This window comes from Opisthorchis viverrini (genome assembly GCF_000715545.1).
Source record: "Opisthorchis viverrini unplaced genomic scaffold opera_v5_33, whole genome shotgun sequence".
Classification (NCBI taxonomy): Eukaryota; Metazoa; Platyhelminthes; class Trematoda; order Opisthorchiida; family Opisthorchiidae; genus Opisthorchis; species Opisthorchis viverrini.
Window position 1 is genome coordinate 1,388,852 of NW_008751689.1, and position 52,876 is coordinate 1,441,727.

General features: G+C 45.3%; 3 protein-coding genes across 3 annotated transcripts in view; 1 reads left to right on the forward strand and 2 right to left on the reverse strand.

Annotated features, from left to right (window-relative positions):
• T265_02626 (hypothetical protein) overlaps positions 1 to 532 on the reverse strand; it is a gene marked incomplete at both ends in the record, with an annotated part of 22,853 nt that extends 22,321 nt beyond the window's left edge. The window contains one exon of the mRNA XM_009166924.1: positions 377 to 532. Coding sequence (XP_009165188.1) covers positions 377 to 532 — 156 coding nt within the window. The remainder of the gene's footprint in view (positions 1 to 376) is intronic.
• Positions 533 to 17,126: 16,594 nt separating this feature from the next.
• On the forward strand, positions 17,127 to 37,826 carry T265_02628 (hypothetical protein; the record flags this gene model as incomplete). The annotated part of the gene is made up of 5 exons (XM_009166926.1): positions 17,127 to 18,388; positions 24,491 to 24,912; positions 29,588 to 30,138; positions 34,373 to 34,466; positions 37,346 to 37,826. The coding sequence occupies 5 exons, from the start codon at positions 17,232 to 17,234 to the stop codon at positions 37,405 to 37,407; spliced, it is 2,286 nt and encodes a 761-aa protein (XP_009165190.1).
• Positions 18,214 to 49,459, reverse strand: T265_02627 (hypothetical protein; the record flags this gene model as incomplete). Its single annotated transcript, XM_009166925.1, has 3 exons — positions 18,214 to 18,266; positions 38,694 to 38,811; positions 49,415 to 49,459. Coding segments are annotated over 3 exons (216 nt in total), but the record flags the coding sequence as incomplete, so codon positions are not given.
• Positions 49,460 to 52,876: the final 3,417 nt, after the last annotated feature.

The window sequence follows — 52,876 nt, forward strand, 5'->3', positions numbered from 1 at the left end:
GTGATCAAGTGCCATTCCATGAATACTAGTTTCCAATGCTAGCACCTATTGGCCGTTTCATGCCCATGCACCATTAGATGCCTGGCGCTGAAAACCAGTGACGTAGTAAATAGTGAACCGTATCTTTACCCTACTGTTTAGCCCATGTAACAGCCTGCGAATGAATTGCAGCCCTTATCTATTAACCTGGAATTTCTTCCCCGAACATTCCTTATTTCGTGCTGTCACATAAACGGTCTATTCGCAACAGAACCTTCTTGGTAGCACACTGTGATGGGGCTAAATCTACCATAGCATGCTGTCTGACTCACTCTATAATTCCTCGCGAAAACTTGTCTAACGGCTGGGTTCCTTGCTCGTGGCCACATTTACTTACTCCATACTCAATCAAAATTTTCACACCTTCACTCTGTGGCCCTAAGTGTACTGATCCAGTGACGCTCAGTGCAATGCATGAGGTGCTACTTTGCCACCAGCGATGGTCTGTCTCGTTGCTATCTGAGCGAGCCTGATACTCGCCAATTGGAAGCATGCTTTATAGTGGTTTGTTCTATCCCTCGTAAAATATCGACAAGCCCGGCGACTAGCGCTCTTTAGACTCATAATGGCTGGCGGTCGTCTCCATTAATGAACGTCATGTTATCTGATACCACCCTCAACTCACCGGTGTTTACCGGTTTCCACCCATTTACTCCTATTTTCAAGCTCTGATCACTAGTAGAAGCAATTCGGAATGTCCTGTGCGGTTGTTATATATTGTGGTTCGTCCCCTTTCATATGGATCTCCAAATGCATCTCAACAGCTTGACCGCTCCTTGCTGGAAATTTAAGCATACCCAAATCCCGCCGCCACAAGGGCGCACTCCACTTGTTTATTATAGCAATACTTACGTCCACTAAGAGACTATCCAGAGACCGGAGTATTTCAGTGCGCTAATGGCATAGTACTATCACACCCAGTCTGATGGAACACACGTGATTATTCCTTCTCTAATTTTTCCCTTTTCCTCGCGTTCGCTCGTATCTTTACTTGCCACCACGAATTATAGCAATACTTACGTCCACTAAGAGACTATCCAGAGACCGGAGTATTACTGTGCGCTAATGGCATAGTACTATCACACCCAGTCTGACGGGACACACGTGATTATTCCTTCTCCAATTTTTGCCTTTTCCTCGCGTTCGCTCGTCTCTTTACTTGCCACCACGAACAAACTCTTTACACGAGCCCAACTACTTCTGGGACGAGTTTGTCCTAATTCCTTGAACCCTTAACTTGAACTTAGCTGCTTCGTTCTTCCTCAGCAATTTCAGCATGCCCCGTCCAAAACTTCAAGGATTTCATCTACGGTGCTCCTTCCGCCGTATATAATAATAATATTTATTCCCAAATAGTGGGTAGGATACCGCCAAGCGTGATCAGAGTATTACAGTCAGAATAAGAGCGTGACAGGTGGGGGTTGTGATTAATGGGAATTTCCCGGAAAACGGACGGTGACGTAAACAGTGGGCATTAAATAATCAGACTTCATCAGACCTGAGGTGGCATGGGTATGGATCCAAAATTACAAGGGCTCTTTACCTACTGTGGATAATGATAATGTTTATTCCCAACTTGTGAGTGGCATGCCATCTGGCATGATCATGCGTTTACAGTCAGAATGGAGCATTACTAAGGGATTTGCGGGTAGTGTTGACCGCGCGAAAGGGGACAATGTCACAAACAGTGGGAGGTACTCGATTAAATAATAATAATGATATTTTTCTCTTGAAACTTGTAGGGAACAATAGGCACGAGGTCCGAGTAATTCAGTGACTCAGTTGGCTGACATGAAATAAAACTGGAAAACCATTGCTGGCCATGAGTGACCTTGGGCGGTTGGGTAAATGGTCGGAGTCATAACAAGCAAAAGTGGAGGTGGAGATGGGATAATTCGAATTGGAAGAACACGGCAGGTTTAGTCTCAAAAATATGGTGCAATCTGAGGACAAGCAGACTAACTGGTTGCTCTGTTGCCTGGAAGTCAGGTGTAGGGGTTAGGTTTGACGGGGACACAGAGGTGGTTGAATTTGAACGAGTAGTCCAATAGGTTGGAATGAATGTCTTGGTGGTCGTTGGGGTCAATGAAACGAGTAGGCAAGAGCGCACGGTCGAGGGGAGGAATATAAGGCCTTACAGTGGGATATGGCGCCGAAGACGTTATTGATGTATAGTAAGAAAAGGATGGAGCCTAGCACGCTTCCTTCGATGGTTCCGCTAGTGATCGGTAGTGGAGAAGATTTTATGTCCTCGATTTGCGGTATTTGCCTCTTGTCTGATAAATAGGAGGAAAACCACTGAAATAAGGTTCCCGTGATGCCAACGGTGCTAAGTTTGTGTAGCAGGGAGGCGTGGGGGACCTGGTCGAAGGCGTTTTGGATGTCCAGATAGACTGTTACTATGGCGTATCCAGCGTCGTAAGCTGCTGTGATGGTCTCAAAAAAGTGAAGCTGGCAGCCGTTTACGGATCTCTGAGATAGGAATCCATACTGTCGATCATCTATGGCGTTTGTAGCTAGGAGAAACCTGATTAAAGGGCCTTTTACCAGACGTTCGAGGGTTCGCATTAAAAGAGGAGTATGGTGGATCCCTCTGTAATTTGAAGCAGTTTGCCTGGATCCGGATTTAAAATGGGGGCGAACGACAGATTGTTTCCATTGAGAGGGGACGATTCCAGAGTTTACTGAGTGAGTAAAAAGATTTAGGACAAGTGTTTTGACATCTTGACCGCCATATCTCAGGACACGCGATGGTATGCCGTCACCTCCCGGCACGGCGGAGTCTCTGAGGGTTTGAAGAAGGGCTGATACATCAGCTAGGGAGATAGTCAAGCTGCTCAGAGTCGGGCGGTTACTCTGTTGTAGACAGGTGGAATATGAGGCGGGGATTGTAGGATTGAACTTAGGAGAAGGAGGCAAGTAGCAGCTGGCAAAGTAAGCATTCAAGTGGTCGGCTATATTGACAGGATGAGTGATGAAGCTACCATTGGTGGAGCTCAGACATGTGACTTGGTGACAGTTTGGGGTACAGCGTCCACGAAATAGGCGGCCGAGTAATTTACAGCTAGAAGGGCCCCTGAGAGCGGTGTTCTCTTCTCGGCATTCGAGGGATACCCGTAAGGATTCTTGGTCAGTTGAAAGCTTGTTGATGAGAAGTATTAATGAGAAATCGCGAGATTTCCGATATTCTCTGCCGGCTCGGCGTATTTTATTTTCCAAGGCTTTCAATAGTTTATCATGTCGAGAGGAACCAGGGTAAAAACTCTTGATGGGAGAGGCAAGGTAGAGAGAGGTCAATAGGTTTTGGTAGAAGATATCACAAATCCGTTGTGTCTGACGAGAGAAAGAAGTCTTTCCAGTGCCGGGAGGCCAGCAGGGACGAAAAAGCCAGCAAAATGTCCGGTGTCAGGAGGTGAAGGAAAGATGGACTCGGGGGAACAGTTCTACTAAACCTGGCTGCGTTACACGAAACAACGCAGTGATCGCTACCTGCAAATCATGGACCAACTGCATTGGTAGCCAGATGATCCTCATTTGAAAATATTAGATCTAAGGTGTGTTGGCCACGTGTGGGGCTGCGTACAGTCTGAGACCAACCTTCTACACTAAGTTGGGCAAGCAGTGAGGCGTAACGACTAGGGCCCAGAGTGGGTGACCAGGAAATATCCGGTAGGTTGAAGTCTCCCAGCACGAATTTAGATGAATGAGGAAGGGCGTGAGCAGTGGAGATAATACGGGACAAGTCAGTTATAGAAGCGGGGGTGGGGGGCGGTGGTAGATAGATACAGCCTACTAGTACAGGTCGCTTGGTCTGTTCTATGGAGATCCAGGTAGTTTCAGGAATCCCTTCTAGGCTGGGATCATCAAGGGGGGTTGCACGAAGTTCCGTGTTGGAGTAGATGGCACAGCCTCCACCTCTCGAGTTCCTCCTGTCAGAGCGGTGAAGATTATAACCAGGAATTGAGACCACCGTGTCTGGAGTATCAACCGAGAGCCATGTTTCGGTCACACAAATCAGACTCGGTTGCGCAACAGCAATAATCGCACGTAGAGTATGGATTTTTGGCAGCAGTGAGCGGGCGTTAAAGTGCATAATTGATAGGTCTGTTTGTGAGCTCACCATACTAAGTAGGAATTTGGTAACTTCGTTTACGGTGGAGTTCGGTACTAGGGAGAATTCGTTAGGGGAGGTTAGGGTACATGAAGTAGCGTTGACTGGGCATGTGTTCGGATTAGGTTGAGATGTATTCACAACTGGGGGTAGAGGGGCGAGTAGTGGTTGAGGCAGGTTTGAATCCACGGCAGAAGGTAGAGCATAAATTTCATTATGGGGTAGGGTAAATGTCTTGAAGTTTGGTATGTAGTCGGAAGCGTTTGGGGGTTGGGAGGGGTCTTGGGAAATGAAGTCATTCTCATCGGCGGGAGGTGTGGAGAATGGCATGGTGCAGAAAGTGACGGTGGTTGTGCAGGGATGGGTCGCGTCCGAAAATGGTCAACAACTGGGAAGGAAGTGGGTATGTAGGATGGTGGAGGCGCATAATGGCCTGAGCTGGCCGCCGGTATATGCAGGTGTGAGGTTTCATCAAACTCGCGGTACGCGTGGTTTGGTGTATTTGTCATGTAGTTATGGGAAGGCCGAAGCAAGGTGCGGTTATCTTGAAAACAACGGGGGATAAGTTTTCGAGGGCGCATTTGGGGGTGTTTTACGTTACGCGGCCTTGACAGTAGATATTTGAGTCTGAGGGCGTATTTTTAAGGAGGTGTAACATATCAGATGACACAAGATCTGATGGTTAGGAATTAAAAGTGCCAAGAAAACAATACGAGTGAGGGCATAACGAAAAGCTTTCTGTCAATGGGCTGAACACTTCTGGAGGCTTAGGATGGTCATTATCGATCTAACCCGTGAAGGAACTAAATAAGTTCGAGTGCCATGCAAGTACCAGTCCACCTCCAAAAGACAGTGTCCAGCATGCTTCAGCTCGAAAAGCACCTGGTTTAGATGGTTTGCCTCATAAACACTTTCGGGGAGGCGGTGAGTATTTTGCGCCTATCCCGATTACTTTACTTCAAACCGCCTGGAAAGTGGAAAAGACATCAACAGAATGGAGCGTCTTGACAGTAGTTTCTGTAGTCACAAATGGTACCACAAACTTTGCGAAAATCACCTGGATGTCAGCCTAGTGACCATAGTATCCAAGGTGTCCTTTAATATTGTTCTACGAATAAAAATGTGCATCTTCCCGGCTGGAACTCCGTTGATCCTATCTTCGCTTTACGACAGTTGCTAGAAATTTGCTGCCCTTTCTGATGACGGAAAACCATAGCCGTCCTCGAATTAAGATCTTTTTCCCACTCCGTTGAGCTTGAGAAAGTGTGGGAGCTTAGTGATGAAGTCCTTCTCTAAGTTTTTCCTCTTACGTAGGTCTTTTGATGCGTGTCGACGGCAAATTATCTCCTACATCGATCACATCTAGTTGCATCAATTGGTGTGTTCCTTGTTGCCCATTCTCCCTAACCTAGCAACTTATGTGCTGTTTTGTTCTTTATCTGCCAAAAACACCTCTGGAACTATGCTAATTTTGGGGCGTTTTCTAGCGGGCGTTACATAAGCTTTTTTCGTCATACGATTGAATGGGTGGTAACGTTAGACCAGAACGCTTGTTATATGACCTTATTCTGGAAGGTTTGCAGTGAGTTGGCCACCTGAATGTGAAAAAACTCTACCTGTAGTTCCGTTTGACTACCTAATAGATGTACGGCATTTTACAGTTACTTCTAGTTCAAAGGCTGTAACTAGCAGATTCAATGACTGTAGAGAATTATTTCCCCATCATTATTCGTGGTGTGCTCTCACAAGTCCATGTCATCAGCTTCCGACCCAGTACTGAAAAAAGCCCGGTTATTGTGGTTATCTCTTTTAATAACTCCAATTACCACTTTTGGCTTGTGCTTGGAAAAATTCTATGGTATCTTTTACTGTCATGGTGCCGTCACCATAAGGCCGTTTGTTGGTTTGTCTGTTTGTTTCGATAAAGCTTTACCTATTAGTGTTTGACGGGTCGGGTAAGGTTTTTAGGATGATCGTAAATTGCCAAAGAATTGTGACCACACGAGACCAGTAGGGAACGGGGAAATTTTTTATTTGTCGTTGTTGTCCTGACAGAATAATGGAACTCAACCGCTAGCTTAGTGTCTCAAATGGAAAAAGGTTATAGAAGTTTTACTGGAAAGTGTTGAGGCTAACATGGAGACTGTATCCCCATATGGCGAGCAGATGCAGGCAATAAAAACTATAAACAATCCATCGAAGCGTTGTCGGCAAATCCTACAGAACGATAACCAGAATTCAAGAAAGCATAATGGTTAGTGGCGACAAAAGGTCGAGGAAAACAGGTATGGTTATATCTGAGTTTGGAAAACATAGATCAAGCATATAGTGAATCGCTCAGAATAAAGTTGTAAAGCCGTTTATGAAACATTAAGTGATATGAACTTTTCATGTTTACCAGCGCACCAGGGCACAAAACAGTTTTAAGAATGAATTACAGTTGGCTAGTAAAACGGTCTATTAGGGATCATTTATGAATCGAATGACAGAGATAGAGAGAAGGACAATCTACCGATCTTAGTCTAATTGTGTTGGTAGTTCAAAGTACATGTAAGCAAGTGTTCGGAGAAAAATTTGAGGTGAATGGTCTGTTATCTGTTTGCAAGTTAGGGTGATCTCGGGGTGGCACAGCCACAGCCTGTGTTCAACGGAGCATAGGCTCTGCGGATAAAAGCCGCATCCGAAAGGCTACAGCACGCATATTTTGGTTAGTCTCTGCTAACTTTCGCATGCGACAATTTTTTCTTTGCTGCAATCGACGGCCTGGATTCGCATGGGGATTTGTCGGGAAATAGACCATAGCCGGGAGGGGTCAGGCCAGTTGCTCAGGCATTCGACAGGGGCTACTATCTAGGTTTTGTGTACATGATGGCCAGTCTCGGAACCCGAGAATGTGCTGGACTGCCCATCTTATCAGAGGGGCCGAGCATACGCAATCACGGTTAGGCTGTCCATCAGTGAGTGCAGGTTTGTCATGCAAGAAGGTTTCGGAGGTTATTGCGCCAGTCTCGGAACCCGAGAATGTGCTGGATTGCCCATCTTATCAGAGGGGCCGGGCATACGTAATCACGGTTAGACTGTCCATCAATGAGTGCAGGTTTGTCATGCAAAAAGGTTTCGGAGGTTATTGTGTTCTGGAGTGTCAAGTAGTTGGTAAAATGATCTGCCAGTGTGAGTACCGTTTCCTTCAGGATATTTGGATTGATATCATGCGACCACGAAGCTTTAAAAGGGGTTTGCCTTTTGCGAGAGTTGACGGATGTTCTCCTTAACGTATTATACGTGGGTTAGGGGAAAGTCGTAGTTACGTCTTGACAATATTGGATGTGACGAGGTAACTGGTGCAGAACACAGGCCTGAATAGCGTTCCCTGTGAACTTCAGATACCACCTTTGGGTCACTCGGCAGTTCTCCGGTCTTGTACCTGAAAAGTTCGGTTGGTTTCTCTCTGAAGCGATGCTTTACGCACTTAAACAGCGTATTTTGTTTTTTCCGGGTGAGGTCTAGTACGGTGGCTTATTTTCGTATGTTTAATTGTCAAACTTCTGATTTACAGCGGTTTCGCGTTCTGTAAAACGCAAGCTAATCTTCTGTGTAAACTTCCATAGTAAACTTCATGAAAAATTGTTCAGACTTCTTTTTCTGAAGGTACCGACTAGTTTTATTTAGCTTGCGGTTCACCCGACTGCGTGCTGTTTTTTCGGGATGCACATCACATTGTCCTCGTGAACGTTCTGGACAATGGTCCTGTATAACTCATCCACTGAAGCTGCTCCAAATTTAAATTGATCAAGAAGGATGTGCGTTCTCAAAAAGTCAGCACGGCAGAATATCCGAATCCACGTTTGTAGTTAGGTATTTCTGGCAGAGTATCAGAGAAATCAGAGGTGAGCAGACGGTGGTCACTATGTCTTAGTGGTGCGTTAACACTTGATTGACAAAGTGCCTTTCTTCGGTGACGACCGAATTTAGGAGGGATGGTAGTTTGCCTGCATGGTATCGGGTGGATGCTAAGGCTTTTTGGCTCCAAGCGCTCTTCAGCACCGCTGCAAAATGTTCGCCTGACCCGACGCGTTTCGGCTCCATCCAGAAGGTCTCAGGTGTGGTAAAATCACCTATCAGCGGGAGATGTTTGAAGTGTTGGCAGGGAGAAATTTGCTCAAGAGTTTTTGCAAGGAATTAGTCATCTTCCGGAGGGCTCGAAGAGAACGGTAGACCACGCTGTGAAGAAGAGTGTCAACCCGCGCGGCGGAATTTGGATGCACAGTGAATCATAAAAGGGTACAGGAGTGGCATTGGAGGGGGCAACCTGGATGAGCAGGGCCGCACGTAAATATGAAACAACCTCACCAACTATCTCGAATTCGCGTCATCTCGAAGAATAGGGTAGCCGTCTATAAAGATCCCTGCGTCAAATGCGCTCGGTGTGAGCCAAGTTTTTTAAGTGATATTCTAGATGGCTGTTCAAAGCTGTTTAAGACAGTGACGTTTGTTGAAACGATAGGCGGCTTGTGGGCAAGCATTCCGATACTGCGTCTACTTGCTTTGAAAATGGAGAGCCAAGGGATGTGCTACCAGATAGGTTTGCAGCTTTATTAACTGTACGCCGGGTTGGTGTCCACAACAATAGTGTCTTCTGCAGCATACACGTATGCCGCATGAACCGGCAGTTTCGAGGAGTTCTTTGCATTTGCAGTGTTATTTAGCCTTGTGAGAGTCCGGTTTTGCAAACCTGTTACCTCTGTATACAGTTTTCTACTCATGAGCAAACATTTCGATCGCTGTTACTCATAGCTTGTTCAATATCGCTTTTTGAACACATGCGACATTCACCGATCGGCCATTCCTGCAGGACGTTTCCATGCGCGTGCTTTCAGAACTGTGGTGTGAAAAACCGGCATACTGCCTTATCCTCGAGATACGTGATAATAAAATCCAGCTACCACTTATTTAGTCTAATCAGGATAAAGTTCAGACCAGCAACACGGCACAATAAAACCAGATGCGTGTACAGTGAATGTTGTGCCTTTGGCGTAAGAAACTTGGTGATCCTAACCTTTTAGAGGCGGAATTTCAAGCTGTCAATAAAACGTGCTACGCGATAGATGGGAATGAGGACGCTTACAGCGGCAACCTGGCTGGCTTGTGAGGGGCTCGCAACGCACCTCAGATAAGCCACGTTGATTGCTAGCACACAGCGGTAGCCAAAACATCTTTCGACACCGTGACATGGTTTCAGGTAGAGGTTAGCTTGGCTTCCACAGTCAGACCGGCCAGTGCACCGTGTGATGTGTAACAACCATGCCGAGGATGGTTGTCTACGGAAGGATGGAAGTTTTTGGTTGAAAGTTTACCAGTGTCCCGGAGGCCATAGAGGAATTATCCAAAGCACCCAAACTTCAACAATCAAAAACCATATCTACGTGCTTCGGAATTTCTATCGTCTAAATTTTTGTGCCGAAGGAGCCCAACAGTGATAAATTAAATTCGTTGGCAATGGAAGCACAAAGGAACGGAGCAGTTTCGGCAACGCAGAGAACTGACATTGCCTTCCACTAGAATTCGGTGTTCCAAGGCGTTCGCCGTTCTTTGGTGACCTGTTTGTCCTCCTGGTGATTTGACGGGTTTTTAGAGTAATGCCCACAACGTGTCCCAGAAGTGCATTTGGACCAGCTCCCCTCTAACCCTTGTGTAAACCAGTCTGTTTACTCAGGACTTAAATCCAAAGAGCTGTCAGTTAGAAAAAGAAGTATTCCGCTCCTCGCCGAACTCAGTAAAACCCTGCGAATATTAGCATGCCATCAGGAATATTGCGCACACAGTCAAAAACTCTAATTTTAGAACACGTTTTGGTTGACTAACGGAATACCGCACTTGCGAACAAATTTAATCTCAGCTGGGTTCTAGATAAGTGCCTTGCAAGACCACATTTAATTGCAAATGAACGTAGTTAGCTCATTCCGTACAATTTGGTTTCAATTAAAGCAAGAAGTTGACGGGAACTCAATGACTTCGGCTATCTGATGAGCCGCAACGAGGAAACCGGTCGCGGGGTGTCGAAGAAGCTTCAGCAATGCATAGCATAGTGCACTACGAAGATATTTTTTACTTGACTTGAAAAAATGTTCCAAAGCAAGTTTGCATTTTGCTCTATGCCTCTGGCGTGCAAAGGTCGCGGGGTGTCGAAGAGGCTTCAGCAATCTTATGCATAGTGCACTACGAAGATATTTTTTACTTGACTTGAAAAAATGTTCCAAAGCAAGTTTGCATTTTGCTCTATGCCTCTGCGCTGGCGTGAAAACACTGCCTCATACATCACTTCCTTAAGCTTTTAGCTGATTAATCGTGGAGCACTGTGATGTGATGGAGGTTTTCTAGAATGCACACAACGCCCGAAACCTGCCTACATGACAATTTACAAAGGCCTCTACGATTTAAAAATTGCCAAACAAGCCAGTTTTTGGACTTATAGTGACTTTGGAAATCGTTTCCTTTCAAGTGCCTTAGCTCTTGTGCGAGGGGCGTAGGTTTACTACAAATGAAATACACTGTATTTATCATACAATGCATAGGCCCATAGATATCAAGCAAGGTGCTACCGAGTCTGTTCTGCGGACTTAAGCAGCGCCTTCTCTTATCTTGATCGGGACTCTCTGCTGCATTATATCACAGCAACGACCTTAATAGATGTCTTCTTACCTCTTTTGCATGACGTATTCACGGGCGAAAAGAAGGTTGGCAAAAAGGTGTTATAGGGGACGGCCAGCTTGGCGTTTTCCAACGTTGTTTTATGGCCCTTTGTGGACATTTGTAGGCTGAATCCTGGAAGCTTGTCGAGCAGTGCGCTATGGTGACATGCGGGACCGATACCGCAGTTGCCAGAGCATGTTTTCGGCAACCACGTGCATACAGGCTTTAGAAGCGCAATAAGAACGTACGTCGTTAGCGGAAGAACATGGGGGCACAGTTGAGCTATTCCAAAGGAATTGAATTTGTGCTCAAATTAAGTCGAGCAGACATCGGCCTTGTTTACCCCTTGTACCCAAGCCTCCACCAGGATGTGCACACTACCGTATGCGACATGGAAAATGTCTCGATAGCATGAATTTTTATCTAGCGCATGTGAGCACGTTAGAGGTCGACCCAGGTCTAGGGTATAGTCATATCAGATAGTCGCTTACACCTCACAATGTTTCTGGTTTCTTTGGCCAAATGTTTACACTTGCTAGAGCTCTGTCGATCGCTTTTCACTCTTCAGGCTCCGTGGTCCGTGGATTATTGAGGGATGCCGAAGCATAATCAGACAAATGCCGGGGCTTTTATCAGTGTCCAGTAAAATGAACCTCACAGTCCTACAGGATGCATGAATTACGAGACATAAGAATGCCCACAAGAATTGAACTACGGCAACTAATGAGAGTGAACACCGAAGAAAATGTGATCATCGACCCGCAAATTACTCACTGCATAAAACTGGAGCGCATCCATTATGAAAAACAGGTCTAATTTAATTCAGGCTCATTCTTTTCAGCAAATTTCGGGTCCGATGCTCTCCGTTCGCTCGATCGAGTTCATTTTTTACATTCATGCGGCTGGACGCTCCACCATTTAAATGAGTTCTGTTAATGTCCCGAAATAATGATTGCCTGGCTATTTTCAACCAGCGGTGAATAAAGGCTCCTCCGTAGTTTGCCCCAACTCCGGACTATTGACGTCTAATACTTTGACTTCAAAACACGCCTGGGTCTTGAAAACATGCTCCTCATAGTTCATCGTTTCACCCAGATGGATTTCACGCTTGTGTCAATGTCGTTTGACAAAAGTGTTTTCGCGCGGTACGCTTGGAGAGTGTTTAGTTCTTGATCATGTATATTCACAACAAACGGCGTCACTGGACACACGTGTGTTTTTTAACCCAAGCATTTTATTCACAGTTATACGGCACAAACCCGCATTAATACGTTTCCGCATGATAACCCAGTAGTCCGAATCAATATAAGCAGGTCGGTAGCCCACCCAATAACAAATAAGGTAGGCTACGCTATTCATAGCTAGCACGGCAGTACACAAAGTTTACAGGTTTGAAAAGCGACCGACCAGAACACCAGCATAAATCCCCAATTTGAGGTAAATTCTCGAGGGTTTTCTTCCTCATTAACAACAGCAACAACAGGGACAGCAACACGAAACTGATATTTTGTTCGAGGTGTGGAATACAAATCTCTTCGTACAAGATGGTTTGGGAGAAAAGACGAATATAACGTCAAGCTTTATGCAAACAAGTATCCTGCAACCGCCCCCAGAACGTCAGAGCGCTGTCGGCTTGTTAACACAGCTCTTCCAGAAGTCAGGCGTACATCTAAGGGGCATATACAACGACTAGTCACGCCGTCGCCAGGATAAAGCCTGAGCCAAGCGAAAGCTTGATGATTGGAAATCGATCGAAATCTTTGGGCACCCGAAAAGCAGTTTTTGACTTCTGCTTCTAAGTGCGCAATAATTTAGCAGGCTACAGCGCCATAATGCACATCTTGCTCAACCACGGTGGGTAGGACAACGCTAAGGATACGGACACTTCTATTAAAACAAACTGACGAACAGAAAACACCCCATATTTGGGAAATAACGTTGCCCTTGTCCTCCATGTGAGCAGGATCTACTAGGCGGTATTATTTAGGACCTCAACAGGGCTTCCAGTGTGGACTGAGTGGTACATAAAGAAACATGTTGAGAAATTCACCAAACAATAAGGCGCACCTCGTCTTCCGCAACGAAGAGCACAAGGCATGAGTCGGACATTGGCCAACCAACCAAGAGGGAACTACTCACACACTCGGAGAGTCAGTCGTGGGAACGAGCGATGCCAGAGGATCCGAAGGAAATGCGGGGATATCGATCTCCAGCTATAGCGTATCAGATCTGGATAGTCTATTCATGGAATCACTTGTGCCTTGAAGGGCCACAACCGCGAAGCACATAACGCTACTCCTGGAAATCTTTGAGCGCCATTGGTTATTGGATTGCTGAAAAACAGAGAGTCGGGGCAAACTCTTGGCAGGAACGAACTGCAAAACTGGAGCGCATCCATTATGAAAAACAGGCCTAATTTAATTCAGGTTCATTCTTTTCAGCAAATTTCGGGTCCTATGCTCTCCGCTCGCTCGATGGAGTTCATTTTTAACATTCATGCGGCTGGATGCTCTACCATTTAAATGGGTTTTGTTGATGTCCCGAAATAATGGTTGCCTGGCTGTTTTCAACCAGCAGTGAATAAAGGCTCCTCCGTATTTTGCCCCAACTCCGGACTATTGACGTCCAATACTTTGACTTCAAAACACGCCTGGGTCTTGAAAACATGCCAAGCATTTTATTCACAGTTATACGGCACAAACCCGCATTAATACGTTTCCGCATGATAACCCAGTAGTCCGAATCAATATAAGCAGGTCGGTAGCCCACCCAATAACAAATAAGGTAGGCTACGCTATTCATAGCTAGCACGGCAGTACACAAAGTTTACAGGTTTGAAAAGCGACCGACCAGAACACCAGCATAAATCCCCAATTTGAGGTAAATTCTCGAGGGTTTTCTTCCTCATTAACAACAGCAACAACAGGGACAGCAACACGAAACTGATATTTTGTTCGAGGTGTGGAATACAAATCTCTTCGTACAAGATGGTTTGGGAGAAAAGACGAATATAACGTCAAGCTTTATGCAAACAAGTATCCTGCAACCGCCCCCAGAACGTCAGAGCGCTGTCGGCTTGTTAACACAGCTCTTCCAGAAGTCAGGCGTACATCTAAGGGGCATATACAACGACTAGTCACGCCGTCGCCAGGATAAAGCCTGAGCCAAGCGAAAGCTTGATGATTGGAAATCGATCGAAATCTTTGGGCACCCGAAAAGCAGTTTTTGACTTCTGCTTCTAAGTGCGCAATAATTTAGCAGGCTACAGCGCCATAATGCACATCTTGCTCAACCACGGTGGGTAGGACAACGCTAAGGATACGGACACTTCTATTAAAACAAACTGACGAACAGAAAACACCCCATATTTGGGAAATAACGTTGCCCTTGTCCTCCATGTGAGCAGGATCTACTAGGCGGTATTATTTAGGACCTCAACAGGGCTTCCAGGGTGGACTGAGTGGTACATAAAGAAACATGTTGAGAAATTCACCAAACAATAAGGCGCACCTCGTCTTCCGCAACGAAGAGCACAAGGCATGAGTCGGACATTGGCCAACCAACCAAGAGGGAACTACTCACACACTCGGAGAGTCAGTCGTGGGAACGAGCGATGCCAGAGGATCCGAAGGAAATGCGGGGATATCGATCTCCAGCTATAGCGTATCAGATCTGGATAGTCTATTCATGGAATCACTTGTGCCTTGAAGGGCCACAACCGCGAAGCACATAACGCTACTCCTGGAAATCTTTGAGCGCCATTGGTTATTGGATTGCTGAAAAACAGAGAGTCGGGGCAAACTCTTGGCAGGAACGAACTGCAAGGGTAAACCCGTGAAACCAGGGGCTGATGACTGGATTCTGTCGCCACTAGCAAAGCTAGTCGGTTTGATAAGCACCTAAGACATATAACACGACGATCTAGTGAGTCTTACTTCGCGTGCCGGATAGCGCCGTTTTTGACCGAATATGGACCTAGCCATCTAGCGATGCCGTTTGGATGTGAAGAAATCTGGTGAAGCAGCTTCCTCCTTGATGTTGTTCATCGTTACCCCTCAACTTTGCTAGATGGCAGCGTGTTCTTCGAATGCATTCCGGTTTGATTTCCAATCTACCTGTCAGATTCACATCCCTCACTGTTAACTGACTCTAAAATTCTAAGGACGCCTCTGGATGAAATTGCAGCAAGTCAAGGCTAGTAGCCATTCGGCACCAAAGCTGAATCGAATTGAGTGTTTCGCCTGCTGGATTCAGGAGGTCGGCGCACCCGTCAAACATTGCAGAGAATACATACGAACTGAAAGAATACGATGACATTTTTAATCCTCCATTACTAGCCTTCATAGCTAGCGCCATTAGGTTTATTCTCGATGCAACACTGATTCGCTGGAACTGATAGCGGTGATCGGAGGACTGGCGTCTCATTTCTTTACTTTCATTGTCCCTCGTCAATCATGGTACTGTGGTGCTCACGTAGAAACCTTCGGTTACGCTAGTACTTGTGCATCATCTAGAAGGTTCTAGCTGTAGCTTTCCTTACGTGGCTGCTGTTCCTTATCACACAAACACTGCGAAACGCAATCTTCCAAACTGGTCTCTAACAAAGCTCAACGCTACTACCGCTCCGTCCAGCAACTGCTACCATCAACTAGGCCAGTGACCATCTATTTTGCTAGTTACCTTATCGGTTAACCACGTGCCTTGCCGAAGTGCACGCAAGCGCTCTCTCGCCAGGGACCTTACGCCTCTTGGTCGACTGATGTTACACAAAAGCGCGAGGCAAGACTTTACAATGACGGCCAGCGCTCTCTCGCCAGGGACCTTACGCCTCTTGGTCGACTGATGTTACACAAAAGCGCGAGGCAAGACTTTACCAATGACGGCCTCTTGCATAGCAGTGTGAATAAGCTACATAGCTGCGAGCCATAAGCAAACTTATTCTGGTTTATTCCATGCCTCTTGCAACATATTAACCCAAAATTGACAGCCTTCGCCAGCCCAAGGATTCTAGGTTACTAAGCGTAGTATCTACCCCAATATTGGTTAATTTAGCATTTGGCGATCTACGCCAGCTGGAAGGAACTTTCGGTTATTTTCTATGTACGAACTTTATGCTACTTGATATATCCTCACAGCTACAGGTCTTATCACATTCCCTTCTATTCCCAAGTTTTGACCTTCGGCGGTAGCTGCTTAGAAAGCACATTATGGTCGTTATTCACTTCACCTTTTCTCTGCTTTAAAGCTGCGTGGATCTCCAAATGAACCAAAAATACCTGCGACCCTGCATCTGTGTTCTTCTACCCGTATGGATATTTTTGACTGACAATCATACTGCCCAGAGAATTGCACGTCCCATATCGGATCACCTCAATCATTAAGTCCTTACGGGGCTGCATGGAAACGGAAGTTCGTCAGCGCGATGTTGACGTGGCACTTACCTACCCATTTTCATTACATTTGCAAATATTTTATCGCTGGAGTGCTAACTCCCGTCCCCTCGGAACCTTAGCTGCAAATAAGAAGAAACCGCCTAATCGACCCAAACCGATTCTAGTACTGTGTTGAACTAATCCGTCAGATTCTTTTGCCGGACTTAAATATCTCAATGCACCTCCGGTTCTTCTCCCCACAAGTTCAATGAGTTTGATTCCAGTTTACGCTTTTCCCTATGCGTCAGCACTGCCTCACCATCATGTGGAACTTTTCAAACCTAACAATACCCAGAAGCGACACCAGTGGACCCATCCAATTTTACCGTGCACTGTGTTTCCGCCATGCTAGCTACCATAGGTCCCTATCGTAAATGTCTTCACCTCAGCGAGCCGCCTCGAGAATGGCTGCTGGCCTCAAATCCGTGAACTAGGAAACGCGTCTCGCGATGCTTGATCTCTTTCCCCTGGAGTACCTTCGCCTCCGAGAGGACCTAATTCTTAATTATGCCCTGTTTCAACAACGCCTGGTAAACAGGTTTTTTACCGGTGAACCAGCAAACACCCGGCGNTATCAATCCGTGAAGCCGTGAATCCGTGAACTGCCCGAGGTCCGATCTTCAGTGATGGTTTTGAGTTTCATACCACTGGTTGATGGAGTGGTTTTAATATGCTCACAGTTTTACAATAAAACGTAGTACACAGTGAAGGAAGGTTTTGGATTTTGCAAATCATATGGGCGCCTAGTCACACAATTCGCACAAGTGCCCTCCTATTTTGTCCAAGTCCCTCAAAAGCTATTCATCTGAACTGGCCTTGGGCAAATTTTCGGCCTTCATCGCATGGGCGCGGGTGTTTGCGCTACTGCTTGCACGGGTAATTTGCTCGGATTTATCCGGATATGAGGGATAGATTGTGTGCTTTAGCCCCTTATTTGGGCTTAATTCAGGACCTCAATAATGAAGTCACTGGTATCAAATGTATTAAGATCCTCAACTCCCACCGTGTCATCTGACAATACACTTGACAACTCTCACATTAATGCAATACTTCGGCAATCCATCCCCCGTGCAATACTGGGCTCTACCCATCTCACCCCATCTTGCGAGATGGTTTCTGACTCCATAACAGGTGGATTTCACTACTTCGACGAGCACTCGCTTGGAGCTGGTGGTTTGATTTTGGATGCCAAAGTGTCGTCAGATGTCTTTCTCGGCCATAGAATGCCATTGTTGCCCAGCTTTACCGATAACAAAGCGGTGAACCGTCTGTCGGTCGCAACAGACTTTCCCCGTAATGATACCAACCAGTTCCGATCCTACAGCAACTCACCGCCCCCACCTGCATTATCTCCTGCAAATTCCTCTCCGCGTCCCAGCGCTGGTCAGTTTAATCAAACAGCATCCCCTTCTCCTCCTATAATCGTTGCAGAAATAGGGGGGCAGTCTTCTGCTTCTTCCCGAGCTACTTCGGAGAAAGGTTCGAACACCGGAAGAGCAGCTGACTACTTCCTCGCGACCAGCATCCCTCCCAGGTTCAAGGAAATTCGAAATCATGCTGGAAAGTCCCTCACCGTCCCAGAAATTACCCCAACGTCCTCTTCCAGCCCCAGTAGTTCATCCTCTACTTCCTCGTCCGCCCTAAGTGATCGTGTGGAATACGTAGCAAATGGCCTACCTATTTTGGAAAAAATTTCCATTGCCTTAGGGTCTCCCCTCCGAAATTTAGCAGAGTCCAGCCACTCCACTCAACACAAAGACGACAAAGCTATGGGGAAGGGCTCATGTATTGGGAGCCCAATTATTCCTGAAGTATCGACATCTGTGTATGAGCACTTTAAGGATCTGTCTGCATCACTGAGACCAACTGTCTTGGCGGATCGCTTGGAAAATGTTGAAAATCTTGCGAACGTCCTAAAACCACAAGAACAACCCCTTGTTTCTAGGCGGAAGAGTAACGCACGTCGTAGAGGAGGTGGACAGAGGCGGAGTAGACTGAAGAACAGGAAAGTAGATTCTGATTCAGACTTTGAAGTCGGTGGAACGCGTTTCGGAAGAATGACTCGTGGCAGACGCCTGGGACCCCGTGTTGTTGACAAACACGGGCCCTCCAGGAAGTGAGCATGGTTATTCTTTTTTCACTGTTTCCTACCATGCATTTATTCTGAGGCTTATTTATTTTGTTGTTACAAAGTTCTGCCGTCCAGTCCATCGAACCACTGGAGGCCATACTCCCTATTGGGTTTCAGTTCATCAAACTTACTTGATAAGCTTGGAGGATCATGTATACAGGCCGCTACCATTTTGACAAATTACTCTTAAACTTAGATCCTTGAATAAAAACAGTGTTGGCATTGCGTAGTCATGCACCGCAACGAAGAACATCTCAGATGTTTCGATAAACCGTATTCTAAATCCGCGATGCGAGGCACAATCTCGTATCTTTTATTTGTTGCTTCACTTTCCGTTTCGTCAGATGTGTATACGAGCAACAGCTACTCCAAATAATCAGAGCGGAAGAAAACTGGTCAGCTGTAGCATCTTCGGTAAAAAAACCTTCATCTGTAGCACCCTTTCGGGTCTAACTGCCATGCCACCCGGAGGTTGGATGAGAGCTGGGATACTGCCAGGTTGCCTAAGCGTAGACAGGTAAGGTCGAGAAGCAGAGGTCGAGTTCGAACCATGAACCTTCCGGTCAGTAAATTCGTGCTCTAACCACTGAGCCATCTCGCCCCGCAAATATACCTCGCACCTACCCGATGGGAAACAGCAGTATTCTTCCTCTGTATGCCCTGCATAGGATGCGATTCACTGACCTAGAGTTCTTTCGTTTGGGCCCACCCCCGGCTTTCTATTATATTGTGGTATCTCTGATCTTCAGTGTACACGGTAACAATGCACAAAAGGTACTACGCCCTTCTCATTTCACTCTGAATTCACCAACCGGTTTACATCAGGGAAGCATCAGTGTTGAGCACTGATGTTACGCTGTTGATGGTACTGAACGGCTTGTCTAGCGAGAACAACCACACTACCGTAGCAACGACAGGCTCTTCTGGAGGTAGTTATCACAGCCTGGCGAGTCGCAATAGTTGTGGGGCGGGGCTTTTGGACTGTTCAGTGTAGGCTCTCAGTAGTCCAGAAATGTCAGTGTATAATACGATGTTTACTTACAAAATTCAAGGACGTTCCTATTCGTCTGTGTAATTGTACCTGCAGTGTAAAACACGTCCATGTAATCAGTGGAAATGCCGAATGTTCGTAATTGGTGTGGGTAGTGCTCGCACTATAGGGATATGTTCGATGCTTCATCTCTTCGAGGTCACACTTGATGTACTCGGATTCGCACCTCACGTACCAGAGCTCGACGTTACGGTGTTGCGGAGGATATCAACCATATGCGTCTAGTCCATCTTCCAGAATCACTGGGTTTCACTGTTCTGTTTCCCTAGATGGCTTAGCAATGGTTTGGTGGGATTTTACTGGGGGACTAGCAGGTTGAGTGATCGACTGAAGGTGCCTATTGAACCGTGTTCTGAGGGTTTCTAGGTTGGTTGTAACTGAGTGTGTGGCGCTAGGAAGTTCTAGAGCCCACAGACCTGTGGAACTAGAAATACCGACCGAAACCAAATTAACTGTGTTTTGAAAAGGTTTGCTGTCATGCCCACAGACTTTGGTCCTACTAGCTTGAGTGAGTTGTGAGCCTCAAGGGTGGCCAGAGTTTTGCGAGACTTGGAAAGTTAAGTTGGGTTTAGTATTAAGAGGACGTCTATGTCAGCTATCACAGTTTCGGCCATCGGAGAGTGGTAGTGCGCGAAAGACGTAGCCAAGCAGTGGAGGTAACAGCACAATAAGTTTGTTCTTGTCTGGATGATTGAAGACGTCGAAGCCGATGATTTTGATGCAGGTGAGCCACCTCCAGATTGAAAAGGTGCCTATTGAACCGTGTTCTGAGGGTTTCTAGGTTGGTTGTAACTGAGTGTGTGGCGCTAGGAAGTTCTAGAGCCCACAGACCTGTGGAACTAGAAATACCGACCGAAACCAAATTAACTGTGTTTTGAAAAGGTTTGCTGTCATGCCCACAGACTTTGGTCCTACTAGCTTGAGTGAGTTGTGAGCCTCAAGGGTGGCCAGAGTTTTGCGAGACTTGGAAAGTTAAGTTGGGTTTAGTATTAAGAGGACGTCTATGTCAGCTATCACAGTTTCGGCCATCGGAGAGTGGTAGTGCGCGAAAGACGTAGCCAAGCAGTGGAGGTAACAGCACAATAAGTTTGTTCTTGTCTGGATGATTGAAGACGTCGAAGCCGATGATTTTTATGCAGGTGAGCCACCGCCTGCCAGATTGAACCATGCCCACCATCGTCGTTAACCACTGATGAGTTGAATCTCGGCCCCACCATCTAGCAAGGTCAAGCGGATTATGTTCACTAGTGTGGAAGGTAAGGTCGCCACACAAAGTACAGTCAACCGAGTGGAGGTTAAGACCTGTGTTGTCAGAACCCGACCGCGTAGGGATATAGTTCGAATCTGATTCTAAATCTAATGGCATGGACTGTCAAATTGAACTAGAAAACAGACCCTTGATATGGATCATCAGGGTCCTCAAAACAGCACGACAAAACGGTGCACACGAGTTGCGACCAACAGTAAAACTGGCACAACAGCGTCTGTGCACACCAACAACAAAGGTCAACGACAGATTGTTTGTAACAAACAGGACTTGAGGTGGCCCAAGGACACGTCGCTTAACAAGTCTCACAGTTGTTCGATCCGACTAACGCAGGTTGTGGGGTGAAGCCAAGCAGTTGAAGCTGGTCCAGTAACAAAAGGTTGTTAAGACTACATGCGTGAACAGGATATAGAAAATGAAAAATAGAAGCGATTTCGTGAACAGTTGGAGAGGATTTTTCACCTGCACATGGCACAGTAACTGCAGAGCTCGAGATAACCCAGTTGTTAGGGCGCATATTTACTGATAGGAAGAGCCTTACTTCGAACCTAATTTCTGCATCTCGACTGCTCCTGTGCAGGCTTGGGCATCCTGGCAGTACCTCAGCCCTCGTTCTTCCTTCGGATGTCTTAATCATTATCAGCTGTAAGAACCGCGTACTTGTACAGTGGTCGTAGCTGCCACAGTTTCGTTCACCGATGATTCGGGGAGGTGGGGTAGGTAGCTGCGCATTGGAGGCGGAAGCTGATAAATTAGTGCGTAAAAACAGTACTGTCAGTGGACTGGTGAGTGTGGGCTAATAGGGGAGGGAGCCATACATTGAAGGCAATAGCTTGAATGCGCGAGCGCCATTGAGGACGCGACTGGGCCATGTCTGAAAATGTCTCTAATCATTGATATGGCTCGTCTCGGGGTCCCCATCCAGGAAGACGGCAGTGACCAGGAATGCATAGCAGCTAAGCACCGGGGGCTAAATGATTTTTATACTACAACTCCTGGCTAACTGCTCTTCATAGAGAAGACGATGGAAAGCGCTCATCAAAGTCATGGCTCACTCTTAGGTGTACTTGAACAATCTCTTTGTTTACATCTGGGCGCCCTGGCACCATCACCGCCCACGTACATCCGTGAACTGCCATATCGGCCGTCGCGTGGTGTCATCAGCTAGGTCACCTTACCTGCTGCATACAGCAGGACTTGCAAACGGAAACTGACTATTGCTGGCGTCTCCCTTTCTTCTCTTTCATATACATTCCCACTCCCCCCACTCTATTAATAACTTTCTCTGTAACCCCACCAGTCATTACTGATGACTCCGTTCGTCCTATGTCGGTTTAGGCAGCAACGTCTGTGCGTCATGCAGTGTTGACATCCTCAGGTAGCTGGAAATCAATCTTCAAGCATCGCCGTCCAATATGTCTGGCTGCTTTTAATATTCACACTATAAAGCAAGCAGGACATCATCATCATTGTCAGCTGTAATAACCGCGTACTGGTCGTACAGTGGTTGTGGCTGCCGCAGTTTCGTTCACCAATGATTCGGGGAGGGGGGGTAGGTAGCTGCGTGTTGGAAGCGTTCAGCTGTAGCACCCTTCCGGTGCCTAGCTGCCATGCCACCCGAAGGAAGCACGAGGGCTGGGGTACTGCCAGGTTGCCCAAGCCTAGGCAGGGAAGTCGAGTGGCGGAGGTCGGATTCGAACCACGAACCTTCCAGTCAGTAAATTCGCACTCTAACCACTTGGGCCATCTCGCCCCCGCGTGTTGGAGGCGGTAACTGATTAATTAGTGCGCAAATACAGCACTGGATGGAGTGTTAAGGGAAGGGAGCTATGCATTGAAGTCCATAGCTTGCATGCATGAGCGCCATTGAGGGCGCGACTGGGCCATGTCTGACAGTGTCTCTAACCATTGATATGGTTCGTCTCGAAGTCCCCATCCAGCAGGACGTCAATGACCAGCGCACCTGAAAGCAAGCAGGACAGAAACCTGCTATTACTTTCATGCTGGACTCGCTTGACATTGTTGCGTGCTGTGTATCCAAAGCAACAATTCAGGATGTAAGCACAGTGATTAAGCTAACTGCCTCACTACTATCCACTGACTTCAGGCTGTGTACTTCTGGCGATCTGAAGGCCGTTGCGGTAGGATAGGTTTAGAAGCCTAGGCAGTGCTTGCCTCATAGAACATAAGCTGCCTAGATATGGGCAGAATGTCCAATTTCTAATAAATATCGCATGGAGATTTTGTGATCGTTTTCGTCGTGATTGTAATCTCTGTTTTTTAGGTAGTCCATCGCAACCTCCATTATTCGAATCCTTGAGTAAGCTGATCGAGAAATTGCTCTTGCGTGCACACTTGATACTTTGTCGACAGACTTTGGCTACATTCTTGATACCCGAACATAATTGAGTCCACTGAACCCTTGCTGTCTAGGTGCAAAGTTCGGGCGATTTTCCACCTGCCGAAGCTGGTTTTGGTATTTATACCAGCTCCTGAGCTGAGACATTGCTTTCTTGGATACCTGTAAATAGTCGCCTCCATCCATCCACTTCCTAAAGACTCGCACCGGTCAAAGTAATAATTGCCATTTGTCAATGGTTTTTGCTTATACACCAGTCGTCTACAGCACCGACTCCGTGAGAGGCATTTTCGCCGTTCTGACATAGTCCTCGTCGCAGATTTTACTGCACAAGTCGGACGCCTTAGTTCAAGCGAGACGTTATTCGGTGGCAAGTTTAGTTTTGACACAAGATTTAATGCCGAATGCCTCACAACTCTGTGCTGACCGCCAATTAGGCACAGTGGACGCCGTAATGTTACCGGGCCTCCCCTACTGTTGAAAAAAACTGAGGAGCAGAATGGATCACTTGGCCGTTAGCTTCCGGTAACCAAGCTTAGTACTCGAGGGTCGATCAATCTAGATCACTAAATTTCCAAGAGAAACTCAAGAATCAAATTTCCCTCCCAGCAGCCGAAAAGTTTTCTTATCACGAAATTAAGCAAACGCACCATACCATGTAATGCTTTGAAAGAACGAAGACATCAGTCGTGATACTAGAACATTGGCATGTGATGTCTGGGAGCGCGCATTACTTATCACTGGAATTCAGATCGGTCGCTGTTACTTACTGATGCAAGACATCGTATCCCTCTGAATCGTAGTACAATTCGGCTAGACAGTCGATTGAACGAAATTTGCGTGTAGATAGGAAAGCGCAGTGGAATCAGCCTATCTAGATGAGCTTCCGTCAGCACTGCTCAATGTCTCTTTGTGTTGTACCTTGACTAGATACTTCAACTTTCTTGGGAATAAGGTGTTTCATACAACTGGGACCAATTGATCATCTGTTCATCGATCATCTCCGTTCAAAGAGTTACGCAACAAAAAATCAAATGACAACAAGCCGTTCAGCTCTAAAATCCTTTCGGTGCTTAACTGCCACGCCACTGGAAGAAAGCACGGGGGCTGGGTTACTGTCAGGTCCAGACCAAACAGGAACAGTTCAGATTCTGAAGTTGGGTTCGAACCATTGACCTTGCGGTCCGTTATCTGGTACCTTATCCCCTGAGCTATCTCGAGCTCGAACCAAAAAGTATCGGCCTAACGCTTATCATAACGTGGCCGCCGGCATCAGCAATACTGCGAGTTGTAACACAGGCACGTGAAACACAAATTCGTTTACTCCGTGTAGGAAGTACATTGATCGCATCTTTACGTTACGGGCACTTATCTCCTTCTTATGATGCTCTCTAAATTGTGTTTATTCAGATCCAGACTGATTAAGTCAAACAAGTCTTCTGATTTGCCACGACGAGCTTCGGCAGAAACAACCTTCAACAGGCGCTACCTCGAGTCCCCTTTCCTCTGTCTTTGTCAGTCTGGTGGAACGGTATCAAGCATTTCCCAAGCAGTTCAGCGACTCCATCATCATCGGTACGCCTCTTCGGCCCAGCAAGATCACACCATTGCTTCCTGCTCAACAGACGCATCAGCCGTCGCAACCTCTCATCCAGCTCATATCATCTGTCCTGCTCTCCAAGACTTGTCCTGCTCCCAGAATGGAGTGAATTCGCTATACGCTCAGTCGTCCATTCCTTCTAACTGTCCTCTCAACACCTCGGCTCGCGGCGCGGACCCGTTGCTTGTAAATCCTGTAATGGAAAATTCCGAATCTCGAACTCTGTTTTCAAGTATGTCCTGATCTATTTTCCTTATGGTACAGCCGTATCCGCACTAGGTCTGTAGGAACCAACGGGAACGACGTCTTAGTCTCGGCACACCGGGCTGTGGCCATGCTTATGGATGTATAGGCTGTTGTTCACCAGGACATCGCACATTTTTGCTAGGATGTGGACGTGAACGCTAACTCAGTTTAACAACGTCCCAATAAAGTGAACTTCAGATTACGGTAACTTCAATTAGCAAGTGCATAAGTCCCCTCCCGGCAAGGACGTTCTGTGGTAAAAAACAAAGTGGTCACTTCTGGAAGGTCGCCCTAGTCACCGGTTTCACTTGATGACCACCTGCCATTGATTTTACCCCAATTGGTTGAGAAGGTCTCCACGCAAACAGGGACATAAGTGAGACGCGCACCCTGATCGGTTGGGATTTTCTGGTCACCAACACTGCTTGGCGCTTGACCTAAAAAGTGTGTCTTTCCGCCTTTGAGGCCATTGGGGGGTCTCAAGTTTACTCTTCTGGGTTCTTTTATGGGTCGAAATTCACACCGGATGCGATCATATGGTCGGTTGAAGTATTTTTTGAGGTTTTTGACAGACACCTTCCCTTTTTCAATTGTTCCGTTCACCTGCTAATAGTCGATGGTAATTCGAACATTCTTAGACCTATGTGTGAGGATTACGAATAGTTTGTCTAAAGGTCAACTGAACGGTTTCGTCAATCAGATTTAATTTTACAAAAGTAAGCTACCAGTAATCCACATTAGTAGGTTTTTCCTGGTCGAATTAGTCGGCTCATCATGGTCTATAAGGGGTTCGCGAATCGGAGCATTGTGACAATGCAACGTTATAAAATACTTATACCTATAAATACTTTTAAAGTTGCTGAAAACACTTCGGCAGCGCACTTCCGGTTTCGCCCTTGGGGTTATCAGGTTCGCGTAAGTCTCGAATTTCCATCAGTCTTATGTTCTGCCGTACGTAGTTACCAAAGTATATTCACTTACGAATAAAGTTTGTGTTGCGGGAGACCAAAATGAATTCCAGCTGAATCCCCCGTTCATGGTATTCAGCTGAGTCTCCATTTAAGCCAACTTTATTCACAAATGATTGTACGCATTTGTTCCTGTCGCACACCTCGCCTGCTTTCTAAAAGCGTCTTTGCAACCCTGCAATAAGTAGTTCGTTCAGGATAGAAACATGGCCCCCCATGATGTTTCCTATTTTAGTACAGTATGACACCGGATAGATACGGTTAATTTTTTTCTACAGCCCTTGGTGAAAACCCTATTTCCGATGCATTGAGGTAAGGGATCTTTGATTCATGTGAGAACGAACAGACTTAAAATTGCGGTCAGGAATACCTGATGGGATGGGAAAACAGGATAAAGTATACGAAAGTTCCTTCCATGGAACCCAGTTTGGTGACACCTGAGGTTCCTGTTTGGAGGATGAATTGAATAGCTAACCCTTTTTTCTGTTACATCTGTTCATGTTTTGCATTACACTTTGTTTGATTTCATTTGAAATGTAATTCTCGTACAATGGACAATAAGGCTGGGAATGCTTCTAGAAATAAACCGCTATTTCTTCCCGGGATTACTAACTAGCGCTGGTGTTTTTTGGACTTTCTCCGTTATCCTGACGTCAGTCTGCTGTCAACTGTCGCAATATTGCTTGCCGTTGAAATATACAGTCTTCAGAAACCGTGTGGAAGATTTTGGTGTTTTCCACGTTTGGATTATCAGGATCATCTGTCCGCATCTATCCTTCAGGCACCATCCTTGATAACAAATCTGAAATTGCAATTGCTGGTTTCTATCGTGGTTATGCTTGGAAGGAAGTTTACTGCAATAGTAACAGGAAAATAAAACTTGTATGGCATCATGAAGCTTAGTGAGTTGAACGGGAACAGAGTAGTTCTATCTACCTCTGCCACTTCTTCAATGGGAAGGTTCCTATTGGGGTGGCATATTGAGAGGAACCACTGAGCCAGGCTGACATCTACAGTGTTCTACCGGATACTTATCGGATTTTCCCTCGCCCTTGCTGATGAAGCTCCCACCCACTAAGTTCAGCTTGAGCAAACAATAGTCTTGAAGGTGGTAACAATGACTGTTGTGTTTACTTCCCATTCGCTTGATAAATTTTCGAACTTTCGTATCGTGCTTTCCTATAGAACATGTTTATGGGACAAATGGATTTTATTGGCCTTGACCAACTCTCCTAAATCTAGTATTCTTGACCGCTCTCCGACATTCCGGACCAGTGGCAGTGATTCCTTTAGCCAACAGTATCAACTTCCCTTGACTCGAAACCTGCTTGACTCTTTTGACCGTTGGTCGCAATGGCGGTATCTGTGGAACAATTGTTTTGTTCATGAATTATTCTCCCATGGAAACGCTGTATGTTCACTCGCTTGAACTCTTGAAAGCCAACCGTGAGATCCCACCTGAGCTCACTACATCAACTGGCGTCGGGCAGAGATGTCCTCTATAGAGGGAAATGTCGGTAGCTCAGGTAGCGTAGATGGTCATTGGCTTGTTAGCTGAGCTGGGTAATTTGATTGCAAACGTTTCATCACCAATCGGGGTGACATCATCAGTGCATTATTGGTGAGCGTAGTGGTGCGTAGCGGTGGGTTAGTGGTTGTGCACGACCACCATGAACAGTTCGTCCTCCTGATCTCCGCACTGGAAACTTCGCCGCCACCCAAGGATTAACGCGTCACCGATAGCTGCTGCATTTGGTCCTGGTTGATCCATTTTTCATATCATCTACAAAACCGACAGGACCGTCGTACTTGTACAGAATTTATGGCAAAGAATAATGATGATGGTGATGGATACGTTGTCTTGGGCTACGCAAAAAGACTATCATTATTCCCATTAGACGTTTTCTGAGTAGTAGTTCTTTCAGCTGTAGCATCCTTTCGGTGCCTAACTGCCATGCCACACGAAGGTTGCACGAGGGCTGGGATACTGCCAGGTTGCCCAAGCCTAGATAGGGGAAGTCGAGTGGCAGAGATCGGGTTCGAACCACGGACCTTCTGGTCAGTAAATTCGCGCTCTAACCACTTGGGCCATCTCGCCCCCGTTTTCTGAGTGCATCATGGAGACTCTCACGTCCCGATCAGTGTCAACTGTCGAGGAACTTTGGGTGCGGCACAACCAGTGGATAGTGTTTGCAGATTACTGGGTAACTATAGTACTAGTGTACAGAGTTTGACGTGTGCATCCATACAAATTGATGATACCTGCGCAAAGCAGGAGTAATAAACTCCGGGAGGATAATTGAGGGGCGCTGATATAACTTAAACACCCTTGCATATTATTCTCGTAATCTAATTCACGTCAAATCTAAGAAACCTACATACGCCCGAAGGTGAAGTTTCAGCAGACCACAAGAAACCCAAGAAACCTTGGATGTTGGCTATGGCATGTCCTTAAAAGAGCATGGTGAGGTGTATCAATTCTGTCAAAATAGTGTATAGTCTGTTGTAAGTGCATGTGATAAAGTTCCAGGATTCGTATTTGAAGAGGGTATTGGTAGCTCATATTGTGCTGATAGCCATTCGTTCGTCCACTGAAATGAGAATTTTAGTTGCAAACGTCTGATCACCACCCGAGGTGATATCATTAGTTCGTTGTGAATGGAACTGCGTTTCCACTTCCAGCTTTGTCAGCAAATTTTATCGATTTTTACCCCCTTGGGTTACTTTTGGTAATTCTTCGCCTCGCTGGCAAAAATTTGTGATTGGCTGGGTTGTTTGTACTGAATGTACTCCAGTGAGTCCGTAAAGCTGTAATGCTCCCAGCAGCCCCTTCGAATATAGTACGTCATTTGGCCATGAAATGAATTCGCGTTCTCCCAACACAAGGTTGAGATTCTGACGCTCGACGGTGGGCTCTCATTTCAGTTAGACCTCCATCATCACTTTCCCTAACAACGTCCATTTCACTCAAATGACGCGTGAACGTAGCACATGCTTTGCCCACCACGCGTCACGTCAACATCTAGGTGAGTACCGTCATGGTCACGTGTCTCAGCGTGAAATCCTAACCAGTGCGCCTGAATTCACGTCAACATGATGAAACGGTCGAGGCCAGCAAACTCAAATGTCAACAAAGCCTTAGTTCGCGTTTGCGTTTCTAAAGAGGTAGTGTAGACTGCTCTGGTGAGTTGTAAAATACAATGAGGGTAGGTGAACTGCCTTGGACGGACAACATACACCTTAGACTGCACGTAAGGCTTCCTGAGGAACGTTGCCTGTTCTAACCTGTTTTTCCGCCTCAACTTGGCAGCCTTGCGTCGTCAGAGAATCCTCCGATTTGGATGAGCTTGAGATAGTTCGGTGGTTAAGGTGCGAACTTACTGACTTAAAGGTCCGTGGTTCGAATTCAACCCCAGCATCTCGATTGCTCCTGTCTGGGTTTGAGCACCCTGGCAATATATCAGGCCTCGTGCTTCTTTCTGGTGACCATGCAACTAAGCAGCGAAAGGGTCTACAGCTGAGCTTCTTTCTGGTGAGCATGCAGCTAAGCAGCGAAAGGGTGCTACAGCTGAACTATTATTATTATTTTTATTATTATTATTCATTTCATCTATTTCCACTTTAGGTTGACTTTCATTCCTGTACCTTATTGCCAGTTATCATATTGAACTCGTTTTCTTCCCGTCCTTACAGGTCTAACTTACAAACCAGCAACTCAAATGAAGAACCGTGATAACGGCTCATTTGATGCATCTTCTGCGGGAGTATGGTTATGTGCCTTCTGTGGAAAGGATAACAGCTTTCTCGAACTTGGAAGCCTTTACGGTCCGTATTGGGTTGCTGAAGCAGAGTGTGCCCAACTACCCACTGAAATGGTAGCCCCAAAGGAACTCCCATTTGCTAATGGTCCATCCAAGCCGTCCGATACTAATTCAAACGTCGAACGACTATCCAGAAGGGCGCGTTCTGGTGTGGTTACGTCGGCTGTTACACGATCTGGCGCCACAGCTTCTCAGGGACAGCCTACCGTTTCCAAGACAGGTGCGCTTCGTCTTGTCATCAAAGCACGCACGAATCGGACTGCGCAGTCTGCCACCAAGCCCGCTGCTGATCTCTTTAGGATTGGTCCTACCGGAGAAGTTTGGTTCCACCTAGAATGTGTTCTTTGGGCTCCTGGCACATGCATCCAAGGTAATGGGACAGTGACCGGACTGGGTGAGGCACTGCAACTATCGCTAGGCACAGTGAGTCTTTCTCCACACACTAATATTTCCTTCACGCCCAAACTAATTCGTTGTTCCTGCCCTCTTTCGGGAACGTATTTGCCCTAATGATCGGCTTAGCACACCAGCGTGCTAAGCACACTCATCACTGCACTAATAGGCTAGATGGAAGCAATGCGTCTTACATCGTTCATTTTTCTTAGTTTCTTTTTCTGATTTTGGCCAGACGATACGCAAACGACAATAATTAGGGTTTTCATTTTCGAAGGGTAAATATTTTCCGAAGCATTTTGTTGTTGCAGAGCACACGCGTAACGTTTTCCTGAGCAGTGTTAGGGTTTATATGTATACATGTAGTATTACTATAAAAAGCCTTCCTAAGAAGGACCATCCGACTAATGCCATCCACTTAACTCACAACAACCACCACGCCGGATGTTCCCGAGGAGCAATTTTCCCTCCCAACAAAAGCCAGGATGCAAATTTAGTGTTTTGGATTTTATCCTATAGTGGTGTTTCAAGTTCCCACCCGACTGATCGCAGTATACAAATATGATCCTAACATGGCCGATGATTCCAAACGTAGTTTTCAGCCACATACACCTCAATTACTCCCGTAATACCTAAAAGTAGGCCATTGCGCTGAAGACGGCACAGTAACACGTTCTCCATGATTAAACGGATAGACCAAAGCCCACTTTTGGCAATACACTAAGATGTGGAAACTTGACCAGGTACACACAAACACACTGTAAACCAGTTTCTCTAGAGTGTGCTCTTTGCCCATTACTGGGCGGTAGTGACTATCTGAGAGCTCTGGTTCTTGCGAAACTCGGACAACCGACAGGTTGAAAATGTTTGGAAGGTGTATGAAGTTGATGGAGTCGAGGAATTGCTAGATTTTCTAAAACAGTGATCAGTCGTCTTAGAAAGCTTAAGTAAGCAGTTGCTGGATATGTTGACGGGTACCTATCGCTTTTAACACGTGCTCCGTCAGGCCGACCGAATGTTGGGCGATTTCAAAACAGGCGGATAACTAGTGTGGTCGTTTTCAACTAGCAGACTAGCATTGAATGTTAATCAGTGGTTGTTGTTGGTTAGGGGGGAAATTATCATCAGGTTGAGTCGGTTGAAAGTAAGTCTAGAGCACCGCTCACAATTTTTAATCTATATCGGGCGATCGGGTTAGAGGTTGGGCTTAGGCTGCATGGTTTAGACTCTGGTAAATGGTTAAATCAGATCGGATTTGACAGTCAACAGTGATCTAACCACTGGACACATGCGCATTGTGGGGAGGCACGGACGCTTCGTGCTGAGTCTAATATGGTGCTGCGCGCAAGGCATTATCAACTATATGAACCCAGGGAAATATGGTCGGTGGGCGAACGTAGTAAAGCCTGTCACTATCCATCAGCCAGCTCAAACATGAGGCCATTACCGCACCGGTTGTCTGGTTATCATCCAAGCCCCAGCAGTATACGATTCCCTCGGGTTTCAGCTGAGCACCACCTTCCCGGTATAGTACCATTCAAATGTTACCGCGAACCGCGTTCACACTCCGTCAAGGTGTTAACCTGGTGGTACTCTGTGATTAATGATGTTACCATTTTTTGGTAGGCAGCCAATTCAAAATGAAACAAACCTATCTTTGGTCCAGGAAGCTTATTAGACAGGCCGGTGAACATACTGGTGACCTACAAAGCCGATCCTGCTAACCTGCGCGTATCGCAAACCCACACAGTCTAGGTTGCCCTGTAAAGAGTCAACCTCTTCTCAATGACTAGCTTGTTCTTGAGCATCGCCATTGTTCAAAGCCTCCCACGCCTTTTCTGCATACATCTCTATCAAGTGGCAATTACTTTCATAGTTTAAAATAGAAATTATAATTCTCAGTGTCCTCCATTTCCAACTTCGTTCGTCAGCTGACCGTAGGCAGTTGCTTTGGGATGCTTGTTCCAACCGTTGATGCTCAGGGCCGTCCAAACTGCAGGTAGTCATCAAAATGATATTTTGTGATCACGGATCCACCGGATTCATACCACCTTTTCTTCCTCTTTTTGTGTTGAATCCGTGGCTCTCAATCATTTGCATATGTTCCAAATGTTGCCTAGTTTATGGCCAAGGTTTGCAGTCACAGGTTGGTGTTGCTGATATGCGCTAATTATCTGGTTTGTTATGGCGCCCGGTAGCCTTTCCCGTACTCTACACCCTCCTCATTCTAAGCGCCATCTTGCGAAACATTGTTAGGCCAAGACACTTTCTAGATTGTCATTTTTGTGGTTCTCCTCTGGACAGTGTATTTATATGCCAGTATTTATCCTTCATGTAGCGCTGAAAATAGTCAACTATGCCAGGTATAACTGCCCCTTATTGAGCGCCACTGACACCGTGTAACTATGGAGCGAATCACTACCAAGTATATGAGTACCGCTCAAATTAAATAGTCAACTATGCCAGGTATAACTGCCTCTTATTGAGCGCCACTGACACACCGTGTAACTATGGAGCGAATCAGTACCAAGTATATGAGTACCGCTCAAATCGCCGTAGTGCACACCGGCTGTTCACCAATGTCGCCGGTGATTTGACTGGTTGCCCCCAATACACGGTGAATACTTGACACCCCTGAACACATCATCCATGGCTCCAATTTCCTAGTTTCTTTTTCTGATCAACTCAGGGAAAACTTTTCATACCTTATCAAACAAGCAGAACAAAATGGACAATCTGCATTGCTACCCATTAGTCTCAGTAAGTTCAAAGGCAACATACAATAGGCCCAGTATAGCAGGCCTTACGTATTGCATTAGTTTGAGTGCACAAATACTCTGCGACCAAATGTCAGAGGATAACCACAGGCACCTGTTTTAGCCCATCTGAAAGCATGCTTGGATAATTTTTCTTAAAAATGTTTGAAATAACTTATGCAAAGTCCTGTTGGGATTTGGAAAAAATGCAATCGAACGGCGTCGTGGTTTTTTAGTAGTTTTTCCCTCCTCTTGGGTTAGACCTAGGTAGTTCCGCCAGCTCTTCTATATTCCCGTTATTTCTCGCATATAATTCAATGTATGTGCGCCTCATTGGTGTCCACTGTCCTGCTGGACACTGTCTGCTCCCTGAGTATATGACGCTAATCCCTAGTAAATAGTTTCTCTTACTGCCTAGACGTAACATACTATCATAAGTTTTGCTGGACACTGTCTGCTCCCTGAGTATATGACGCTAATCCCTAGTAAATAGTTTCTCTTACTGCCTAGACGTAACATACTACTCATAAGTTTGACCGAAACCTCGACAGCCTACAACGGGACCATCGTAAAAGAGATGTTCAACTGGATTCAGTTGGCTCTCCTGTCTTTATCGAATTCTTGTGCAAATGAGAGTGTTTGTCGAGTTTCTGTCACTGCTTCCAGAGCCCGTCTACTACTTATGTCTTCATAGTCTGCCGCACTAGCTTTCTTCAGTTCGTGGGTGTTCTCATACTATTAATACCCTGGATCGCTTCGTTCTGCATTTCATCCCCACTCGGTGCATGAAAATTGCAACGAGCACAATATTGAGGCTACAGAAACTACGTTTCACAGAGGTTATCGGAGCGTCCATAATCGTTAGGCTTTGCCAGGAGATTTGCCGTGTTGGATGCAGATGACTTGTCAACCAAAAAGCGATGAAGTAGGCAGTAAAATGGAAGTAAATGGGAAAACTTCGATCTTTTGTTTGGTTCCGTTTATATGGGGGAAAGGTTCCCGGAAAGCAATGAGCGTGCCTTATACTTTCGTATTTACTCCACTCCTAAGGTTTCTTAACCGGCGCCGTTCATTCCGTAACCAAAAGCATACAAATTCATGCCTTTTGAGTTCTTCGTTCCCCCTGTCAGGTCTTTGGCTGACTACTGTTGTCCCCTTCTTGCATTTACCGGTAAGCAAGAAGAAAGTCTTATGTGGGATTGCATTGCTATTAGCAGAACGTAACCTCACCACCGTAAACGATATCTTGAACATCAAACTCCGGTTATGGAGGTGTTCGGACGAAGATTTCGATGACATACTTCATTGTTGGACACGCAGAATGCCACCACATGCGGCTAGAATTAGGCACCGATTATCGAACTCTTGGTGTTCAATAACTTTGCAATGAGGTCTACACTACGTTTGTGCAAATGGTGAAATGGTATCCGCTCTGCCTTTTGAGTTAAAGTGGTGTTTATCCGTACAGGTCTTCGAAATTGCATCCACCTCAATCGTTTTTATTTCAGCTCTGTTCTCACTGTGATAAACCCGGAGCCATCCTGAGTTGTTGCAGTCGAGGTTGCGACTTGAGCTACCACTACTACTGTGCACGACTTGCTGGTAAGTTTTCTCGTATGAGATTTTGATATCTTTTTGTATGTCCAGTGTTCTCTTTCATCGTATCCTCTGACGGGTGCACATACCATTTCCTCCAGTTTCCTTCACGGAATAGCAGGTACTTCCTGTAGAGGTGGATTGTGGTGGGGTTGCCGGACAGAAACCTAGGATCCTCAAATTCTGAAATTTTATCGTCTGTTTCTAAAACACTATCCACTTTTGGTTTAATGAAAACTGTCTGTGAGCTAAAGTTAAATACCGGTCGCTGCCCACTCGTGTCAGATTCTACGCTTATTCGATGAATTTGTGTTCTCTCACCAAGTGTATGTGAGTTTTCTAGACACCAAATCATCTTTGGCATGCTTACGGTCGAAGGTATTTTGGCTGGTGCAAGTAGTTACGCCGTGTGTATGTTGGAACTGGCCTCGATAATTTATTTTAGTTTTTGGATAATTTATACCTTGACTTCAAACGATCATAGTGTGCAGAGCAACTCCAGACTTATCTTACTTTGGTTTGATTAATTTTTTTGTGCTGTACAATCGTGTCTGTTGTCCACCGTCGTCGGATACCCTCAGCTTTTATCGCATCACCATCATCCTGGCCTTTCATTTTCCGTACCATACCTCGCCTAGTGGTGCCGCGTCGAAACTATCAGTCGCACATCTTTTTCATGTCGATACATCATGCTATTTTTAATAAAATGTCTCGAGAGATTTCCTAAGCTGGATCAATACGAATCCTCGATATAAATTCCCAATGACAACCTGAAGTTAAGAATTCCAAACTCTAACTCCGAACACGAAGTGCCACATCCCATTTCCCTAGCATCTTAACATACAGTGGTCTTTCGATTTCCACGGACAATTCTAGAATTTTCAGTTGAAATCTCGTTCTGTAAGTGAAGCCAGTCTGTAACAAGAAGTTGAGAAGCACTGACAGTCATCAACAGTGCAGACCCCTCGAAACAGTATACAGTTTCGAACCCGTGTTCTCTCGGTTAGTAGTTTGAATGCGTAACAGTTCAATCACGAGGGGCTGATAGCCATGTGATTACCTCATACCTGGATAGGATAGACGGCCAATCATCCTTCAGTCACGGAATTCACATCACGTGGTCAGCTGTTGGTGAGCTGCTTGAGTGTCGACTTTTCAGATAGAAGCTTCATTTTTGAATTATTATTTTGAGCTACTTATGAAAACTTGGTATTGGAGGTGATGCGTGATTTTCAAACTGCCAGCCGAGAGGTCTTGGGTTCGAAACTCCTTGGATTTTCATGAGATGTGTACTGATGACGGTTCACAGTAGAGATAAAATCGCTGTACAATGCCTCTCTGCTTTTTGACATGGTTTGACTACAGTTCGAAATATCAGTTGGTATTCCCAAATTCTCCTTGCACGTTTAAGATTACCTTCGCCCTCTTAAATAGTACGTGTATCCATAGGTCTTGCAAAAATACCGACACATGTCAAGTGAGAAAAGGTATGGTTTACAGGTCATGCGTTTTTCCCATATGCTGTTTTGTTTTCACTGCATGTACATAATTATATAATTTACGTGCTTTACTTTGGACACTGAAGAAAGTCAGTTTGATAGAGGCAAATTGGGCAACGCGCGTTGGACAGCAGGTCAACATGGCGAAGGATAGCTCTCCCTCATGGTGAACAGGGTGCTAACAGGGGTAACAACTGTGGGTGTTGACCTACAGGTTACTGTCAAGAAGACGGTAGTCGAACCTCCGTATACGTGTGCTGTAAAGCGTTTTGAGTCAGTTACCCGCTGTCATTATTCTTCTGGATGGTAACATGAGTGCGGGACACTCTAGCACCTAGAAACATGGTGGAATTCCGTAGACAGAGGTGTTGCTGCTCCACTCGCTTCATTCTACCGGCCAACACATCGCCCATGCCTTTTTCTCCAATCGATGTTTTCCCCTGCTTGGTCTTCTTCTTTTCAGTAAAATAAGGTGCAGTAGCTGAGACCGATGTAAGGTTTGTGCACGACAAACTGAACTAACCTGGTACTTATCCATCTGGATTCTCGTCTAAATATGAAGCTCCACATGTATGAGTGTACTGAATGTGTTGTTATGAATTTGTACCCAGGTCTGGGTATTTTTTATGTGCCAACTCGTTGGCAATACTAAAACGTACCGAAGCGGGTCATGTCCACACTCATAAAGTGGTTGTGTCTTTATTTTTGGCGTTTACCGCCTCAGGCTCAACCAAAGTACATTTCGACAATGCAGTCGGATATGAGTAGTTTATAAATATTTTTGTGGGCCCAAGAACTCAAAAATTCAATGTGGAAACCGCAGGGAAGTGATCTAACTGAATCTCAGTGGTTGGCTGTCACAGAGGAACCCAGAATAAGTGGACTGTGTCCTGAAGCCACCGTTTGATTCGGGACAAAATTCCTGCAACCTGCTCATGGTGTTACTCGATCATACATCACTTTCTGGTATTTCACCCATCCTTCTCATATCGTCTTCCCGTTGTTCGTGGTGTGCAGTGTGCAGCAAATTTTGAAGACTAGGTAGCCACCTATGCCCGCTGCAACGCTATTGTCATTCCCCTAATAATGTGAACTATACGAATACTTGTAGGAATAACTTGCTTATTCTCTAAATCTAGCTTGAATTACCCAATGAACATAGGTTACTTCATGCCATTCCTGAACGAATCCATTATCGGCAGCCGTGCTGTGTTTGCTGTACATATCGTATGAAGTCGTTTCAGCGATGTGTGACCATTGTGATTACTAGGAGGCAAATTTTTTATTATTTCACCTTACGGGACGCCATCAGAACCGAGTGTCGTTTACTACATCTATTCATCCTCAGCTCGATGCGTTTTTTTTACCCCAATCTCCTACCTCCAGGTTGCAAGCTAAATGATGAACAATATACTATCATGTGCAAGAAGCATCAAATCTATTCATGACTACCGCTGAACCAAATGGGTCGTGCAGACTATTCATCTCTCCTACGGTTTCACAACTTCAGACATCGTCCCAACCGCAGATGAGCATGCATTACTTTGTTGTATACGCATCCACTTCTTGGTTTAGTTAGCGCAGCCAGCTTGTACAGTATTCCTTCCAATACCCAACCCGTCCTGCTCTATGTCTGATCTGCTGTACACAACCCACCAGCTTAACCTTTACGAAGCCTGCTTCCGATCGCACATTGTTTGTTATCCACTCTATCCATAGACCGCCTCTTCAACCTTCTCGTTGCTCTCCACTCTCAAGCAAGATCCTTCGCGTGTTTTTTGTCCATTTCCCAAATCTGTTTGTTCTCTGTTACACTGCGCAGTACTATTTTGTCTACTTTTTAAAAGTCATATGTACTCCCCCTTTACCATGGATGTGACCTAATGGAGCAGAATGAATTATTGATTCGTTCGTGTAATCCGTGTATTCTACACCTGGTTGGGGTCGTTACTAACACAATGACCAAACTGGACTCATGATAGAAAATCCTCATTGCGGCTGTTCTCGCATGTTCGAATGTCAATTGCAGTTTGTGGTTGGTGAGCGTACGAAGTGAATTTTGGATCGATTGCTTAGAAAAATGCCGCAGCTAATGGAGCAGAGGCGTAGTGAATCTATTTTAGGACGAAGACGGGTTGCCATGATGCGGTTTATTAATCTCCTATAGGGGGATTGGTCAATCAGAAGTTAGCCTTTGCAAATAGTGCACAATACGGATCGTTTTGGTTATCCAGATCGTTCGTTCACGTCCAACATTGTCTAGTAGACCACAATAAACTCTGTGTTCGGCTGGCAGTTAGACATGACGGCGGCTTTAGGGTCTTCGATGAGCTTCGATCGGCAACAGAGACCTAGTTTCATCGGGTCGCACGCAAGACCGTGCCGTACAGTTGACCTAAAACAACCACCAGAACCGTAATTCGATTTCCCGTCATGTGGATATCGATAACGATTTTAAAACTTCGGTTGCATCTTTCGTTATCGTGAGCTACATTCACGTTAGTCTGGTGGCTGGTACTGAGCTCAACTCAGCAGACGGATGTCGAATGTCAACTTGGTGCTGCATTCCCAACCCGCTCATGACACCAGCACCGAAAACTACGTGGTGTCATACATCGTACTTTCGGCCAAACCTACAGGGCGATTCTAAGTAACCAAAGCAAAAATGAGTTTGAGCGAGCCGACCAAAACAACCGTTGCCTCAGTCCGTTCACGTTCTCCCACCCGAGCGCACTATAATTCCACGGAGCTGATATCGTCGCGACCACCAGACGAGTGAATGATAAGGAACTCGGGGATTCCTCATCTTTTGCAATCCTCTGCTTGACGCATTGGTTACTCGTGTTCCAGGGCTGCAAAACGGAAATAAACTTGCAAAATCCTTGGGTAGCAATTCTACCGCAGAGACCAGATTCTCCCTGGATTCCTTGTGTGGAAGTTGTCTGTGTTTTAGCGCACAACCTGGCAGGTATGGACCTGTTGAATATCACTTCATGGGGTTACAACCTAATTCATGTTTTTTTTATAGCTCGACAGTATCTCACTGCCATTGAAACTACACTGGTCATCCTCATCATTATTGACAGCAACACACCAGTAATACACATCGGCTGTACCGTTATCAGGTAGGAAACGAAATTGGGTTGGTACATGGAACTAGGTAATGTGTTCGGAATCTCGCGTGTACAGTACTGACTTCAATTTCAGGACCTGTTTTTCTTGGGAGCAGGGCTTCGATCATCTAGGTTACGAATTACAAAGTTTGGCGAACGGTACGAAAACTCTTCCTTATTCCAACCAGTTGTTCGGGTCCCTCAGTTTGTTTAAAGTAGGTAATTCTACTTTGGGAAAAGCTTACTTGAGTTAATTTGTTATTAAATCACAGAATGGATTGCCGAGGGACGGTGGTCAACCATTTTGCTTTGGTTAATCTCCTAATACAAACGAAGCTATGCTGAGTTTTGTGATGTGGCTGGAGAATCTGTGAATGACCGAATAAATGATTGAGGTGCCCCCAATGGGTGAGTTCGTAAGATGCCTGTATGAAGGAGAAGACTTATGCTTGAGGGCAGGCGAAGGTAAACAATGGTAGTTCAAGTAGCCTACATTCCCGGTGGTGTTCACCGAGCTGGGTAATTTGATTGCATGATTGATGGTGTCATTTCGGTTGACAATAAAACGTTAACAATTAACTCAGCCATCGAATGACATTTTGTTAAGTCCTTCAATTCAACTTCGTTCTGCCTGAATAAGACTGTTCTGGTTCCGATAACACTCGGACTTGGTGCCATTTATGAACAGAACATAGCGATAAGAAAAATAATGATGAGTTGTGTCTCAGTCCTCATGATAATCAAGCTTGCCTCGGAAGGATGAATTGGCGGTTGTTCTTCGCTGTCAGATAAACGATGCTATTTTTTGAAAAAAGCCAATGCCTCATAAATTTAGTTTGGTTTCTTCTTTGCTCTTACCTTATAGATCTGATCTTATAGAGTATGTCAATACTGTGTTCTCTTCGTATTAGGTTTCAGTAAGATAAGACAGCTAATCTGCCCTGTTCCGGATAGTAAGCTGACACCTTTGAGCTTACTTGACACTGCTGTGATCCAAACGAGTCCCGTCTCCACTCCATACCTTGTGCTCTTCCGAATTCGCGATCCGACAAAATCCAAAGGATCAAACCCTTCACAATTCCACACGAAAATCGACACTCAACTAACTCACAATGGAGAACAACACAGTTTCTCCTGACTATTCACCCTAAACCGGTGATGTATCTCTCACAAACAAGTAGTTTATTTTTTCGGTAGATATCCAGCCAGGTTACGAAGTTTCACAATGATTAAAAAAAATGAAATTTTGGCCTCGTAGTGGGAAACCCAGTGGGAAACCCAGTAAGCCAGCAAGGTAGGATTAAGATACACTCCATTTGATTGCTATTGCTCCTTACAGCAAGGACCGAATCTGTGTTACTGGTGAAACCTTCACCCGTTTTCTCACTTCAGAACACTAGCTACAAATTGTTGGCCGCAGATTCCTCATGACTAATCATTTTTCATACCAAGTACTTCACCACCCCCGCTGCTCAACATTCCTCCGTCTTTAGGCCCACTTAATCGCACCCAAATTAACTCCCGCCCACATTCAACCCGACTATACTTTATCATCCCAAATTTTCACCTAGAATTACCCCTTCCGTTAGGACAAATCCATCTTTCCTCCAGTTCTGTCCCACTACCTCTGTACAACCTCCTGAAATTCGTGGGATGATAAAGAAAACGTTAGGAAGGGTCATTCACTTAAATAGGCTGAGTATATCTGATAGCGTCGCACTAGTGAATTTTTTTTAGCGCTGGAACGTTTGCTGTATGTCTCAGGTTTACAAACCATCCGTGTTCGTATATGCACTGCGTTCACCAACCTAATGTATCTCCACTTAGTCCAGGCTTACACCAACATATTACTTCTCAAGCCGCCTCTACAGATGTTGGCGCGTGTTACTTTAAACCAACTGAAGGTCGTGTAATGTATGTTTTAATATCGCATTTCATTGTTTGGACTCCATTTTCACTTGGAGGCTTATTGATACTGAAGCGAAACTTGCGAAGTGTCGACAGAATACGCTGAGGACTAATTTACCTCCCCCGACTCATCCAAGATTACGGGTTATTCTTCATCCTCATTTAGGACTGGCTGTTGATTCATTGCGCAGTTTACACCTCCCATTAAGCTTTGTTTTGACCTTTCAGATATCTGAGCTGATTTCCGTGATGTGCACATACGATGTTAGGAAAATTTAGCCAGAACTGACTCTTCATGGGGGCCATCAGCCTTCCAGGACCCACATATCTCAAGTCAGTGCGTGACTCGATTTTTTTTCCTTTTGAAGCGTTTTGTAAATTCCATCGATGATCAAACTTTCGACCGCTTTGTATCCGTCTTCTTATGCTTTTTTAACCTTCTAAATTCTCAGCTCTGCTGTGTGTAGACAGTTTTAAAATCTAGCACTGGCGTTTAAATCTGAGACGGTAAACTGTCAGTACTCTCCCTTGGGAGTTTTAAAACTACCCTATTCAATAACAACTAAGTTAAATGAAGGGCGTAATTCATCTACTTGCAAAACTCTTCTGCGACTTACCCTGGAATCGTCGATGCCACTTTTTCTGTGTGAGTACTTTGACCAGGGTCTAGATATTCTTCAGCTACTTTCGGCTACATATGCGCTTCCGAATTTCGATCAGAGTGGTGTGAATGGACGGCTTTTTATCCACTGTACTTTCTATCGAGAAGGTCTACATGCTAGGTGATTAGCTTCGTAGACTGTTCCCAAGACAGAGACCATGTCGCAGAAAAAAACATATTCACAAAGTCAGAGACTGGGGGCGAGTTCCGTGGAACGATCTGTTGTGAAACGTTTGCTAATGAAGATTAGTCTAGAATGGACTATCAGTGCCCAATACAAACAAGGTTGGATGGCAGGTTTTTGGCAAGTTACTGTTTGTGAAGTGACATCATCCGAGCCTGAATGCGAACAGCTCTGTGATTTCTAATTAATGGCTCATGAGATGAATTTCCCAGAATTTAGAGGTATAGGTAGGCAAGGAAGAAAAGCGATGTCTGCGCATCTACCGGGATCTTTCCTCCCCTAAGTGAAGCCAGTCGCTTCTGAAAAGCCGAGAAGCACTGTGTAGCCGTCCCAATCTTACTGGAGGTTTTCAGCAGTGCGCAACTCAGGAAACTCAAGGGGAGTCTTGAACTCGTGCGAGTTAATCACGCTGCAGGCCAAGCGTCTAAATATCCAAACTGACAACCAGGAGGACGCGGGTTTGAGAATTCTCGGGGTATTGGCAGATGCGCACAGCGGACTATTCCCAATATTTCTGAAACAGCTGTACGGTACTTCTCGTCTCCTCAACGCGAATGGACTTCACTTACAGTAAAAAAATCTCTCGAGAATCCCGAAATCTCCTCACAGTATCAACCGGAAAAATCTGCCAACCTTACGATCCCAAAATGATGTTTGGCATCAAAATAATGCAACTTGACATTTGTTTACCAATGGGATAGAAATATGTTTAAATCCACCTTATTTTTTGACCGCTTTACTTCGTCAGCGAAAATTCCAAACTGGTTTATCTGCTTTTGCCACGACGGGTGTTTTGCAGCTGAAGGTTTCGTAGACTTCAATGGGGGTGTGAAGTTGGTCTTTTCAGAAGTACACCAATGGATTTTCGCTCAAATGTACACAGCGTTTGAACCATTTACGTGCATTTACGTGCCAGCGGAAATTCTTTTCATACGCGCGTTACGTTTTGACGATGCGTTCAGTCGCTGCAGACAGCGAACACCTAGACGAATTGTGAGACGTGCATTACGCTGCAACTAGTGAGTAGCATGTTATTTAATAATATTTCATCACGTATGCTAGGTTTCAAAAGACAGTTTTCATCTCACGTAAAGGGAGGTATATTAGACCGATTGTGTCTTATCATGTGTCTCACAACCGTACCTGTACCAGCTTTTATAAGACCAGCAGGAGGGGAATAAATGAGTAACTGACGGCGCGTGAGCTGAAAACTTGCTGTCATGGACAGAGCCTTCAACGAAGGTGGGACAGGTTGTCTGAGATGAACTTCAAAACACACTGGCCCAAATGGCTGTAGAAACAGGAAAAAGTTGTTCCTCTTTGATCAATAGGTTTTGTTTAATAAACATAGCTATTTTATATGACGTGGAATTACATTTCAACCGGATTTACACTGCAGTCTTGTCTTTGTTGGGCTGGATAATGATAATCAAATTACTAACATTTGTTTAGCCGGGCATTGACAAATCGACTTACTTCAATGACTTCGAGGCGTGAACTTCTGAATAACAACGGGCCTGCGTGGTGTTCCATCTCTCGAGAATCCCGAAATCTCCTCACAGTATCAACCGGAAAAATCTGCCAACCTTACGATCCCAAAATGATGTTTGGCATCAAAATAATGCAACTTGACATTTGTTTACCAATGGGATAGAAATATGTTTAAATCCACCTTATTTTTTGACCGCTTTACTTCGTCAGCGAAAATTCCAAACTGGTTTATCTGCTTTTGCCACGACGGGTGTTTTGCAGCTGAAGGTTTCGTAGACTTCAATGGGGGTGTGAAGTTGGTCTTTTCAGAAGTACACCAATGGATTTTCGCTCAAATGTACACAGCGTTTGAACCATTTACGTGCATTTACGTGCCAGCGGAAATTCTTTTCATACGCGCGTTACGTTTTGACGATGCGTTCAGTCGCTGCAGACAGCGAACACCTAGACGAATTGTGAGACGTGCATTACGCTGCAACTAGTGAGTAGCATGTTATTTAATAATATTTCATCACGTATGCTAGGTTTCAAAAGACAGTTTTCATCTCACGTAAAGGGAGGTATATTAGACCGATTGTGTCTTATCATGTGTCTCACAACCGTACCTGTACCAGCTTTTATAAGACCAGCAGGAGGGGAATAAATGAGTAACTGACGGCGCGTGAGCTGAAAACTTGCTGTCATGGACAGAGCCTTCAACGAAGGTGGGACAGGTTGTCTGAGATGAACTTCAAAACACACTGGCCCAAATGGCTGTAGAAACAGGAAAAAGTTGTTCCTCTTTGATCAATAGGTTTTGTTTAATAAACATAGCTATTTTATATGACGTGGAATTACATTTCAACCGGATTTACACTGCAGTCTTGTCTTTGTTGGGCTGGATAATGATAATCAAATTACTAACATTTGTTTAGCCGGGCATTGACAAATCGACTTACTTCAATGACTTCGAGGCGTGAACTTCTGAATAACAACGGGCCTGCGTGGTGTTCCATGTAGACTTCAGATACCACTACTGGGTCACTTGTGGGTCCCCGGTTTCTGTGACTCAAGTATAAGGCAGTTAGCTTGTTTCTCCGGCGGTCTCTTATCTACTTGAATAGCAAATTTTTGTTTTTTTTCCCAGACAAGATAAAAAGTTCTTGGCTTACTTTCGTATTTTTTATTTACAGTGGCTCCATATTTTACGAAATGCCAGCTCATGTTCTATGTCATCCATAGTTATCTCTTGGAAAAATAGTTGAGACCACTTTTCCGGAATACGCCGAATCCTCTTAGGTAGCTGGGTGCACATCGGTGCCGCTTGAAATATAGACCACATAATTGGGTCATCAACTTAGGCATAGGCTGTTCACAGGAACCGTCTATAAAAATCAAGAGTCGTTTTCGTCTCATTATCACTCCTCTGAGGGGAGAGTGGCGTTTATGAGGTTAGTTGACGGACAGACCGTATTAGCGTCATTCAATTTAACTGAACGTTTTTTAATGAAAACTATAAACCAGCAAGATGGAGGGTTTGAAATCCCTAGATTTTCAGCGGCGGATGAGCAGTATACGCGTCACGGTGTCAAAGACACGAAAGAAGCAAAAAATGGTTAATGGAAGCACTAACACTCACGGACAATCAAAGAAGACTGTGCTAAGTCGTTGACACAGAATACCAGGGCGAAGCGCCACGCTGAGCTGGATAATGTTGTCTCTTGAAAATAAGTTACTTCAAAATGAACCTGCTTACGAACTTTTCCACAAGCGTGAAGAGTGTAAGTAGTGCTAACTTGATGACATCCCTACATGTTGTGGCGACCCTATCCTTTGTGTACATAGTAGCTGCCGACTCTCTTCATGTCATCCGAGGAGATGCGAAAGCAAGCTTTACAATGCTTTTACAATGCCTTCGGTCAAACAGCTCAACTGGTAGGCATGAATATTATATGCGCATGAAGGAGCTTCAGTCAGGGGTGAGTGAAGCTGCATAGACATTGGCTAGTGTTCGGGCTGCGCATTGGTCTGTCACTGGATCGCCCTTATAAATGAAGTGACTGTTTCCTTCTCCACTTAGACTTGTGGTACCGGAGTTAAATTTGTTGCATGTTCATGCTCATGTTAGAAACTGCGTCCAATTCTGCCTTTGGTCGGACTTGGATGAGGCAGTGATTTCCCTAAGGACCGCTATGCAGTCCTCAGAGTCTTTACTACGGAAAGTTTGGAATACTGACCTCAGGTCTTTCATCTTCGGTTCAGCAACTCGCAGCAATAGTGTGAGAACGCTTTTGTTTTTCTGAAGGTATAATTAAAGAGGCAAACAGCCTGAAGACTATAGGAACCTGTTGTGCCATCTCATATTTTAAATTATTAGGGAACCAGTGGCGTGGGACCATCCACTTTATGAAGTTCGGATGGCTTCTTGTGTCCACAAAACAGTCCTAATATTATCATAGTATAACTCATACAGATAATTAATAATAATAATGTCAGGCGAAACCTCAGACCTTATAAACATGAATGGACTGCCAATAGCTAGGATGGGGTTGATTCGCAGCAGCCTATTCAGATCCTGGTCGGACGGTGGAATGCTAGTTCTATCGTCCTGATTTGGATGAGCCTAGAAGTACGGAGACTAGACCGAAGCTAGGAGGAGAAAAATGTTCCAGCTAATTGCAGGGTCACTGGCACTTTTCAAGGTCATGATGCTGGAATGTGTGAGATTGAGTAACGATTGCAGAAAATGATATCTGAATATCATTTTTATCAGGTAAAGCTTGAGGACATTCAGCGAACAAACTGTTTTTCTGAGGTAAAGAATAAGAAAGAGGGCTGATATATATATATATATAATATATAGAAGAGGATGTCGATTAGAAAAGTTTAAGCATATCTGAGACAGCCATGACGAACTAGGTCATACCCCCGCGATCCCAGAGGTGGCGAGGTGGCAAGACCTCCTTGGAGGTCTCTTTAAGCACAGGGTTCTGAGGTATTGGTGACAACGGCTGGCAGCGTATAGAAGTATCAATGGTCAAGGTAATTTATTGGTTATTGACCAAGTGGCTGCTGACATGTTTTGTTACCGAATAGGGAAAATAATTACTGCGCGATTGATTAGTTACCTTTTGCTCACCCACAGGCGTGCATATAGCCTCAAAAGTGCATCTCTTACCTCTTGAGTTGATCCGCTGACTGGGAGTTCTCTTAAACGGTTCAAGTAGACGCAATTTATAAAGTCGATTGCCCAGCTCGGCCAACAGATCAACATTTGTCTGATCAATGATCACTGTTACTGTTCACCCCAACCAGGTCTCTTTAGGGATTACAGGGCATATAGATAAGCGAGGTACGATTTAGGCTATTTCTGAAAAAACTTTATTTGACTTACTGGACAAGGTGTCATGCACCATAGGGTCCTTTCATGGGTTATGTTAAATTGGAAGCAAGTGTGGCAAGAATGTCACTAATAGAACTGTGAGCTTCTTGTGGGTAGTACTAGGTGGGTATGTATGAAGCTCGAGTGCCCCGCAGATTGCGCATTTTGTATTGCGTGTAGGTGCAAGAGGAAGAACGCAGATGTGTATTGCTTGGTATGAAGTTACCCACGCTGTTGACAGAAAAGGCTGGTTCAAGCATTAGACAAGCCATGCTATCGAACATACGGAGCTGGACGTGAGTGGCAGGGGTCGAGGTTGTGAATACGTTTCAAAAGGCTTTCACTTGGACCAGGGAGTATGTTGGTGGCCCGCGTCTTAGTTTTCCGATCCGCAGATTATGAATTGAGAAAATTTTGGAGGTGTTAAGACAACAGTTGATGGGCGCACAATGGAGACATAATAGTCTCTAGCCACGGTGGTGCCGCCTCCAGGGGACCACATGGAGATAGAGCTACATTCAGATAGGTGGAACAAGAAGCCACAATGAGGCAGCCACAATGAGGTGTAAATGTGTAAGAATAGGACCTGGAGAGTGGAAGAATACAAATCCTTTTTTGTCTGAGGTGTCAGAATTGCTTTTTTGTAGGAGTAGGTATGGTACTGGGATCGGTATGCGAGAGGAGGATGCTGTTTGTCCTTCGCTAGGGCAATAGGGGAGGGACTAAACAGCGATGACCTGTGAAGCAGAACGTTGACAAGTAGGTCACAAACTTCTATATTTCGTTGGAGGGTGGGAGGAAGATTTCCTGGACCTACGTACATTAAAGGAGGGAGATGGCAAGCAAGGTGGTAACACCTTGGTTTCACTCGACAAAGCCCTTTGGCAGCGGCAGCCTCGGGATACAGGCGAAAGTTACGCTGGGCATTAAAAGCCTTCCAGGAAAGCAACTCGAATAAATTATATTGAGGTCGTGCTGGTGAACGGAATGTGATCGTGAAGGGATTTTCGATTATGATGATGAACCTTTTGCAGAAGCGCCGCATGACGTAGATGAGAATCGTGGCAATCCACCGAGATCAGTTGGTTTGAGCCAATGAAGCCGCTTCAAACAAGTCCTGGGTTAGCTGACTGCTATATTAATAGTAATAGATTTATTTCCTAACTTGTTCGGATCATGCCGATTGATGCACGACTAGGTCGTTACAACCTGAACGCGGCCGGCAAAAACAAAATGGGCGGGAAGGTGCAACCATGCTTGTAAATAAAAAACAGGTTGTTTGTCGGAAACAAAAGACAAGAACAATGGGCATGGGTTGAGGTTAGATCAATGGTATAAACTTAAACCGAAAATAAATGCATGTCATGAGGGGTCTTGGGCCGTTAAGCAAATGGCCAGGAACAAAAAAAGGAAAATTGAGATGGAGATGGAAGAATTAGAAGTGAAGACAGGTGGTTAGTTTCGTCTCAATATATGGTTTGCATTGAAACTAAGTAGGTTCACTTGTGTTACTAGTGTAGAGAAGTCAGGTCTAAAGGATAGATAGTGCCAATGCATATGGCCAAACGAACACCGCATATGAAGTTAAAATTGCGGAAGACGCAAACCGAAATAGCGCAAAAATCAGGCTGTTTAAACTCGAACGAAGTGTTTGTCGGGTTAGGATGAAAGCGTCCCAGAGATGGTTGGAGCCAAGTGAAAACTTTACTCGTGGTTGAAATTACAGTTTTGAGTATGTGACAGGCTGCGTCGATATTCTGAAGAAAAAAGTTAAGGGAGCGCCACCACATTGGCAGTGATGGTATGGCAGTGCCAGTCCCTTATTTCACTTACATACTTCGGTTCATGGACACCCTCATAGAGGTCGCCAAGGTTGCTTCAATTGAAGAGAGGATACGCATTCCTGTAGCAGCTACATCTGGGCTAGACGAGGCGATTTACACGGATAAATTTGGGCTGATGAAGAGTAACGGATAATTTTCTTTCAGTCGGAGGACCATGTGAGTATAGGCCGGGAACCATCCAAATTGAATGGATAGCGGTTGTACGGGGTGGCTGGGCAACTACAGCCGAATATTGAAACTTTGGAGTGGGGGAATAAGGATGGAATAGCATGAGAGTAGTAGCGTTTGGTTATTACCAGGAGGCATCAGATAAAAAGGTGTCAATGGAGAAATTTAAAATAGGATGGCAGCAAGCTAAATGAACCCAGGAATGAGTGGATGCTGGACGGGTAACCTCTGGTGACATTAATTTAGAAGCGCTTCGCTGGCCTTAGTTGATGCTTCAGTAAAAGCCAAACTATTATTTGACAGATCTTTCGCTTCCCTAAGCAATTTCGAGGCGAGAAGAATTGAAACGCATTTCCTCGGTCTCGACAACCGTTCTCTCCAGGAGCACCAAAAGCGCTTCATGACCTCACTCTTCAAGGACACAGACTGTAAAGCAATTCTCAATGAAGCAGTTAAGTCAGCAGTGAGCACCAAAATCCTCACTTACACCACAGACTTCGAAAGTACGGTTTTGCACGCTGCTCATACTACCGGGAGGAAGATCGCCATAGGGACACTAAGGAAACATCCATTCAACTCCGAGTCATTCTGTGCCTAAAATCCTCTTACGATCGGCCGCCTCGAACTGTCCGTCTCCGCTTCATTAATTCATCCGAGGAGTCAGCCTGACACTCAGTATTCTCCTAGCTCCCTTCGTTCAACTTTCTGCATGTCAGTTCACACACCTGTTTGAGTTCTTCCTCAGTCGCATTCTTGACGTACGCATGCATCGCAGTGCACCCTTTTTATACTGCAGCTAAAATATATCGACCACCCAAACATACAATATTCCCCCTCCCATTTATGTGTCTCTCACCCTCTTGTATCCCTCTAGCCCCACAACGGTTCAGTTTGTCTCGCTAGTTGCCAATCGCTTTCAACAAACTAATCGTCACTGGCATACATCTTAAATAGCCGTGCCCGTATCAAGCACAAAATGTTTATTTCTTTAGACATGTTTTCCTCAGGTCACCTTACCCGATACTGGCATCAGTGGATGGTATCAGTGATACCAAAGAATAAACAACGCTGGTGTGCGACAAATAACTTGAACTTGATTTTTACGAATGGGCGCCCCATGGTTGGTGAGGTCAAAATATGAAGTGAATGTGCTGCAGCCACCCATCACCTTAGCTTCGTCAACTGGCCACGGCTCTAAGACCCGTGCCGTGAGAACCATCACCGCTACATCACAACCAGGATCCTGGAAGAGCTCCAGTCTAAGCTCATTTCCCAGCCCTCTCTTTCGTCTCGGCCTAATCTGGAAGCTACTTATCTAGAACAATGTCTCAGAATCTTTTGAGCTTCGCAAACCCAACAGCAGTGATAAGACGCTCAGCCTGCGACAAGCGCTAGGAACCCGCCAAAGCTGTTGTTCCGATATCTACGACTACAGGGGTGGGGGAGCCTCGTTAACTCTGCCTAACAACTCTTGATGGACAGCCATCATCAATGAAACTTGAAGTATTCGTCAACTTTATCGGATGGTGTCAGCGCCCTTAAAAGCACTCGTCACATACCTCTCATAAATACAAAGGACATCCTAACTGCATCCGTCAGTTGATTTACTCTACGGTTCTTTCATTTTACAAACAGGGGACCATGCGCTCCATGTTTAAGAGCGAGAGCGGTGCAACTGTAGCACTTATAGACAAGAAACTACCGTCCGTTTCATATAAACTCGTAGGGTGGATCACAAGTCGATCCCTGCAGTTCTTCGTTCGGTTCAGTCGGCCTCTGTCATTCTTTCTTTTCCGTTCATGTTCATTCGGTCCAACAGACCTATTTGCCAACATCTTGAATGTCACTGAGATCAGAAAGCAGTTGAATCAAAGCTCCAATTCTGAGGCATCCCCGAGAGGCTCTTTCTGTTCACTCTCCTTCATACCCAGCCTGTGAAGCAGCATTTTGTCAGTTCCACACCATTTGTGGATTTCCTCGAGGACCGGTTGTTGAACCCAAGTTCTTTATCAGTTCCGTTACAAGCTCTGAATATGTCCTCCTTCCCGACCTCGACCTCCCCTCTATGACCACCGAATGCCGTATCTGATGGACCTGCTAATCCTCCAAGCAGGGAACATCACCTAGCCCTTTTAAATATGCACCCGCTTTGGCAAACCAGAGGAATGTCGCCCACCTCACGCTCATCATCTGCGTGCCAAACCACGACCGACAACAAGCCGTTGGAATCCGGATCACATGAAGCAACCCCTGTTGTAGTGCCTTTGTTTCTAAAAAATGTCCATAAACCTACCACCTTCTATATAGTTTTTTCGTCTAAAAGCGAAACACCTACCGAAGGTTGGCAAGCGTATCCCCGAGAGGATCCACTGGAAGCCATCACACTCCACATAACTGATCTTACCAACGGAGTAACCGTCACGCAAATGTGTGCCCCATCTGCCACCGCTGCCTACTGGTGTTATCTCGTCTACCTCTGCGTGAGATTTTATTCAGTCTGAAGTCTCCATTAGGGTGTTATTTACCGCAGGTTTCCGTCTGTACCCACACACCATTATATATATACATATATATATATAATTATATAATCGTACTCATAGTGAAAATAGCTTGTTCATACATAAAATTTCGGTATTTGTACCGTCTGATCATCAGTGCGAGGAGAGAATCCCACATTTATTTTTTGTCCTGGCCACCGTACGAATCTTTGCGCAGATGTGTTCTCTGGTAATCCGAGTTCCCAAGCCTTTAGCTTTCTATCGCGCATATAACTCCCCCAACCTGCAGGTGGACCTGGTTGGATAAGGCCATCTCATTTTTCAGAATTTTTATCGCATATTAGTAGCTTTGAGCGCTGTTTCAAGTGTTTCGGATATTTAAGTATGTATTCAAGGATGAGAAGGAATGTGTAGTGGTCTGGCAACCCAACAAGTTAGTTTACCACGAGTGTGTGGCAAAGAAATAAAAATACTTGCGCTATGTTGGGTATACAAAAATAAAGAGGTCAGATGGTACAGACTCACTAACAATTATTCTCTTTAAAATAGTTCGTCGTTGGCCCAGGTCAGCGAATAGACAATAATCCAATTATGTTGGTCCAGAGGTCTTCTTCTGAACAGTTCCCACATATAATAGATTCCGAAGATGTCTGAAATTGTTTGGTACCAGAGTTAATACATGAGACTCGCGAATGTCCGCTGCAAGCGCGAGCGAAATCAGAAGAGAGAGGCGAAGCGCGTGACCACGCTTGTATTATGTGAAATTGTACAAGTGCGCGTTTTTGTAGTTTTTCGTATTCAAACAAAAAACGATTGTGCAATTCATGAAATACGTAGTGTTATAATGGAAGTAAAATAAAGGTACAAACCACCACACTACTCCCCCACTAGAGCGTTGACTGTGAAAAGAGCAAACGCTAGAATAAATAAAGTAACGAATCACAAATTTTCTCACTTCAAGTTTCCTACTCAGCTAAGTGCTTAGGGAAACGGACGCGACGTCCGGAACGACTAGTGGAAGGAGTGAGGTTGGCGGGTGGGATATCTTGGGTAGGTGTGGGTGTTGTTGGGATAGCAGGATTGCTGGATGTGGTCGTGGGTGCTTCAATGTAGGCAGGTCTCGGACGATCAATGGAGACGGTATCATGGTTTCCGCTTCTCTCTAAAACAAAGTATTTGGAGCGACGTTCGATAACCCTGAAGGGGCCATCATAACAGGGTTAGAGGGGTTTCCTCGTTGCGTCATGTCGGACAAACACAAAAGATGTAGAAGAGAGATAGCTGAGATGTGTTCTGTTCGCGTTGATCGTCTGGTCGGTGTCGCACGAAGTTTGGACATGTGTTGTTTCAGTCGGGAGACGAATGTAACGAGTGATCCAGGCTGTGTGCCAGAATGGGAAACTAGTTGACCGGGTAGACGTGGAGTTGTGCCGTATACCAGTCCCGCTGGGGAACAGTGAAGATCCTCCTTAGTAGTGGAGCGGAAAGCAAGCAAAACGAGAGGGAAAGAAGAGGACCATGAAGAAGGGTTCATTTGGGCAGTCAATGCAGCTTTGAGGTATCGATGGAAACGCTCAACCAGACCGTTGGAACAGGGATGATACGCGGTAGTCGATATGTGATGGAAGCCGAATAGTGTAGAAAACTCACGGAAGAGATTACACTGAAATTGTGAACCGCGATCGGTAG